At 40.8% G+C, this 72089-nt stretch overlaps 2 long non-coding RNA genes across 2 annotated transcripts; one reads left to right on the plus strand and one right to left on the minus strand.

Annotated features, from left to right (window-relative positions):
- Positions 1-2057: 2057 nt before the first annotated feature.
- On the minus strand, positions 2058-37729 carry LOC117509628. The gene is made up of 3 exons (XR_004560454.1): positions 37645-37729; positions 11847-11987; positions 2058-2134 (listed from the first exon to the last, which is right to left on the minus strand). It is a non-coding gene; the product is annotated as an uncharacterized LOC117509628 (long non-coding RNA).
- Positions 11927-37874, plus strand: LOC117509629. Its single transcript, XR_004560455.1, has 3 exons — positions 11927-11967; positions 35967-35971; positions 37653-37874. It is a non-coding gene; the product is annotated as an uncharacterized LOC117509629 (long non-coding RNA).
- Positions 37875-72089: the final 34215 nt, after the last annotated feature.

Genomic DNA, 72089 nt, shown 5'->3' on the forward strand with positions numbered 1-72089 from the left:
ATTGTCTCTGGTACACTTACAACTACTAACAAGCTGATTTTGAGTTTTAACACCACAATCGCTTCTAATTGCATCAAAGGCGACTACAGACGCAAACAATGAGTCAGCACTTCTGTCTTTGAGCACCTTGCCCACTGCTGGAAGTTCCTGTTTACTACATAGCTTCCAGCATAGAAGCAGCTGCGAAGCTCAACCCTCTCAGAGTCGCCATGAGGCAGAGGTCTTGAAAAATAAAGCAAGTACTGACTTATGGTTTGATTTATAAATAAAATTAATACCGATAGAATAACTCCATTAATGTCACTTCTCTTATTTGTACAAAGTTAAAATATAACATATCTTTTAATTTTAAATAATGCACTAATTCTGAAGTTTTGTAACAAACACAGATGCCAATGGGATTATGGGTAAAATGTGCTTCCGCTAACAGTGATTGGATGACTCATTCATTCTATGTAAAAACCAACACATTACTGTGAGGTGTGTGTTGGCGTTTACATATAAATGTGTTTTTGTAAAATATGCTTTTTTTTTTATTTTGAAAAAAAAAGGCATTTGGAAGAAAAAAAAAAAAGCCAAGTTGTAATTAGATATCCGTCTGATATAACCGGTGTCAAAATAAATAGAACACTGCCATCTACTGGTGCCCAGACACTCAGTACTTAGGGCGAATACTGCCATGAACACTACTGGCCAGTAGATGGCAGTAGAGACCGTGAACACTTGCCAAAACAAAATTCCAGATAATAACGTTTAAGATGCGTGGAATTGAATAAATGCAAACTGAATTTCAGATACACACACACACATATATATATTTTACTCTGGAACAAAGATGACAGACAGCGTTTGACATAAGCATGACTAAATAGTAAACAGGAATCGATTGTAATGATTCCAATTGAAAATAATGGAGAAGCAACCTGGGCTTCTTCCGGCATTTTTACATGAAAACACAACAACAACGTCTATAAACCCAGAGAATATATTCACGAGAGTTTTAGGCACAATATACAAAGAGTTTAATGCTGATATCCGTGTGGAGCCTAATCAGAGCGTCTCAAATACATTTCTTCTGTCGTGAATGTGCCCAGTACATAATGCACTGGGCACAGCATGTCCACACTAAAACCTTCAAAATCAGTGCATTACTTTAAAACATCTGATATTTTCACTTTATAAAAATTCAGTTTTAATAATAAGTTAAAACTGTATGCCTCCGGATGACTTGGGTGATATTGCCAGTGTATCAGTATGGGGTCAAAAGCTTGATGAGCTTGTTTTCTTTTCTGTGACCAGTTCTCCTTTGCCTGCAGAGGACAGAGTAGTTTCTTTTAAAACAGCTCTCCTCTGTTTGCAGAGAATAGAACTGCATATCTACTACAAAACATTTAACAGGTAGGTACGCAACTGATTTTAGACTTCATAAATGTTTATAACTGTTAAGCTTTGTTCACCACATCTGCAAAAATACATTAGCGGTCTAAAAAAAATATTGGACCAAAACTTATTGTAAATGGTCCGATAACGGTTTTCAATGTTATCTGAAAAGCTAATCCGATAATGAAAACATTATCTTCGATAATTAGCCATTAGCGGAACTGTGCCCACAACTGCTTACATTTGGGAATCATCAAGCAGCCTAATCATATTTTTGTCTTATGGGAGGAAACCAAAGTACAGGAGACAAGCTGCAACAATGGCAGGTACTGGGTCAAGTTCGAATCCCTGATCATGTAAGGTCTAAAACAGATGGTCACTTGGCATTTCAGATGTGTTATTTATGAAAATTACACCACACACACATCAAAGTATGGCAACGAGTTCTTCAAAAACTGACATAACGTAATCAAAGACTACAATGCAAAAATGTGATTCTGTATCAATGACCAGAGGGAAGAAATGGGAAAAAAAAACAAAACATGCACAGCATTATTCCATTGAGGTAAAAGAGCCACCCCACAAACAAAAACTGGGGTCAAAAGGAGGGCTGGGCATAAAATTTGGTCCAGATACTTTACTTTGAAATGGTAATTACATGCAACATAGGGAATAATCAAGAGTTTGTCTTTGTCATAATAGCTTGTTAGTCATTTTGCACCATCTTCATATGTTTCACTACTGGCCGTTTTCACTGTTAGGTCCATGAAGCCATCAAGTCCAAATGTGGTCAAAGGGGACGATAACTGACAGGATGAGACACGTGCAAGCCAAACCCAAAATGAAAGAATAAAGATCAAAATCCACATTAGAATAAGTTATGTAAACTGGTGGGAAGAGCACTTTTTGGGGTGGGCAGAGAGCTTTGTATTGTCAGAGGAAAACTGCTTTTTTCTTTTACTTTAATCTTATGCACTCAAGTAAAGAATAGACTCGGTGGGATAGGAGTTGGGCTACCAATACGCAGAGCAGGGTTCGAGTCCCATTTAAGCTACCCATCTCTCTCTCCATGGACAAGACCTGTTTTGCATCGTCCCCGTCCACTCAGCTGTGGCTTGGGAAGCAACCTTTGAAGGACTGGTGTCTTCTTTTATGTAGTTAAATATATATAGTTTTAGCAGCCATTACGAGTGCTCCATCTCAAGACGCCTCCATACTGGCTCCAACTTCTGGCAATGGTGTTTGGCAGACAAACAAACAAACACACACTCCTTTTTGTGCTCATTTCATGTGGAATGAGTTGTGGGAGAGATGAGGAACTGGAAGTAAGAGAGAAGGATAGCAGGAAGCCAACTGGAACCTTCTTTGATAATGCATCTCTGAACACACCAGTTTAGAGCGTACTGCATAAACTGAACACACCAGTTCAGGCCCCATCTTCATTAGAGCTAACAGCATCAAACAGGCCAGCCTACTGTTTTAGCATTCTGCCTGCTTTAGCTATAATTGAATACAGAAGCCTTTGTTAACTAAATGGCTCGGCCTTTGGAACGCCTGATAGGAAACAGCTCTTGTCCTGTGGGGCAGTTCACTTTACAGCAGCTACATAGGCCTGAATGAGAGAATTCTGCTTGCAGTTCAGACACTTCCACTCTTGGGAGTGTGACTGCTCCACAAACATGTCAAACATTTTATTAGAAACCTCACAGTAAATGGCATTACATGTTAAAAGGGGATGAAGCGCTCCAGATCAGTATCAATCAATAATGTGCATCAGAACACCTCACCATGACTACGTTACAAACAGGAAAGTCCTTTAAGATGCACAGCTTTAATGCCATTGGTTATCTGGTTACTCCGCAATAATTACGATTAGCTCAGGATTTATGTTGTCTTGTTTTTTCCCAGCCGGGATAATGTCAACATGTGCAGTCAGTGTGTCTGAAAAGGCTTTTTTTTTTTTTTCCTTGCAGCATATTCTCTCACAGTTCAAGGACAGGACTGTAGCCAAACTAGCCCTCAGCAGCACCATGAACCCAATAACCTTTAGAAACTGCAAACCCCACGTTGCTCTGAGAGACTGTGGAAAACTCTGGGCTACAGCGACGTGCAAATGTGCAATGTGACCAACTCACTGAAACCAGTTTGACAAAGACCTCTGAACGGTGTGTCGGCCTTGATCTTTCACCAAATCCAGAGGGATACATTATGAGTATATAATGTTAGAGGTGAGATCCAGGGCAGTATTTGTACTCACTGAGTAAGTTTGTAAAGAGGCACCCGATATCTTTTTAGTAACAAAGGACAGCTAAGTTTCTATTGGTGTACAACAGAAATACAACTTGACAAAGAGAAGCTCAGGCTTTTTAAAGAAATATCACATAAAAGGAAATAACAGTTGAAACAAAAAGACCAGTCAGTGATGGATATATCAAGTCAAACCAGGCGTGCAACAATACGGTCTGCTTGTAATGTGGTGTAAAATGTGATACAACTGTGTTCAACATATTAAATTTTCAGAAAACAGTTTATATAAAATTTGTTATTTACACCTGATGGGTTCAAGGTGGAAAATGTGTTGCCATTTTAGTTTTTGGTCTTATTTTAGTAAGAGCAAATTATTTAAGCCATAATAAAAAAAAGTTACAGATGGGAGAGGTAGTGGCTGGTAGGCTACAGACATGAAGATTGGTCATTTTGTCTACTTCGGATGAATAATTCATGTTTGTATGTGTATGCACAACTCGCGTGTGTACACTTTTTTTTTTTTTTTAATTACCCTTCACAGGTATATATGGTTGTGTTTCACGTTAAGCATCCTCAATGTTCCCCAACTCCAAGCCTGTACATGTATGAGCTAAATTTAAGCCTGAAACAGCTTGATTTTGACTTTGGTGATTTATGTCAGAGGTTTATGTCTACTATAGCTGGCTGAGACATGCCAACAAGTTGGACTCCACTGTGTGACACACCCACATAATCTGTGGGAATGAGAAAAGAAGCACAATCACACACGCGCACAAAACCCCCCCCCCCAAAAACACACAGGAGCAGAGGCTGTTTTTTCCATTTCAAGTACCAGGCATAAAAAAGGAGGTCTCTTCTTACAGATATGGGATTCATCTTAGGATGCACCATCTCAGGGTTTGCAGCATATCATCTTGAGATATGCAAGAATATATGGTAAAAATATGAATATGATAGTCAACTGTCCACAATGGCATCTGGGGTGATGAAAACCGGTATATTTTGACACTTTTTTCAACAACTATAAATTTTGTTAAAACAATCTGGTGTATCGTTTAAATGTGTAGATATGTTCCAATATATCACAAACCATCATACAAAAAGTTATATAGCCATAGCTGGTATGTTTCTTTGATTTTGAACGACATGCACAATTTTGGGTATTCTACCACTTTGAGGCCTTTGTGGAAGGCAGATCACTTAGATACACCAAAACTGCCACAATTCTACACCAAACATTAGCTTGGCATGAGCATTTTCAAAGCTGTGAGGCATATAGGGAGCTCATTATTAACGTGCAAAGCTGGTAAAAAACACAAAATTTCCAAAGGCTGTAACTTCAAACGTTTTCAAAATACAGACATAATATTTGGCATTTCATCCTAACTTTGGAATGTGATTAACATAAAATTGACAGACTAAAGCTGAGAGGTCACCTGGGATTTTTTTCAAAACGGTGATTTCAGAAGGAATGACCCAATATAGTATTAAACCACCCCTCAAAAACAGACTGATGACCAAATAATATACATTTAAAAAAAAAAACAACTTCAAAAAAACTTTTAAAATGTAGTTGGTGTACACAAAGCAGTACACCTTGACAGAATGAAATGTGTGGACCATTTTTAAACCAACAGAGCTGACCATACCTACTGCTTCTGCAAACTGATTTTCAGCAGTATGTACATGTATGCTAAAGTGAAACTTCAGATTTATGAAACCAAACACCGTTTTCTCACCCCCACATCAGTAGCTTAATCAAGACCCAATTCTGTGCATTGTAGTATTTTAGGGAAGCACCATCATGGTTTATTACAATGGGCTCCAAATGTATAATGCAAGATACTTTCAACAAACCAAACCGATAAAGGAATGCAGCAAAGCGCAAGTTGACTAAAACATGCCACAAACACCATGATGCAGCATCCATGTATACTTTGTTTTTTTTCCACAAAGCATAAAAAGCTAAATAGGTCTGATGAATGAAAGAGGCTGTTGCTGCTGCCGCCACCACAGAGATGCATTCTCTCTCCAAATATAATTTAACCTTTTTCCTCTTACTGATTTTGTTTCTCTTCACAGTAAGAGAAGCCATGCACACTCCAAGAACACAGAGCCAGAGTGGAGAACACAGCGTACCAGAGGAGTGATTTATTACAGACCTGACCATTCCCAGGACAGTTACAGCCAGTGTCAGCAAAAGGCTGAAAATGACTCCACAGAATGTGTATGCACAAACATAGGACAGCACAAAGTGCACATCAAACACAGCCAGCTTTGTGGTTCACTAAGTCACAGAACAAGATCTTACGTCACTAAATTAAATCTAACCTAACATGGAAACATCTTACAAATGTTATTACGTCACTTTCAGTTTGTTGCAAAGCTTTGTAGTGACTGACTGCTTAGGAATTAGACTGTGTAAATATCCGTATGGGTCCACGGACAAACCACTGTTACCAACTCAATTTGGGATAAACAAGAACAATAGAGTGCACCAAAAGGATGGATGTGATGTGGGATACTGCTGGAATAAGAACAGATTTCAAAAGGCACGAAGATGAAACGTGATACAATGCTCTCATGGAGACGGAAGTCTGTCACATTTACCATCATGCTTCTTGCTCAACATTAGCCGTGGCCAATTAAGGTCTTGTTCAGGCCACAATACATCTTCAGGAGGAATTGTCACTAAAGTTGTTTGGACTGACCAAACTTTAACCACAATGTCTTTACATCTTGCTGTTATGCAGTCCCTTAAGTGTGACTAAGAATTACACAGAAGAAAACTATGAAAACCATGCCAATAAACACATGTTCCTTGGATCGTGCATGGAATAACTTTGCAAACGGAAAAAGAATGGGAAGAATCTTCATTGGAATGCAACTTCTTGTCCAAAATGTGCACATGGCCAAAGTTAAATACTCGTCCACATACTTCAGAAAATACAAAGACAAAGCCAGTTGCATGGACAAACCACACAAACAATGTTATATGTTTTCACACATATGCAATGATAAAAGATGATTAGTGGAATATCTGTGGCTATAGCTGAGCACTCATTGAGGAAAATGCAACACTGCCACTGCGACTGTTTGGTTAAATGTCTTTGGGTTTGTTTTTTTTTGGGGGGGGTCCCATTCTGGTACAGGACTAAAGTCACCCCACCAGCACATTACTAAGTGCTCAAATCGCCAATTTGCAAACTGGTTACTACCCACTTGTCTTATAGCTGACTGCAAACAGTTTTTGGAACAGTCTACACTTACTTGAGTAGAAGAGTATTTCTTAAACTGGATACACACTATTTTAGTGTGAAAATGTTATGGTCATGCCATTCTGTCACTTAATACACACAGACACTTCTTTCCAAGGTTGATAGCAGTATGCCATCATTCCAGTTTGTTGTTCCAAACCTGCTTGTACGTGCACACCCAACCTTCATAATTCTTATCACAAGGCCTTGGTAAATTGCTTTCAAGTCAACAGCAGATCAATATACTTGCCAGAGCCTTCCTTCTACAACCTTGAAAGATGAGTGGGGGTGGGGGCTGAACTGCAGCAGAGATATACACAAATACAAGTACAAATCTAATGAGGAAGCTCATCAACATGAACACTTTGCCAGCATCATCCCCCTTTTTCATGTTGTTGACCTTTTAAATTAACCAAGTTTGGAGATATGTTGACAGAATAGGACTAAACATATGCAAGAGCATGTATGAAGATGGACGCATGAGCTTTAAATAACTGAAAATCCGCATGCATGAGGTGATGCATAAAAAGTCCACACACCACATTTTAGAGAACAACCGATTAGGTCTTTCACAACACACATACACTTCATCTGATTGATGAAATAAGAGTTCTCAGAAAAACAAAGGAGCAAACTGCACTTGTGTTCATGAGCCACTTGAACTTATTGTGCACTGTATGGTTTTTTTGTACCTACATCTTTTTTTTATCCAGACAAGCTGTTTCAGTTGGAAGAAAACCTACAGTAACAGCACATGCGTCATGTGTCCTTTAAGTGTTGATTGAAGCCCCATTAAAGGCTGACAAGTTCCTCTTAATAGGTTTTGTCTAGAACAATTGCTCTGGTAGGAAACATCTATTCATGTCCCAAAGTGCAGTATTGAGAGATTTTTTATTTTAATCTCGAGTAGGAGGATCAGGGTGAGTGGCGGGATGAAGAGACAAAAAAAAAAAAAGAGAAAAAAAAAGTGTGATTAGGGTAGAGACAAGACAGCAATTCAGACACCAACATCTACAAAAAGACCATGAGTTTTGTTTAATTAAGCAGTCAACGCACGTCACCACGTCTCTTCTCCTTCATTGTGCACAGTAGGCTGCAACAGCAAGAAAACCAGTGGCCATTTACAGTAAAGTCACCTTGACACTTGCACGAATTTGATCCCCGCACTGGCAAGCAATCTTGCGTGCCAATGAGTAAACTCAATGTAAACTGTGCGAGGCCCTGCACACAATGACATGCAGTGTTTGCGAATATAAGTTGCGCAATGTAATGAATAGTTCACGCAATTGGCATGAACAATTTTCATGAACAATTGGCAATTTATGCATGACAGAAATTTTGAAATGTTCAAAATTTTCTTTGCACAGTAGCACACAGCCTGCGAAAACAGAAAGTTGATAGGACAAATATTTTTGGAGAAATTAGCAATTTTAGTTAACCAGTAAACAATTGACATTGGGCTGCAATGCACCATGGGAGTTCATGGTTTTGAGGTTTTAAATGTTATTGTGGTTTATGTTAGTTTAACAGTGTTATTGCTTTGTGTTTTTTGTAGCTCAATAGGTTTAGTCAGTTTATTTAAGTCTCATGTTGCTGTTACCCTCAGTGACTTAAATGTTATGTAGATACCATTAGTGAAATGTATAGTGTTTTTAATGTCTTCTGCCACAGTCTGTTAAATTAAAAGCACCTGCTTACAGCAGCTTTGCATGCGTACCACTTCAGTCACAGAGAAACTGTGGACAGCTGACATTTGCCATTTGGTATGCTTCTGTATTTAGGTCAAGTATGACTGCTGCGAAAATGGAATAATAGATGTTGCCAACTACTTTCTGGAGTCACATGTCATTCCAGCAGGGGGGGTGGTAATTCATCTTTATATTAAAAGCACGAGTGTGGTGACTGATTTAATTTGGTAAATTCAATGCAAGTAGATAATATAATTGTAAATACCTGGATGACAAGAAAGTGAATACTTAAAAATCCTTTTAAAAATCAAATGACAAAACAGAAGTACAACTAAAACAACATGTATATTACAAGAACCTAAACAATTTAGAAATACATTACGACAGTAAATTAACAGGAAATAAAAGGATTGAGTTCTTCTAAAAATTGTTGCGGTCAAAGGTTCTAAAAACATTCTGGATTCACACGCCATTCCAACTCATTATACAAGCTTTGCTTAATTTATTACCACCCTTGAAAAATGACAGCTACCTGTTTTATAAACACTACCAAACAGAGCCTGTGGATCCCCACAGGCAACACGCTAGTCTGTGTGTATTTTATATTATATCTATATCTATATATCTATCTATATCTATATATATATAAAAGCCTCTTTCAGCAGTTTGTTACAACTCAGTGCTAATGTACTACTGTAGATTAGAGCACACTTAAAACTTCAGTATTTCTTTAGTCAAGTATGTTAAAGCACAAGATACTACTCAATCAATCAATCAATTTTTTTATATAGCGCCAAATCACAACAAACAGTTGCCCCAAGGCGCTTTATATTGTAAGGCAAGGCCATACAATAATTATGTAAAACCCCAACGGTCAAAACGACCCCCTGTGAGCAAGCACTTGGCTACAGTGGGAAGGAAAAACTCCCTTTTAACAGGAAGAAACCTCCAGCAGAACCAGGCTCAGGGAGGGGCAGTCTTCTGCTGGGACTGGTTGGGGCTGAGGGAGAGAACCAGGAAAAAGACATGCTGTGGAGGGGAGCAGAGATCGATCACTAATGATTAAATGCAGAGTGGTGCATACAGAGCAAAAAGAGAAAGAAACAGTGCATCATGGGAACCCCCCAGCAGTCTACGTCTATAGCAGCATAACTAAGGGATGGTTCAGGGTCACCTGATCCAGCCCTAACTATAAGCTTTAGCAAAAAGGAAAGTTTTAAGCCTAATCTTAAAAGTAGAGAGGGTGTCTGTCTCCCTGATCTGAATTGGGAGCTGGTTCCACAGGAGAGGAGCCTGAAAGCTGAAGGCTCTGCCTCCCATTCTACTCTTACAAACCCTAGGAACTACAAGTAAGCCTGCAGTCTGAGAGCGAAGCGCTCTATTGGGGTGATATGGTACTACGAGGTCCCTAAGATAAGATGGGACCTGATTATTCAAAACCTTATAAGTAAGAAGAAGAATTTTAAATTCTATTCTAGAATTAACAGGAAGCCAATGAAGAGAGGCCAATATGGGTGAGATATGCTCTCTCCTTCTAGTCCCCGTCAGTACTCTAGCTGCAGCATTTTGAATTAACTGAAGGCTTTTTAGGGAACTTTTAGGACAACCTGATAATAATGAATTACAATAGTCCAGCCTAGAGGAAATAAATGCATGAATTAGTTTTTCAGCATCACTCTGAGACAAAACCTTTCTGATTTTAGAGATATTGCGTAAATGCAAAAAAGCAGTCCTACATATTTGTTTAATATGCGCTTTGAATGACATATCCTGATCAAAAATGACTCCAAGATTTCTCACAGTATTACTAGAGGTCAGGGTAATGCCATCCAGAGTAAGGATCTGGTTAGACACCATGTTTCTAAGATTTGTGGGGCCAAGTACAATAACTTCAGTTTTATCTGAGTTTAAAAGCAGGAAATTAGAGGTCATCCATGTCTTTATGTCTGTAAGACAATCCTGCAGTTTAGCTAATTGGTGTGTGTCCTCTGGCTTCATGGATAGATAAAGCTGGGTATCATCTGCGTAACAATGAAAATTTAAGCAATACCGTCTAATAATACTGCCTAAGGGAAGCATGTATAAAGTGAATAAAATTGGTCCTAGCACAGAACCTTGTGGAACTCCATAATTAACTTTAGTCTGTGAAGAAGATTCCCCATTTACATGAACAAATTGTAATCTATTAGACAAATATGATTCAAACCACTGCAGCGCAGTGCCTTTAATACCTATGGCATGCTCTAATCTCTAATAAAATTTTATGGTCAACAGTATCAAAAGCAGCACTGAGGTCTAACAGAACAAGCACAGAGATGAGTCCACTGTCCGAGGCCATAAGAAGATCATTTGTAACCTTCACTAATGCTGTTTCTGTACTATGATGAATTCTAAAACCTGACTGAAACTCTTCAAATAGACCATTCCTCTACAGATGATCAGTTAGCTGTTTTACAACTACCCTTTCAAGAATTTGAGAGAAAATTACTACTCAACACAGCTTTTAGCTGTCAGACATATTTAGCTGTAATGTGACTTAATACACACAAGTATGCAGTACAACAGTTATTAGAAGGACAAAAAGGAAAAAGGAAACCTATTCCCTTCAGATGTACTGTATATATAGAGGGAAGAGGTGATTTTAACTGTAAGAAAGTCAGCATGTGACTGAAGGAAATCAATTGCTCCATAAACCTTTTCAGAATATTAACATTTTTTTCATGCAGGTTCTGGAAGCTAAGTAAATGTGCTCTCACCATACAACAGTACACAGATTCTGCAGTGACTCAGCATCTAACGCTTCCTCAGAATTACATGGAGAAAGAAAGCTCTGGACACAGAACTGGTAAAGGCATTCATATAAAGAAAATATCTGTGTGCTTCTTCTGGCCGTCATCACCAGCTAAGTAGTAGTGTGTCAAAGACCACATTGTCTCCATGAATCTGTTTGTCCATTTCTTACTCTGGCAAAATGCCATTGCCATTCACAAGAATTTGTAATCTCTGTGTATATACACATCCTTCAACACCCTCCCCCTCTGAGTAGAAATTTATTTAGTGTGCAAAAAAAAAAAACAGGAAACGTCTGTACAGTAAATATAAATAAAATGGCAGCTGCCATGCGTGGTAAAAATCCAGAGAATCTCCTCAACATGATCCTTTAACCCTACCCCATACCCTGCCAAGAAGGCAGCTAAGAGACAAACTGATAAATAAGAGCATGCACATTTCACCAGTAAACACTTTACATTCCCTCAGAACACACACCACCTACTTGTTAATGTGTCCAGCTGAATGGTCACAATTGAAGCCTGTATCCTTCCACAATGTCTGATCCACCACTTCTTTTAGATCCTCTCCATAGTCAGCCACCCTGAAACATGAAGAAGAGCACTGTGCCAAAAACATAAAGGTACTGCAGGTGGGTTGATTCTGTTCAAAGACTAAACATAAAACAGCGCTTTTGTTTTCACTCCCATCTTTCGCGACTTGAAGTAAAAACATCCAAGATTCCTAAGGACATGATTTCACATATTTGTCAATCTCTTTTTTTGGGGGGAGGGGGGGGGCAGAAAAGTGCTGAGAAGAGACTTCATCCCAGCACTTTCTTTAAAATAAGAAGTAGTCCTTGTGGCATAAGTTTCTATGATAAACTGCAAGTGACTTTCTTATAACGGGTATGGTGAAAAAAAAAAAAAAAAAGCACTCACCCTCAGAAGGAGCAATGTCTGTCCAAGCTACTACCACAGATATTTTGTTTGTGATATTGTGTGATCTATCAGAAGACTGCAGACAGCCAGAGAGGAAGAAAGGGTAAAAAAAAAAAAAAAAAGAAGCCAGGTTTCTCCTTCTGAGAGGATGACACATTTTGCTCCATCTAACTCCTTGCATGAAAAAGCATAGCAGTGATGACTGTTCCTTTTCTGAAGAGAGATTTTCAGATTGAAGCACTTTCAACAGGTGCACGCACACACATAAAACTAGCAGCTTTTTCCCCCCTCTAGGCATACACATGTGCCCATGTTCTCATTTACAGCAAATAAAAATGCCACAGTATATGCACACAGATGGCTAGTGACCATTTCATCTTTGCCAAGATAATCTCTCAACCCAGCAAGTGTGGTATGTAAAGAGTCTAGTTAAACAGCATGATATTTGCAGAGTTGTGCCTTGAACTAGTCACAATAAAAAGAGCATAGTTGATCTTGGGGAAAAACCTATTAGGAGAATAGGCCACATGCGGCAGTTGTGCAGATGGTATGTAGTTGTGAAACTGGTTGGAAATTATGGCTGAGGTGGCTTATGGCTGTAAAAAGAACACTGTTCACATACTGTGGTAGACATTTTAAAGTCAACACACCAACTGGACAATCCTTAAACTGTGGCATTGTGTGATAAACCTGCATATTTTAGAGTGTCCTTTTATTGTGACCAGTCAAAGGCACATGTGTGCAATAACCACTGTTTAACCAGCATCCTGATATGACACACCAACGAGGTGGATATGCTATCTTGGCAAATGTTAAGCGGTCACACAGATTTGAGCAAATTGATGACCAGAATTCAAGAGGAATAAACCTTGTATGTACAGAAGAAATCTTGGATCATTTACGTCAATGTATGAAAATGGAAATAAAACAAAAATGTTGCATTGATATCAGACTGCACGTCTACCAATCCTAGTTATTGTGTCTGTTTCAGAAGAATGTGACCTTTAAAACACCTTACTGTGGGTTGCTGGTAGAATTATTCAGAGATAACCTGATCTGGCTGTTAGACATTTCATAAATTTATTAGATCATTTATTAAGCAAAAGACGTCTGTTTCTATCATTTCAAAAGTCAGTTCAGTATTTTCTGTTTTAAGTTACCACAGACATAAAAGCTTAAGCTTTTGAATGTTTTTTTTCCCCCAGGGGTGGGGAACTATTTTACCTCTGCAAGGAAGTTGTGTTTTCATTAACATTTGTGATTTGAAGTGTTCAGAAAATTCACTTCTACTAAACAAAACAAGCATAAAATAAGATGCTCTGAGAAGGTAATTAGTTGTAGCCCTAATGACACCAAACATACTTCCCACTCTCCAGATTTTGAAACGTTACAGCATGAACATGGCTGGAAACCTTATATGACCTAAATAATATGGTTTACTGGGCCCAGAAATTAAACATCTCATTAGATTAGCCACCTCTACTTCATTTGTGATATGAATAAAAACATAAATGTATATCTACTGCTACAACAGCCATTTAAAAGAACCCTATTCCATTATACTACAAGTGTTTGCTGAACAGATACAAAGGCTGCAAAGCAGCATATAAAACTTATGTTGAATTTACAACACCTAATTACTAGAACTTTCACAAGACCTCTCTCACTTGCTTAATCCTGCAATGCAGTTAAAGGAAAATTAAGACTCCCCTGGATTAATAATGTGAGGTACATCAGTAAAGAAAAGATCCTGTTAACTGTGCACTCCCAACCCTCTGGTGGCAGATGCAACAGTAAAATGAGACTAGTAAATTACAAGGGCTGAAATACAGCATTTGCAGAAAATCAATTTAGATTTGCTGAACACTGCAATATGAACGACAATTTTAAACTACAGACCTATCAGTGTGTCAAACATGTACTCAAGCTGCAACAAATGATTACAGTGGATCCAAGAAGTATTCACAGCGCTTCCCTTTTTCCACATTTTATGTTACAGGCTTATTCCAATTCATTTTTTTCTCAGCATTCTATACACAACACCCCATAATAACGATGTGAAAAGTTTTAAGATTTTGCAAATTTCTAAAAAAAAAAAAAAAAAAATTAGAAGAAATCACATGCACATAAGTATTTACAGCCTTTGCCTGAAGTTGAAAATTGAGTTCAGGTGCATCCTGTTTCCACTAACCACCTTTGAGATGTGTCTATAGCTTAACTGGAGTCCACCTGGGGTAAAATTCAGTTGATTGGACGTGATCTGGAAAGACATACACCTGTCTACATACAAGGTCCCACAGTTGACAGTGCATGTCAGAGCACAAACCAAGCATGAAGTTAAAGATAGTCTGATAGGACTGTTGAGACAAAAAAATCTGGGGAAGGGTACAGAAGCATTTCTGCTGCTTTGAAGGTTCCAATGAGCACAGTGACCCCCAACATCCATAAAGGGAAGATGTTTGACTCTTCCAAGAGCTGGCCACCCATCTAAACAGTGATCGGGAGAGAAGGACCTTAGAGAGGTGACCAAGAACACGATGGACCCTGTCAGAGCTCCAGCATTCCTTTGTGGAGAGACGAGAACCTTCCAGCAGGACAACCATGAAAAATGACAGACTACTCAGGATTGAGGGAAAGATGAATGCAGTAATGTACAGGAACATCCTGGATGAAAACCTGCTCCAGAGTGCTCTTGACCTCAGACTGGGGCAACTGTTCATCTTTCAGCAGGACAATGACCCTAAGCACACAGACAATTATCAAAGGAGTGGCTTCAGGACAACTCAGAGTGTCCTTGAGTGGCCCAGCCAGAGCCCAGACCTGAATTCAACTGAACAATTGCTGGAGAGATATGAAAATGGCTGTGCACTGATGCTCCCCATCCAACCTGAAGGATATTTAGAGGTGGTGGAAAGAGGAATGAACAAAACTGCCCAAAAATGGGTGCACCAAGCTTGTGGCATCATATTCAACAAGTCTTAAGACTAATTGCTGTCAAAGGTGCATCAAAGTATTGAGCAAAGGGTGTGAATACTTACATCCATGTGATTTTATTTTTTTATTTTTAATAAATTTGCAAAAATTTCATGTTGTCATATTGGGGTGTTGAGTAGAATTTTGAGGGAGGTGATGATCTAGTGATTAAGTGTTGTGCTCGAGACCAGAGGATCCTTGGTTCAAACCCTCGCCAGACTGGAAAAATCACTAAGGGCCCTTGGGCAAGGTCCTTAATCCCCAAGTTGCTCCCGGTGTGTAGAGAGCACCCTGCATGGCAGCACCCTGACATCAGTGTGTGAGCGCGTTTGTGTGAATGAGTGAATGTGAAGCATAATTGTAAAGCGCTTTGAGTGTCTGATGCAGATGGAAAAGTGCTATATAAATGCAGCCCACTTACCATTTAGGAATTTAGGCACCGTACTTTCATTATCAATTATTTGAGCAAATCACCCAATTAACTGATTGGCTATTTGGTCCCTAAAATGTAATAAAATTATGAGACAGAAGAAAAAAAAAAAAAAAAATCAGTGTTTTCTAGAGCTCCAAATAATGCCTTCAAATGTCTTGATATGTCCACAACCTAGAGATAATCAGTTTACTGCCAGATAAAAGTACATAATAGTAAAATAAACCATAGTGCTCACACCATCAAAACCTTACAGTTCATGATAGCATATTGAAATGCAGATCACACAATTACTTTTCCAAGTCAACTCATTGATTAGAAGCAGTTAAAGATAACCAGCATACTCTGCACCAATTAAATATAGTATCTGTTCAATTTTCTCATTTACAAAGCACTTTGAATGACCATAGTGTATGAAATGTGACAAACAATTCAGCCTTCTCAGTCAAACTGATGCCAACCTATCACAGATTCCTGACAACGTCAAGCTAAGTGATACTAACATATAAAGAATGCAATGGTATGAATATTTGAATAAGCTGAAAGATGGAACATATAATTAAGGGGTGTCACCAGGGTTGAACGGTACATTCCAATTAGAGCCCTGTGTGGGACTATATTATTCTTCCCGCTGATATTCTGACCATTCCTGCCTGCACCTGCAACGTGTGTTTTACAGTCCCGCCCGCTCCCACAGTGGGTATGTCCAGTCCCGCCCACCCCCGCGAAACACTGAGTGCACAAAAACAGATGCATTCATTTTGTGTATTCTTCCATCTCGCTGGAGAAAACACGTCATTTAAGCTATTAATAAAGAAATTCATGTTTGTTTTGTTGAGTCCCTGGCCTGTATGTCTTGACGCACTGATGAGGAATAGCGTTGCTATTTGGTTGTTTACAGTTTAAAAACAGTTTCATGTGGCAGTTCAGTTACTGCAGAGCATCCAGTAACTCGGTGTGCTGTGATAGAGAAAGAGAGCGAGCGAGCTAGAGACAGGCTCACTGCGCACCGTTGTCTGTTCATTCCTGTAATGTCCTCTGTTAAATTATTTCCCGCAGTGTTTATTTTTAGCCACCCCCACTCAGCCGCAAAGAGGTTCTGACCGCCCCACTCCCGCATATTTGTGTTTGGTTCTGCGTGACCCAATCCTAATGCAGCCCTCTAATTCCAATTTTAAATGAATTACACAAATTTGGCCCATTCTTCATCTGAAAGGGCTTCAACAGCTGCTAAAGATGTCCCCTACAAATGCTGTCGTTGCTGGATTTAGTTTCCTTGTATTGCGGAAGCATTTTTACAAGAATCTAATCGAGGTCTGCAACAGTGTGAAATAGATGGAAGAAAAATGCAAACTAAATACAGTAAAACCTGCTTAAACTGTCATTGTATAAACTGGATATTCACACTCATCGGACAACAGTAAAAGTCCCAATGCTTTTGTATGGTTTTCCATGTAATAAACACCATAACGGATTTTGTACAACAGATTTTCACTCACATCAGATAAAACGTCCTGTCCCATCACAATGCATTTCCACTGAAAACCCCTTGCATGAAACGGACAGCGCAGTCTGAACGTGCCCAGTAACAGAGGTACGAAATGAAGTTCAGCCCCCGAGACTCGCTGATTTGAGAAAAGTGGGCACCGTATTTGCTTGATTAAAAACCCGGCCGTTTATTTTTCAAACCGTGCTCAGACCTGGCACCTAAAAGAGGCAGGGCATAATTCAAGGTCGGCGATTATTAACAAAATGCTACTTGCTGCCTTCACTATAATATGTTGTTAAGGTTCACACACATCTCTGGGTGTGGCAAACCAAACCGCTTCAGGTCAGAGCCCTCTGCCTGGCTGACAATCATCCCTGCAGCCTGACGTGCACTTGCTAAATGACAGACCACAAGGGCTGTATTCTGTCACTTACATTTTCACTCCTTCCTCTCCCATCATATTTTAAAAGTTTTTGCAGTGCGTCCGCCGATTATATGTCGATCATAATTCAAATACATTTGGCAGTAAAGTCAGCAAATATGGCCAACATTACAATAAGGAATCAGAAAAAGCTGCTCAAATAACCTGCAACTCAGTGGAAAATTGTACATATGATGTCACTGGTTTGGAGGTTGACTGCATAAAGAAGTGGAGCTTGTTGAGGGACAGATTAATCCGGACAAAGCCTCTGCTCCTGCTATAAATGGCATAAACACGCAATGGAGAACTTTAAAGGGTCACGCGCACGTCAACGTCATTGGCACGGAGTTACAGAAGTATACGAGGTCTATTAGACAATAAACTGACCCTTTTATTTTTTTTTTTAACTATATGGATTTGAATGACGTGCGATTCCACCAATCATGCTTGAACCCTCGTGCGCATGCACAAGTTTTTTCACGCGTCGGTGACGTCATTTCCCTGTGGGCAGGCCTTGAGTGAGATGTGGTCCCGCCCTCTTGGCTGAATTCCTTTGTTTCACACGCTGCTCGAGACGGCGCGCGTTGCTTTATCAAACTTTTTTCTGGACCTGTGAGGAATATCTGAGTGGATACTATTCGAGAAATTAAGCTGGTTTTCGGTGAAAAGTTTAACGGCTGATGAGAGATTATGGGGTGTTTCTGTCGGTGTAAGGACTTCCCACAGAGCGGGACGTCCTGCAGCGCTTCCAGGCGCCGTCGTCGGCCTGTTTCGACCTGAAAACATCCTAATTTAAGGCTCAATTCACCCAGGACGTCGTGAGAGAACAGAGAAGATTCAGAAGAGGCCGGCATGGGGACTTTATGCGGACATTCCACTGTTTAACGACATTTTTTAATGAAAGACGTGCGCGCAAATTCGCCGAGTCGTCACGGAAATGACTCGGCGAATCTGTGTGCGCCGCGACAGGAAAAACACCTCCGTGTTGAAAACCATTTGTAAAATTCAGGCGGCTTTTGATGGCTTTCAACAAGTGAGTAACTGAGAAATTGTTTAACAGCTTGGGCATGTTCCAACTTGCCCATTAAGGTTTCCAACGGAGGTGTTTTTCCTGTCGCGACCCCCCGCGGTCGGGTCCGACCCGACATGCGACTCTGCCCGCACGTTCTTTCATTACAAAATGTCCGTTAACAATGGAATGTCCAAATAAACTCCTCATGCCGACTTCTTCTGAAAGTTCTGTTCTCTGACGACTTCCTGGGTCAACAGAGCTTGAAATGTGGAAGTTTTCAACTTGAAACGGTAAGCTGCCACCTCGAAGCGCAGATGGCCGTCAGGCGCCGTGGGCCACCCTTACGGCGACACTACGAGACCAAAATCTCTCAGCCGTTAATTTTTACCGAAAACCAGCTGAATTTATCGAATGGTGTCCACTCAGTTGTGCCTTAGAGTTTTGAAAAAATTTTGATCAAACAAAGCAGCAGTCTCTGAGCCATTCCTAAACAATGAAAAAAACGACGAGAGGGTGGGCGACTCCTCACTCAAAGACTGCCCACAGGCGAATGACGTAACCGACAGGCGTGAAAAAAACTCTCGCATGCCCACCAGGGTTCAAGCATGTCTGATGTAATCACACGTGATTCAAATCCATATGGTTTTTGAAAAAAATAAGGTCGGATACTTTTCTAATAGACCTCGTAAATCAGGCTTTAGGGTTTTATGTTACCAATTCACAGCAGACTTGTATGTAATGGATTTCGATTATAACGTACAAAATTTGCTGGTCCATCTGAATCCATTATATGTCCATTTTACTGTAGTGCCAAAAATGCACACTAGTGATGTGGCTGTTGCAATGAGATGAAAAAAAAGTCTAAATATTTTTCCAATGCACAAACGGAAAGCATCCAATGTTTGTACTACACCTAAAACGAATGATGTCATTTGAAGTTTGATCGACACAAAGCAGAGGGGGCAGAGTAGATCCTGTGTTTGACTTAGACGTTCGCTCTAGCTGGTAGGTGAAACAAACCAAGACCTGCTGAAAAGCTGTGGCAGCACAGTGGTTCGCACTGTTGCCTCACAGCAAGAAGGTCATGGGATCGATTCCCACCTGTGGCCTTTCTGTGTGGAGTTTGCATGGGTTTCCTCCCACATTTAATTACATGGTTAAGTGAATTGGAAACTTTACAATTGCCCAGGTTTCCTTTGCAAAAAAAAGAGACCTCTATCTTAATGGGACTAACCCTGGTTACATAAAGGTTAAATTAAGTCCTACTGCTTTCCTGAATGCAGGAGAGTGAGAGAAGGGGGAGGGGGGTGTGAAGAAAAACAAACACACACACCACAAACTTCAACAACCGCTAAAGTTGTCCCCATATACACTGTAGCGACTGGATTTAGCTTCCTGGCATAATGGAAGGATTTTATGAAAAGCTAATGAAGCTGTGCAGTAGAACAAAATGGATAGTGCAAAAATTCATGGTAGTGATGTTACAAAGGGATGTGGTGATCCAGTGGTTATGCACTGGGCTTAACAGAGGATTCTCAGTTCAAACCCCAGACAATCACTAAGGGCCCTTGGGTAAAGCTCTTAATCCCAGAGTTGCTCCCAGTGTGTAGTGAGCTCCTTGCATGTCAGCAGCCTGACATCAGTGTGTGAGCATATGAATGGGTGAATGTGAGGCATCACTGTAAAGTGCTTTGAGCTTCTGATTCAGATGGGAACACGCTACATAAATGCAGTCCATTTATCATCATTTCCTCCACCGTCCTCTTTTCACACAGATCTCTTGGGCAATTTACTTGGGTCTCTTCTCTTGACCTCGTTTTCCTTCTGTGATCCATTTTCTTCTTTAATATCAAGCTCATTTCCCCAGTCTCTCCTTATCCCACTCCACTGTGTCTTTAGATTGGTCAGGTCAGCAAGGCCAAGCCACATTCCAAGGATTCCTGCTACATATGGTCCGCATTCCAGTCCTGCAGCCGAGAGGCCCACCACACCTCACCACTAGTCTTGCACCAGCCCAAAGCCGAGCAGACGACAGTACAGGCAAGCCAAAATTAATACAGCTCTAATTTAGTTCTGCGTATGCCAGCATTATAACCATTTGAGTCCAAGATCTGGAGCCAAACTCAAGCCTGTTCTTTGTCTCCATTTTCCTACTGATGCTGTACACAAGTTTCTTTTTTCAACTGTCACCTCAGGCTACTGTGCTTGCTCTGACTGTACGAGTAAATACTACAAAAAGCAAATAGTGCCCATTCTCTAACTGGGTCATTTGGAGTAGAGTTAAAAATGAAGTATACCAGCTTACATGGTGGCCAACGTCACAGGACTGTAGAAATAGAAACTTGCTAGATGTAGTAAAATGCAGACCCATCTCTGATTGGCAGTGCTTTAACCAACATACTGTAGACGGTTCAGTTAATCACTGGACACTCACTGGTCTATGATCATCTTCCTGTGACAGAGACAAAACTTACATTCAGACCAAAAAACCTTTTTGACCAATCACAACAGTGGGTATCGCAAACATTTTGCAATTTCTGTCAGTCTGAAAGCAGGAGTTGTGACTATCAAACTGCTGTCCATTTTGTAGCACTGTAACCCAAAGTCTTTGAAAATGCCCTTTCTGCTTGGACCATCATTGTTCCAAGTAGCAAACATATGCCCCCACTCATCCTATAAATCTTTGCTTTTAGTTAGACAAGCAATATGATGTGCTTAATGAGAGAAAAGTCAAAGCACAGGATTGTCTAAGGTCAAGACCTAGCCAGACATAATACTCAGATCTGTGAATGAGATGAAAGTGAGCCAACATTCTCTGTAAATGTATGGACAAATTTAGGTGGAGCACAAATAACTGCAGTTTTGTTTTGTTTCTATTAAATGAGAATTTTACTCTTTATTTTACCTCGTCTTTTATTTGTTTTATTGCCTGTTGTAATTTTATTGCCATTATTCTTAATTTACTTACAATTGGGGCAAATTGCTGCCAATTTTTTTAATTATGTACAGCACTTTGGTCAACTGCTGTCATTTTAAACATGCTTTAGAAATGAAGGTTGAGTTGAGAATGACAAGACTGGATGGCTGACAAGAAAAACAACATTAATGCATTCTGTAGAATGGATCATTTGGCCACATTCTGGCGCTTGAATGAGATGTACAGTTGAATATCATTTGCACCGCAATGGTATGAATACTCAAAGACAAGTGGAAAAATGTACTTCAGACCACTTTCATGAACTTTCTAGGATTAAAATGTGCATACGTAGACATTAAAAAATGTTTGATGAAAAACTCGTTACCTTTAAGAACCAGTCAATCAAGTTTCATGCTTCTTACAGATAATCAAATCAATTTTATTTATATAGCGCCAAATCACAACAAACAGTTGCCCCAAGGTGCCTTATATTGTAAGGCAAGGCCATACAATAATTATGGAAAAACCCCCAACAGTCAAAACGACCCCCTGTGAGCAAGCACTTGGCAACAGTGGGAAGGAAAAACTCCCTTTTAACAGGAAGAAACCTCCAGCAGAACCAGGCTCAGGGAGGGGCAGTCTTCTGCTGGGACTGGTTGGGGCTGAGGGAGAGAACCAGGAAAAAGACATGCTGTGGAGGGGAGCAGAGATCAATCACTAATGATTAAATGCAGAGTGGTGTATACAGAGCAAAAAGAGAAAGAAACACTCAGTGCATCATGGGAACCCCCCAGCAGTCTAAGTCTATAGCAGCATAACTAAGGGATGGTTCAGGATCACCTGATCCAGCCCTAACTATAAGCTTTAGCAAAAAGGAAAGTTTTAAGCCTAATCTTAAAAGTAGAGAGGGTGTCTGTCTCCCTGATCTGAATTGGGAGCTGGTTCCAGAGGAGAGGAGCCTGAAAGCTGAAGGCTCTGCCTCCCATTCTACTCTTACAAACCCTAGGAACTACAAGTAAGCCTGCAGTCTGAGAGCGAAGCGCTCTATTGGGGTGATATGGTACTATGAGGTCCCTAAGATAAGATGGACCTGATTATTCAAAACCTTATAAGTAAGAAGAAGAATTTTAAATTCTATTCTAGAATTAACAGGAAGCCAATGAAGAGAGGCCAATATGGGTGAGATATGCTCTCTCCTTCTAGTCCCTGTTAGCACTCTAGCTGCAGCATTTTGAATTAACTGAAGGCTTTTCAGGGAACTTTTAGGACAACCTGATAATAATGAATTACAATAGTCCAGCCTAGAGGAAATAAATGCATGAATTAGTTTTTCAGCATCACTCTGAGACAAGACCTTTCTAATTTTAGAGATATTGCGCAAATGCAAAAAAGCAGTCCTACATATTTGTTTAATATGCGCATTGAATGACATATCCTGATCAAAAATGACTCCAAGATTTCTCACAGTATTACTAGAGGTCAGGGTAATGCCACCCAGAGTAAGGATCTGGTTAGACACCATGTTTCTAAGATTTGTGGGGCCAAGTGCAATAACTTCAGTTTTATCTGAGTTTAAAAGCAGGAAATTAGAGGTCATCCATGTCTTTATGTCTGTAAGACAATCCTGCAGTTTAGCTAATTGGTGTGTGTCCTCTGGCTTCATGGATAGATAAAGCTGGGTATCATCTGCGTAACAATAAAAATTTAAGCAATGCCGTCTAATAATACTGCCTAAGGGAAACATGTATAAAGTGAATAAAATTGGTCCTAGCACAGAACCTTGTGGAACTCCATAATTAACCTTAGTCTGTGAAGAAGATTCCCCATTTACATGAACAAATTGTAATCTATTAGATAAATATGATTCAAACCACCGCAGCGCAGTGCCTTTAATACCTATGGCATGCTCTAATCTCTAATAAAATTTTATGGTCAACAGTATCAAAAGCAGCACTGAGGTCTAACAGAACAAGCACAGAGATGAGTCCACTGTCTGAGGCCATAAGAAGATCATTTGTAACCTTCACTAATGCTGTTTCTGTACTATGATGAATTCTAAAACCTGACTGAAACTCTTCAAATAGACCATTCCTCTGCAGATGATCAGTTAGCTGTTTTACAACTACCCTTTCAAGAATTTTTGAGAGAAAAGGAAGGTTGGAGATTGGCCTATAATTAGCTAAGATAGCTGGGTCAAGTGATGGCTTTTTAAGTAATGGTTTAATTACTGCCACCTTAAAAGCCTGTGGTACATAGCCAACTAATAAAGATAGATTGATCATATTTAAGATCGAAGCATTAATTAATGGTAGGGCTTCCTTGAGCAGCCTGGTAGGAATGGGGTCTAATAGACATGTTGATGGTTTGGAGGAAGTAACTAATGAAAATAACTCAGACAGAACAATCAGAGAAAGAGTCTAACCAAATACCGGCATCACTGAAAGCAGCCAAAGATAACGATACGTCTTTGGGATGGTTATGAGTCATTTTTTCTCTAATAGTTAAAATTTTATTAGCAAAGAAAGTCATGAAGTCATTACTAGTTAAAGTTAAAGGAATACTCGGCTCAATAGAGCTCTGACTCTGTCAGCCTGGCTACAGTGCTGAAAAGAAACCTGGGGTTGTTATTTTCTTCAATTAGTGATGAGTAGTAAGATGTCCTAGCTTTACGGAGTGCTTTTTTATAGAGCAACAGACTTTCCAGGCTAAGTGAAGATCTAAATTAGTGAGACGCCATTTCCTCTCCAACTTACAGGTTATCTGCTTTAAGCTGCGAGTTTGTGAGTTATACCACGGAGTCAGGCACTTCTGATTTAAAGCTCTTTTTCAGAGGAGCTACAGCATCCAAAGTTGTCTTCAATGAGGATGTAAAACTACTGAAGAGATACTCTATCTCACTTACAGAGTTTAGGTAGCTACTCTGCACTGTGTTGGTATATGGCATTAGGGAACATAAAGAAGGAAACATATCCTTAAACCTAGTTACAGCGCTTTCTGAAAGACTTCTAGTGTAATGAAACTTATTCCCCACTGCTGGGTAGTCCATCAGAGTAAATGTAAATGTTATTAAGAAATGATCAGACAGAAGGGAGTTTTCAGGGAATACTGTTAAGTCTTCAATTTCCATACCATAAGTCAGAACAAGATCTAAGATATGATTAAAGTGGTGGGTGGACTCATTTACATTTTGAGCAAAGCCAATTGAGTCTAATAATAGATTAAATGCAGTGTTGAGGCTGTCATTCTCAGCATCTGTGTGGATGTTAAAATCGCCCACTATAATTATCTTATCTGAGCTAAGCACTAAGTCAGACAAAAGTTCTGAAAATTCACAGAGAAACTCACAGTAACGACCAGGAGGACGATAGATAACAACAAATAAAACTGGTTTTTGGGACTTCCAATTTGGATGGGCAAGACTAAGAGTCAAGCTTTCAAATGAATTAAAGCTCTGTCTGGGTTTTTGATTAATTAATAAGCTGGAATGGAAGATTGCTGCTAATCCTCCGCCTCGGCCCGTGCTACGAGCGTTCTGGCAGTTAGTGTGACTCAGGGGTGTTGACTCAGTTAAACTAACAATCATCCTGCTGTAACCAGGTTTCTGTAAGGCAGAATAAATCAATATGTTGATCAATTATTATATCATTTACTAACAGGGACTTAGAAGAGAGAGACCTAATGTTTAATAGACCACACTTAACTGTTTTAGTCTGTGGTACAGTTGAAGGTGCTATATTATTTTTTCTTTTGAATTTTATGCTTAAATAGATTTTTGCTGGTTATTGGTAGTCTGGGAGCAGGCACCGTCTCTACGGGGATGGGGTAATGAGGGGATGGCAGGGGGAGAGAAGCTGCAGAGAGGTGTGTAAGACTACAACTCTGCTTCCTGGTCCCAACCCTGGATAGTCACGGTTTGGAGGATTTAAGAAAATTGGCCAGATTTCTAGAAATGAGAGCTGCTCCATCCAAAGTGGGATGGATGCCGTCTCTCCTAACAAGACCAGGTTTTCCCCAGAAGCTTTGCCAATTATCTATGAAGCCCACCTCATTTTTTGGACACCACTCAGACAGCCAGCAATTCAAGGAGAACATGCGGCTAAACATGTCACTCCCGGTCCGATTGGGGAGGGGCCCAGAGAAAACTACAATTAATACCCCAATTATGTTTTGATTTTACTGATTTTATTCAGAGATATTTTAAAACATTAGAAAAAAAACGTTTCTTTACCATTCATTTTTATCATTGAAGATCAAAAGTCTGGGTGTGGGACAAGCACAAAACGGCAATATTTGCATATAATGATACTGAAAAAAGGTGAAAAAGTCATCAGACTACTAGAACAAATTTCTTAACACTTTCATTGTAAAGATAACTATAAAAGTGTGAAATTTCCCCTTTTTTCTGTTTTTCCATACAATATGATCAAAGGACATAAGTGCCCATAGTCTAAGAATCACCCACAAACAAGCAGACTCAATCACAAAACAATGCTCTATTCACCCACAGTTATAACAACTATATTAAGCTAAACTAAATTTGCTAAAAGCCTCTGCTAAGGTGTCTGGGTGTGCCCATAGAAATGTGCAACCTCACTGCAGCTACCACATTTCTACCGCAGCTCCTCCCTGCTTTTGATTTTCCATCAAAAACTGCCACTGCTCAAGCCGGCTTGCTACGACAATTCACATGATGGACTGTCATACTCATGCTTCAATTAGCAGAGGAGGAGTGATTCATTAAAACAACACCATTTTAATATTACATGCTGTTGAGTAGTGTTAGCAACACAGCTGAAGCAAAACAGCTCCACAATTTTCTACAAGTTTTCTGATGAGGCAAGTACCAGGCCCTTTGGCCACAATCCTTCTCAATTTGCAAGTCTACCAGTATACACATCTGCATATAATGAGGGACTTGGACAAAAACGCTGACATTTTCATGTGAAAACACAAATCAGTCCTTAACAACTGCCTGCAGAATACTGTGCAAAATAAAGCAAAACTGCTGCAACACGTGTACAGAAACCCTGCTTCCGTCAAACAAGCCCTTTCTGTGTGCGTTCATGATAGAGGAGTGGCGCAATGGGCATCACTGTCTGACAGCTAATTTGGGGCTCTCAAACCTGCCCCCCCTCCCTCCCGGTCATATTGTATTTGGCCCACTTGCCTATATGGGTCTCAGTTTGATTCAGATGATCTCTAGCAATGTCACAACACAAATCTGATCTTTTCAAAGTAGCAGGAATGGCAAATCAAAAGGTCCCCCACCCCTCACCGGTTTCAACGTAGTTTGCTTTAATACACATTTCTATCAGGTGCCCTGGTGTATAAATAGCAGCTGCCCCCCCCCCAAAAAAATACATGAAAAAAAAAACCTTGCAATTTCTACTCCACAAAATACAGTAAACCTGCAGTATGTGATATCACTGTTCAATTTTGTGATAATGATATCTGTGATAAGTGAACAAATATTTAGCGACAACCAGACATGGGGTCAAATACTTTGCATAGTATTTAAATACAAATACTTTAGATTTTCGAATTCCAAATACAAATTACTTTGTACTTTTTCAAATACAAATACTTTCTATGAACTATAAACAACAAATTAACACAAACTGATAAACCGGTGACAATTTATTGTGAAAATAGCATGACCAAATACTATTGATAAGTAAAGGATTGAATGTTTTATCACAAATTCACTATTATAATATTACAGGCAATAATCAAACTATCACAATATATATTTTGTTTCCATCAATATTGCATCCTTTTGTATCCACCATATCACAAAACAATAATAAAATGTCATATCTGGTGTGTCTCAACACGGTGTCACAGAGATTCCCAAGTTTGAAAAGTATTTGAAAAAGTATGTGTAAAAGTATTTGGAAATACTTGGGATCGGCGATGTATTTGAAATACAAATACTTTGAATTCAAAATCAGAAAATACGAATACTCCAAAAAATGTATTTAAGTATTTTCAAATACAAATACTTTTGTATTTGGCCCCATGTCTGGAGACAACAACAATGATGTGGTCTGATGTGCAATTTGTACGCGACTGCTGTGAGAACAGTAATATGAAATCTCTTCAGGTCACTTTAAAACTATAATGTTAACAGTCATTGAATGCCTAAATCTGTAACAGGTTGATGGAAACACCGGTGCCATCAAAAACACACACACACACACACCTCAAATAAGATCCTCTCCAAAGGCTTGATAGGTGATGTCATATTTTGCTGCCAACAAAGGCCAATCCTTCTTCATAATGTTTAGGGTTGTGGAATCACTGCCTGAAAAGTCTGGACAGTTTCCAACTTAGACTTCTTAATAAAGTAGAAAAATGGGATTCATACTGGAATGCACACAGCCCCGCCTTGTCTCCATTGCCTGGATGTTAGATGTCATGTAAAGGTGATCTAAATACAAAGTTAATAGTTAACAGAGCAGATTTATCTATTGAAGGTCCCTGTAGAAATTGAGTTTTCTTTGGGGTGGGGGGGGGGCAACACAGCATGAAGAACAGCTGGAAATGGGAAATGAATGATGCACAGGGAGAGCAGATCCGTGTTGCAGTACAAAGGGTGGGGCCTGCAGGAATTTTCTGTGTGCATCTATGATAAAGGAGTGGTGCAATGAACGTCACTGTTTGATGGCTGTATTAATCACAGCCACATAGAGATAAGTTTGCTGGATAACCACTGACACACACACACCAATGAGCCAAGACAAACATTCAGACAGGATGGCAAGAGAAAAGGATGACCAAGAGGTGGAACAGAACACAATCAACAGTACAATACTCTGCACAGCACGTAACAGAAGAGTAGCTGTAATTGTAAATAAAAGGATGCCATTTCACAAAACACTTCTGAACCAATTATTTCATCAAGTCCACAGTATGCATGCACCCTTAAACCAGAGGAGTGCAGATACTGAGGCTGCACATTTACTTCCCATTTCATGCAAAATCTTTTTAGTTCTCCCCAAAATAATAATTTAATCTCTTCTTCCCATTGCTAGTCCTTCAGAAATGATTCTGAGGCATAAACAAGGCTCAATACATTTATGAAGCTAGTGCTGATTCAAACAAAATCACTAGTGTGGCTAATTCTAACAGCCATGGATGTGAGCATTTCAAATGGTGGCATGCTGATGATCTGGATCTGTCCAGTGGCCCCGACTGAGCGGCCTGCAGCGTCATGTATAATTCAATATTCACAGCATGTGAGAGAATAATTACACTAGACTGGAAACTCTAAAGGATGATATAAAAAAACCAAAAAAAAAAACAAAAGTGTAAGCTGAAGTGAACAACTGTTTCCAGAGCATCTCCAGTGAAAAAGTACCTTTTCTTTGAGGCGTGCTGGAGGAAAACAGATGGACGGGACAAAAAGTTTGTCATTTAACCAAAAAAAAAATGTTTTCAGTACTGCAGAAAGTAAGCAGTGAGTAGACCAATTAGGCTAACAGACCACTGACAGGAAATGAGGAATTTTTCCTATGCTGGGTGTCTGATTTAAAACACTGCCACATAGGAGGGTAGGCTGAAAAGTTCTAAGGCTGACTATGATGCAGTTGTCGAATTGAACAAATTCAGGGTTACAACCCCTGGCAAAAATTATGGAATCACCGGCCTCGGAGGATGTTCATTCAGTTGTTTAAATTTGTAGAAAAAAAGCAGATCACCGACATGACACAAAACTAAAGTCATTTCAAATGGAAACTTTCTGGCTTTAAGAAACACTATAAGAAATCAGGAAAAAAAATTTGTGGCAGTCAGTAACGGTTACTTTTTTAGACCAAGCAGAGGGAAAAAAAATATGGAATCACTCAATTCTGAGGAAAAAATTATGGAATCATGAAAAACAAAAGAACGCTCCAACACATCACTAGTATTTTGTTGCACCACCTCTGGCTTTTATAACAGCTTGCAGTCTCTGAGGCATGGACTTAATGAGTGACAAACAGTACTCTTCATCAATCTGGCTCCAACTTTCTCTGATTGCTGTTTCCAGATCAGCTTTGCAGGTTGGAGCCTTGTCATGGACCATTTTCTTCAACTTCCACCAAAGATTTTCAATTGGATTAAGATCCGGACTATTTGCAGGCCATGACATTGACCCTATGTGTTTTTTTGCAAGGAATGTTTTCACAGTTTTTGCTCTATGGCAAGATGCATTATCGTCTTGAAAAATTATATCATCCCCAAACATCCTTTCAATTGATGGGATAAGAAAAGTGTCCAAAATATCAACGTAAACTTGTGCATTTATTGATGATGTAATGACAGCCATCTCCGCAGTGCCTTTACCCGACATGCAGCACCATATCATCATCAATGACTGTGGAAATTTACATGTTCTCTTCAGGCAGTCATCTTTATAAATCTCATTGGAACGGCACCAAACAAAAGTTCCAGCATCATCACCTTGCCCAATGCAGATTCGAGATTCATCACTGAATATGACTTTCATCCAGTCATCCACAGTCCACGATTGCTTTTCCTTAGCCCATTGTAACCTTGGTTTTTTTTCTGTTTAGGTGTTAATGATGGCTTTCATTTAACTTTTCTGTATGTAAATCCCATTTCCTTTAGGCGGTTTCTTACAGTTCGGTCACAGACGTTGACTCCAGTTTCCTCCCATTCCTATTTTTGAGACATATTGCTTTAAGTTTTCTGCCTTGACGCTTTGATGTCTTCCTTGGTCTACCAGTATGTTTGCCTTTAACAGCCTTCCCATGTTTGTATTTGGTCTAGAGTTTAGACACAGCTGACTGAACAACCAACATCTTTTGCAACATTGCGTGATGATTTACCCTCTTTTAAAGAGTTTGATAATCCTCTCCCTTGTTTCAATTGACATCTCTCGTGTTGGAGCCATGATTCATGTCAGTCCACTTGGTGCAACAGCTCTCCAAGGTGTGATCACTCCTTTTTAGTGCAGACTAACGAGCATATCTGATTTGATGCAGGTGTTCGTTTTAGGGATGAAAATTTACAGGGTGATTCCATAATTTATTCCTCAGAATTGAGTGAGTCCATATTTTTTTCCCTCTGCTTGGTCTAAAAAAGTAACCGTTACTGACTGCCACAATTTTTTTTCCTGATTTCTTATAGTGTTTCTTAAAGCCAGAAAGTTGCCATTTGAAATGACTTTAGTTTTGTGTCATGTCTGTGATCTGCTTTTTTTTCCACAAAATTAAACAACTGAATGAACATCCTCCAAGGCCGATTATTCCATAATTTTTGCCAGGGGTTGTATTTTTCTACATAGTCTCCCTGTAACTCCACACACTTCTTCCAGCGGTGCTTGAGTGCTTCGATTCCCTTGGCATCTACCAGTTCGAATCCACACTCGTGGATAGTGGCCATGGCCACTGTTGACTTGTGAGCTGGGGCATTGTCTTGATGGAACAGCACCCCTTTTGTCAGCTTTCCTGGTCGCTTCTTTTTGATAGCCTCGCGTAACTGTCTCAGTAGGTCAGAATATCCATGACCTTCCCCGCAGACGAAACGGCCTTGGCCTTCTTTGGAGGTGGTGACCTTGGGTATTTCCACTGCATTGATTGTTTTTTTTTGTCTCTGGTTCAAAGTGGTGAACCCAACACTCATCCTGGGTAAGAAAACATTCCACGTAATTGGCTGGATCCTCTTCAAATTGCGCCCAGTTTGCCTTCGACATGACTAGCGTGGTGCGTTTCTGATCAGGCATCAGAAGACGTGGCACCCACCAAGCTGACACCTTTGACATTCCAAGTTCTTCATGCAGAATGTGTTCAATTCCTCACGGGATATTCCACAGCATCTGCTAGCTGATTAATTTCGATCGTCTGTCATTCATCACCATTCATGAACACGGTCAATGTTTTCTGGGTTGTGGCTGTTGCAGGCCGCCCAGACCTTGGGTTGTCTTCAAGGCTCTCTCTGCCCCTCTTAAATTCAGCTGGCACTTCTGCAATGTAGATATGGAGGGAGCATCATCCCCTAAGTAGCAATCATATCCGCATGAATGTCCCTTGGGCTTTAACCCCTTCTTATGCAGGTACTTAATCACACCGCAATGCCAGATTTTGTCCTTTTTGCCGTTTCCCTCTACCATGAACTTTTCAATCTTTGGCTATGAACCACAAACTACCTCACAACCTGGAAGAAAATAACACAGTCATCAGAAGAGTTGAACTTAATGCATGCCAAGTTTTATTGAAATGGCATTTATCCTTCTTGGAGAGCCTTAGACCTTTTCAGCCTACCCTCGTACACAGACATGCATTGTTGTGCCGTTAGGCCGAGCCACTATAGTCAAGTACTCTAGTATTAGCAGCAAACTGAATATATGATTTAGAAGCCCAGCCCAAAGTAGTTTTTGCAGAGTCTGGGAGGGTGGGAAAGACACACACACACACACACACACACACACACACACACACACACACACACACACACACACACACACACACACACACACACACACACACACACACACACACACACACCCCAACCTGGAAATATTCAATTTTTTTCCCCCCTGTCAGTCAACACCAATTTCTTAAATGCAGTCAAATTAAATACAAGACATCTTTTCAATTAGGAGCCTTTCTCACCCCCCCCCCCCCCCACACACACACTGTGTGTGCGCCTTTACAACTGCTTTAGATGGGTTGGTGTAGAACTATTTAAATTCAGTTAAAACCAACAAAATTACCTGTAATGCTGCATTTTAAAACATTTTACAGTTTTTGTGTGGCCGATTAAAACCACAGAAAAATCAAATTGTGATATCTGACAAACCAGTTTCAAACATGTTTTACGCATTTTAAAATTTCATTGATTAATCACCTCTACTCCAATAAAGATTATTATCCAGCAGGACTGGCCATGGCTGGAGTCATGAATTTCAGACTACAAGGTCTGAGCAGTCGCTTGGGTAATTGGATGCAAGTAGGTAGTCCGAGCCGAAATAAAGTATAACAAAAATTAACAACTTTCTTCAATGTAGTTTTTGCTTTGAAACTGGAGCTTTAATAAAATGTCACATTTTAACTAGCTACCCTCCTCAAACCTGAAACTGTTAAAGTGAGACTGCATAGGCAAAAGGTTCAAGGGTGCTGAACACTAAAATTGTGTAATTAGCTACCCTTTACAGGTAAGTGAGAATCTGACTGAGGAGCACAAACATGCCAAAACTGATTTTTCATATCATGTTTGGGCAACTATGTGACATCTCTGCAACACAATAACTCAGGTCTTAGCTTTTCCAAGGTTTTAAGGTGGCAGTAATTAAACCATTACTTAAAAAGCCATCACTTGACCCAGCTATCTTAGCTAATTATAGGCCAATCTCCAACCTTCCTTTTCTCTCAAAAATTCTTGAAAGGGTAGTTGTAAAACAGCTAACTGATCATCTCAATCAATCATTTTTTTTTATATAGCGCCAAATCACAACAAACAGTTGCCCCAAGGCGCTTTATACTGTAAGGCAAGGCCATACAATAATTATGTAAAACCCCAACGGTCAAAACGACCCCCCTGTGAGCAAGCACTTGGCTACAGTGGGAAGGAAAAACTCCCTTTTAACAGGAAGAAACCTCCAGCAGAACCAGGCTCAGGGAGGGGCAGTCTTCTGCTGGGACTGGTTGGGGCTGAGGGAGAGAACCAGGAAAAAGACATGCTGTGGAGGGGAGCAGAGATCGATCACTAATGATTAAATGCAGAGTGGTGCATACAGAGCAAAAAGAGAAAGAAACAGTGCATCATGGGAACCCCCCAGCAGTCTACGTCTATAGCAGCATAACTAAGGGATGGTTCAGGGTCACCTGATCCAGCCCTAACTATAAGCTTTAGCAAAAAGGAAAGTTTTATTTGAAGAGTTTCAGTCAGGCTTTAGAATTCATCATAGTACAGAAACAGCATTAGTGAAGGTTACAAATGATCTTCTTATGGCCTCGGACAGTGGACTCATCTCTGTGCTTGTTCTGTTAGACCTCAGTGCTGCTTTTGATACTGTTGACCATAAAATTTTATTACAGAGATTAGAGCATGCCATAGGTATTAAAGGCACTGCGCTGCGGTGGTTTGAATCATATTGTCTAATAGATTACAATTTGTTCATGTAAATGGGGATCTTCTTCACAGACTAAGTTTAATATGGAAGTTCCACAGAGGTTCTGTGCTAGGACCAATTTTATTCACTTTATACAGGCTTCCTTAGGCAGTATTATTAGACGGTATGCTTAAATTCTTCATGTTACGCAGATGATACCCAGCTTTATCTATCCATGAGCCAGAGGACACACACCAATCAGCTAAACTGCAAGACATGGATGACCTCTAATTTCCTGCTTTTAAACTCAGATAAAACTGAAGTTATGTACTTGGTCCCACAAATCTTAGAACATGGTGTCTAACCAGATCCTTACTCTGGATGGCATTACCCTGCCTCTAGTATATACTGTGAGAAATCTTGGAGTCATTTTTGATCAGGATATGTCATTCAAAGCGCATATTAAACAAATATGTAAGACTGCTTTTTTGCATTTACGCAATAGCTCTAAAATTAGAAAGGTCTTGTCTCAGAGTGATGCTGAAAAACTAATTCATGCATTTATTTCCTCTAGGCTGGACTATTGTAATTCATTATTATCAGGTTGTCCTAAAAGTTCCCTAAAAAGCCTTCAGTTAATTCAAAATGCTGCAGCTAGAGTACTAGCGGGGACTAGAAGGAGAGAGCATATCTCACCCATATTGGCCTCTCTTCATTGGCTTCCTGTTAATTCTAGAATAGAATTTAAAATTCTTCTTCTCACTTATAAGGTTTTGAATAATCAGGTCCCATCTTATCTTAGGGACCTCGTAGTACCATATCACCCAATAGAGCGCTTCGCTCTCAGACTGCAGGCTTACTTTGTAGTTCCTAGGTTTGTAAGAGTAGAATGGGAGGCAGGAGCCTTCAGCTTTCAGGCTCCTCTCCTGTGGAACCAGCTCCCAATTCAGATCAGGGAGACAGACACCCTCTCTACTTTAAGATTAGGCTTAAAACTTTCCTTTTTGCTAAAGCTTATAGTTAGGGCTGGATCAGGTGACCCTGAACCATCCCTTAGTTATGCTGCTATAGACGTAGACTGCTGGGGGGTTCCCATGATGCACTGTTTCTTTCTCTTTTTGCTCTGTATGCACCACTCTGCATTTAATCATTAGTGATCGATCTCTGCTCCCCTCCACAGCATGTCTTTTTCCTGGTTCTCTCCCTCAGCCCCAACCAGTCCCAGCAGAAGACTGCCCCTCCCTGAGCCTGGTTCTGCTGGAGGTTTCTTCCTGTTAAAGGGAGTTTTTTCCTTCCCACTGTAGCCAAGTGCTTGCTCACAGGGGGTCGTTTTGACCGTTGGGGTTTTATATAATTATTGTATGGCCTTGCCTTACAATATAGAGCGCCTTGGGGCAACTGTTTGTTGTGATTTGGAGCTATATAAAAAAAAATTGATTGAAATTGATTTATCCATTTCCTGTTCACGGTGATACTCCAGGCTGGAAATTAACATCCGTTAGTTTGCGTGCACACAGACATGAACACCTGTTCCTATGCAATGTTATGCCACAGTTCTTTGTCATTACATAGCACTTTTTGCTGTTTTATGAAGACATTTATTTGTATTTATTTATTTGAAGTGAGCATGAACTGCAAACTGCATTTCATCTGGAGCCTGGCATGAGGAAAAGCTCAAAATAGTAACACCATCATGAACGCTCATTTAAAGAAAGCTTTAAGTGTGACCTGACTGTTTTATATGCATGTGAAAAGTAATCAAGGCCTGTGAGGAAGTTTCCACCTCCCATTTTTTTTTTTTTTTTTTAAATGAAAAGGCAATTTAATGGTGTGTTTCTCATTTCAAGTATAAAGAAAATTTGTAGTCCTAAATCATGATTATTATTCTGTGTATAAACTGCAGGGCCTCTCAAACTAGTTAAAAAAAAAAAACCCACACACAACATTTTATAATCCAGAAAACACATTTAATCTTACATGCATATGGATCTAAGGCGTTTTCATTCCTTCAACTATCTTCTGTTTTCCCACAAAGACGTTACGGCATCCGTCTTTTTCAAACAATGTATTCTCTGACTAATATAATATGGTTAATGCTTTTTTTTATTAATCATGGATATTATGCATTCTAACCAACAGGTACTTCTGTCAGTAACAACAATAATCATTATTATAAATATTATTTCACATTTTAAAACAATATCAGTCTCATCTAGCGATGCATTTTAGGTAGGGCTGCCACGATTAGTCGACTAGTCAAGATTACACTGACTATCAAAATCATTGGCGACTAATTTAATAAATTGACATTTTTTTAAAGCTTTGTTTTCTATCAAAACTGCTGCTGTATCTTCCGCTGCCTTTTTGTCCTTGATGCACATGTGCAGTCATGGTCATCCGGGTCTGCCGTGATGTCACTGGAAAAGTTATTCTCAAACAATATCATGGCTAGCTGGCAATGAAGTTCAAAAGTTTGGGAATATTTTAACCAAATTAAGAGAAAAACATGCAATGAAAATCTCAGAACGTGCCTTCCACAGCAGTACAACAGCGATGCAGGCTACCTGAGAAGGAAACATGTTGTGGTTGATTCTGATGAAGCAAGACAGTCATCTCGGTAAGCTAATTGGCTAGTTAGCTGCTAACATTAACGTTTATAGCGAGCTACTGACTTAGCTGAAAATGTTAACATTAACAATGAGTATTTCATTAGCCTTAGCACACATACGGGCTTGCTTTTACCATTTTGCTGTAACGTTATAACAGTGATGTCATGTTTGAATAGGAAATGTGATAATGCTAACACTTTATAATGCAAGTTACAGTGCAAAATTTTGTTTCTCTTCAATGGAGGACTTTGCTACCAAGTAAACATTCAATGAACTATCACCTTAATTGTGTATTTTTAGTTAGCACATACCTTAAATGCTTCAAGCTAACAATGGTTATATAAGAGCACCTGCATGCTGGTGCAACAAGCCACAATTACGCATTATCCAATTAGTCGACTAAAATAATCGTTGACTAGTCGATTATCCAACTAATCGTTTGTGGCAGCCCCACAAATGATTTTTAGACCTAAATTCTGAGCTTGACCTATACTTTATGGACAGCCCTCGTAGATCGGCCCACCTTTTGCATCTGCGCATGCGTCATTTCGGACCACAGCAGCACGTCTGAGACAGAGTCTCTTCACCCAAAGCAATCAAATGGATTAATGGGATTATTAACCATCAGATGATGAAGGTAAAACCTCAAAGCATTCTAAACTCAGTTTCAAGCACAAACTAGGCCATTTTAAACAGAAACTCAGCAAAATTACGTAATACATCGAAATGTCTGACGCGCAGTGAATGCATCAGCTAGCAGCTTGTTTAGCTGTTCCTTTTATGATGAAATAATGCTGAATTTATGTGGAAATGATCGTTGTATAAAAGCTTCAGATATCTGTCGCTGAGATAGATGATGATTAGAGTGAAGTTTGAAGCAGAAACGAGGTGATAATCAGTGAACCTCGCGATGACCTTGTCATCAGGGTGAACCAATTTTTAAGGGGACCATTCGGCCGGTGACACCGGGTCTCCTGCATGACAGGCAGGGATGCTGACCATTATACTAAGGAGGAGTTAGTAAGGGGCACAGAACATCAATTACGGCGGCTGCCATACACATTGGCTTTCTGGCTGTCATGACTGTCTCCAAATTTGAAGTCGTTAACGTTACGGCCTGTATGTTCAAATTGTTTTGTCAGAAGTAAATGTATAACTTCTGAGAAGTCATAAAAAGTGTAATTAATATGGCCATCTAAAACTGCAGCAGGTACTAAAAAAAAAAATTAATATATCTCAGCATGACAGACTTTTACAGCCAGACTCTCCACCTGCTTTTCAGGCATATTTTGCTGCCAGCAAAGACCTGCTTCTAAAGTTGTCTACGTTAAAGATTAGATTTAAAGGGTTTGGAACCAAAGCCTGAGAAGTCCTGGACAGTCTCCCACTTCTTAAGACTTTTTAAATGAAGTAGTCAAACAGACTTCATAATGGAATGCGCACAGCTGTGCCTTACCTCCAAAGGCCTGGACGTTGACCTGAAGTAAAGTTGATTTAAATACAGTGTTGATACGGCGGATCGATCTTCTTAAGGTTCCTACAGATTGTGAAGGGGAGAAACAGTATGAAGAGCAGCTGGAAAGAGGAAATGAACGAGGCGGGGAGAGAGAGAGGAGGGTTTGAGCACATCCATGTTGCGCTGCAAAGGGTGGGGCCTGGAGGAATTCACCGCTTTTCTTTCTACTTCTGTCTTATAAAAAAACAACAACAAAAAAAACACCGTTAGCTTGCACGCACGATTATGACCGAGCAACTCTTCCACATTTCACTTCTGTGACAAGTCCTGTAGTTTAGATCTTATCCGGTTTTAACGCCCGGGCGGTTTTAATGTGACACTGTCGCCACATCCCAGAATGATGTGTCATTATGACACAGCCTAATTTCCAGAGACATTTTTTTTTTTTTTTTTTTTTTTAAATGTAGACTCAAACATTAGCTCGCAGTTATAAATTTATACAGCTAAATAAAACTGGCGAACGTGGCATTTAAACGTCTCCTCAGCTTTCTTAAAAAAAACAAAACAAAAAACAGTTTACAGGTTGTCCGACACTTACTTTGTCACAGGTGATCCTTCAAAGCGCTTGCTTGACTTTTTTTTTTAATTTTAGTTTTTTTGTTTGTTTTTTTCCCCCCTCGGACCCCACGCCCTGTTTGCGTTCACCGGGTCTGTCTACTTACTGTGAAGTTGCCACGTCCGTGACATTAGACAGTCTCGTGAAGGAAACGAAGAAACACTCGGTTGCGGACGCGTCTAATTGCTGCGACGGGGTTTAAAGGCAGAAGGCATGCACCTCAAAACGGCAAAACGCTGGTTATGTAATATCTCAATAGTCCCTTAAAAAACATATCTGCGAAATGATTCACTAATCATAAAGTAACGAGCGCATTCGGTTGATTTTTAAAACATTTTTTAAAGGGCACGAGCCTTACAAAAACCCTGAGCCACACCTTAACTCTCCCCCCCCGACAGTCAAATGTTTCGAAGCGAGGTGAACTCCACAACTCTGCCCTGTCCGAATTGTCCCGCCGCGAGCTTCCGTGTGAGCAATTTTTAAGGAAGAAAAGCAGAAAACCGCTCCGGGCTGAGTATCCAGGCGGCCGGTTCCACCGGGTGCCGTGGCCGCTCCTCGGGGCTCCCTCCCCGGTCTCTCTCTCCGCTCCTGCTCCTCTCTCTTCAAACCGGCTTCTCACTCCGATCAGCTGGCAGGACCGTGACGTCACACCCTGCAGGCAGCCAATCGCAACCAAGCCGGAAAAAACTCACCTCTGACGCTCGTTGCGTACGTGAAGCTCCACTGACCAATGACAGCGCAGGGCTGTGAGAAACAAGGCGGGCATAAGAAGCGGCGACCAATGGGGTTACATCCGCCCATGGGAGGTGTTTTATCTCCTGACCTATGAGGTGTTGGGAAAGATGACGCGTGAACGGAGCGTGAGGAACTTTTTCTGGACTGTCGTTCATATCTGGAGAAATAAATCAGCTTTCTTAGCTGTGGGATGAAAGGTCACTCAAATCTTTCTGCAGGTGTATCAAGCAAAAGCAAACACAAGTTCTATTCTGTTTTTCCTTAACCTTTTACAGTCATATGTGTCTCCAATATATTATCAAAGTCTGACAATTAGTATGTCTGTGCCTGCAGAAACTCCCCTGCTGTAAATAGCTCATTTTAATGGAAATTTATGTCTGTACTCCAACACGTTATTGTCATGTCAAGTCAAGCCTGGGAGCATGGGCTAGTGTTGCTTTTTGCCACATGCACAACTCTGCCTTGGGTCCTGGAAGGCAACCACCCAGGCCGATCCATGCCCACTTCTTCAAAGTAACCCACACACAGGCATCTCTTGATCGATTCTGGATGTAGATATCCATCCAGAAATCGACCAAGAGATGATAGTAGAGAAGCTTGAATCTTCGACTGGACTGGGCTGGTTGACGCAAGGATGTTTCGCTTCAAATCGCAGAAGCTTCCTCAACTAAAATTTTTGCTCTGGTAGTCTGACTTCTGTCTTGACCCTTGTAGAGCAGAAAGGGTTCTTCTCTACAAGTGTCAAGACAGAAGTCAGACTACCAGAGCAAGAATTTTAGCTGAGAAAGCTTCTGCGATTTGAAGCGAAACGTCCTCGCATCAAATAACCCAGTCCAGTCGAAGATTCCACCTGGACAACTGAGAGCCTTCACAGAAACCAAGAGATGATCTTCCTCACCACGAGGGATTGTGACGACGATGGTTGTGAGATGTCGATGTCTGTGATCTAAGGCGATGTCTCTGACCAAAGGCAACAACTGGTTGTCTTTCTTGGTAGGTGTCTTCGGAGGATCCTTGGGCCTGTAATGGACTTTATATCAAATGAGTGGTTACTAAGAGAAACTAAGATGAGGAGTAGCACTTGCATTGTGAGGGAGCATCAACTTTATCATTTTGGCCATGTGACCCGTATCTCTGTGCATGATCCAGCACACGGGTGCCAGAGTTTTGAGGACCCCAGTTGCTGCAGGAGGCCAAGCAAATTCCCACGTTTCACCTGGCTGTGGCAGATAATTGTTTATTTTAGAGATATGGGAATGGACTAGTTGCCTGCCTAGGTGATTGCCATGGAATCAGTAATGAGTAATAATGAATGAATATTATTGTACAAATGATGTCCACAGAGTAAATAAAAATGAATGCGCCTTATAGAGACTACTGTTGTTTCTTTTCTTATATTTGGTTCTTGAATCAGAACAGCTGACACACTATAATAAGGTCAACAAAACACTGGATTGGATTTCAGTGTAATGCATTGCATAACAAGGATACATGTGAATTCACAGACTTGCAAACCTATTTGATTGAGTGATCTGCACAAATATTTTATTTTAAGTTGAAGGCTAGTAAAGTTTGACTTGACATTTCAGATCGCTCCCAAAGCCATATTAACACAGTTAACCTTTGAAACAATGACGTAAGCACTGTGTTAAAAGTGAACATTTTATTAGCTAGCTGCCACAAAATAAACTGTTCCAAAACAGGAATTATAGACGTAGTCAGTTGTAGGGTAAGAAAGGATAGTACTCATACAAAGACCATTGTAACCATTAGGTAGTGACAAACAGAGTGCCCTAATCGAGAGAGTGGCAACATGACAAGTCAAAAAAAAAAAAAAAAAAAGGTCATGTCATTCATGGTGCCATTGAGTTCAAAAAAGCATTCAGTAGTGTTAGTCTGTCTGCGTGGGACACAAGGACTTCAAGAAGTATGGCTACACTAAAATATGAAATGGACGAAATGGAGCCTGATAATCACGAAATGGGGGTAAAATCCAATCCAATCGGATTGGAAATGGATCAGACTGATCCAGACTGACTCCAAATATGATTAAATATGATTCGATTAAGTACTTTTATTTCATTATTTTTAAGCGAAATGGGGACTGATAATAACGAAACAGGGGTAAAACATAGCGAAATGGAGCCTGATAATCACGAAATGGGGTAAAATGTAACGAAATGGATCAGACTGATCCAGACTGACTCCAAATATGATTAAATATGATTCAATTAAGTACTTTTATTTCATTATTTTTAAATGAAATGGAGCGAAATGGGGACTGATAATAACGAAACAGGGGTAAAATGTAGCAAAATGGAGCAGACTGACTCACTGAATGAAGTTTCATCTCTTGATTGCTAGATGGCGCACCTGCCCCTACTACATGTACTGAGCACATCTCACAAAAACAAAAGCCAAACAATTCAAGAAAAGTACTTATTTGGAGTCAGTCTGGGTCACTCTGCTCCATTTTGTCACATTTTACCCCCATTTCCTGATTATCAGTCCCCATTTCGCTCCATTTCATCCATTTCGTATTTTAGTATGGCCCCAAGATGTACAGATTCCCTTCAGATCTGAACAGAAGAAAAATTTGGGAAAATAAAGTCAGCCGTGTGGGACAGAAGCTGACTTCATCGTTAAAGCTTTGAGAGGTAAATTTATTGTTCAGTCCCATTATTGTTCACTCACCTAAACCGTCATCGTATAAACCGGATATTCACATTGACCGGACAAAAAAAAAAAAAAAAAATCCCAATGTTTTTATATTGTTTTCCATGTAATAAACACCGTGTATAACAGATTTTCATTCACATCGGATAAAATGTCCCGTCTGATTTTTATGTATGTCCATTAAAAACCCAGAGCAGTCTGGATGTGCACAGTAACAGAGGCACAAATTAAAGTTCAGCTCTGACACTTGCCAATTTGAGTAACGTATGACCGGAGTCATTTCTGTGAATAAAAGTCAGACCGTTTATTTTTCACACCGTGCTCAGACTCGAACCCACAGCCTGGACATGCACCTGTTAAATCAGACACAAAGGCTGTGATTTGACACTTTTCTGCTTTCATTGCTTCGTCTGACATCATATTCTAATAGTTTTTGCAGTGCGCACGCTGATTAAAAATGGATCAGAAAAGTCTGTACATTTACAGCATGAAGTCGGTAAAAGGGGAAATTTTACAGCTTACCTTTGATTTGGAGGTGATGAGTGTAGAAAGAAAAGCTTGCTGAGGGTCAAATTAATCCATAATAAAGCATAATCCAGAGATGGAGAACTTTAAAACTGTCACGCACGACATTGCATGACACGGAATTATAGCTGTGCAGCAGCTGCATAAATCAGGTTTTAAATTAATTAAATAAGTCATCATAAATTGTAAATTTATGTAAATTTGATAGCATAATGTTTTTATATTTATTTTGATAGCACCTGTACCTGGATGTGTTGCTGTATGTGGTTAAATGATTTTTAAAAATGTTGAAAACATAAAAGTTTCATTCAGTAGTTAAATATCCCAGCATGCCTCAACCCAGCCACTACACCCTGCTATTGAGGTGGGTGTCATTACTGAGGTATTACCTACATTTACAGAATATACCAACAAAACTGTTTAAGGACCTGTGGTCCACTCTTGGGCCGACTGTGCTGGAAATGATTAATCTCTCATTAACCTCTGGACATGTTCCTAAATGTTTAAAATCTGCAGTGATTAAACCATTACTTCAGAAATCTAATCTTGACCATAGTATATTGAAAAGCTATAGGTCGATATCAAATCTATCATTTTGCTAAAATTCTGGAAGAGGTGGTTTCACGGCAGCTCGTGGACCACCTTACTGAGAATAATCTCTTAGAGCAGGGGTGGCCAAGTTCGGTCCTCGAGAGCCACATTCCTGACACTCTTAGTTGTCTCCCTGCTCCAACACACCTGAATCCAATGAAAGACTCGTTAGCAGACTTTTAATGAGCCTTTCATTGGATTCAGGTGTGTTGGAGCAGGGAGACAACTAAGAGTGTCAGGAATGTGGCTCTCGAGGACCGAACTTGGCCACCCCTGTCTTAGAGCCACTGCAGTCTGCTTTTAGAAAATATCATTCCACAGAGACGGCTGTCACTAAAGTCGTGAATGATCTTGTGCTTGCAGTGCTTTCAGATACCACTACTGTTAGATCTTAGTGCTGCGTTTGATACCATGGATCATCATATTCTGCTCGACAGGCTGGAAAATATTTTAGGATTACTAGGAATGCCCTTGCATAGTTGACATCATACCTGACCAGTCATACTCACTGTGTTTTGTACAATAACACTACCTCTAACCTTAGTGACATGAAATTTGGGGTTCCACAGGGGTCCATCTTAGGCCCCCTGCTTTTCTCCCTTTATATAGCACCCCTTGGGCACATATTGAGGCGTTTTGGGATTACCTTTCACTGCTATGCTGATGATAGTTGGTTATACATGCTGATAACTGCTGGTAATCTCATCCACATAAAATCCTTAGAAGATTGCCTTGCATCAGTGAAAAACTGGATGTCTGGCAATTTCCTACTTTTAAACTCTGATAAGACTGAAATGATGGTTCTTGGTCCTGTGAGACATCAGCATCAATTTGACCAGTTAATGTTTAGCCTAGGATCATGTGTCATACATCACACTGACAAAGTGATGAACCTTGGGGTAATTTTTGATCCTACATTGTCCTTTGACCTCCACATTAGAGATATTACTAGGACTGCTTTCTTCCACCTGCAAAATATAGCAAAGATTTGTCCCATCCTGTCTATGGCTGATGCTGAGACCCTGATTCATGTGTTTATTTCTTCTAGATTGGACTACTGCAATGTTCTATTTTCTGGTTTACTGCAGTCCAGCATTAGGGGTCTCCAGTTGGTTCAAAATGCTGCTGCTAGACTTTTGACAGGAAGCAGAAAGTTTGACCACATTACACCCATTTTGGCATCCCTTCACTGGCTTCCTGTCCCAGTGAGATCAGATTTTAAGGTTCTGCTACTAACATAAAATTGTTCACGGACTGGCACCTCCCTACTTAGCTGATCTAAGTAAACCTTACGTACCGGCCTGGGCTCTGCGTTCTCAGGGTGCAGGACTACTTTGTGTCCACAGGGTGAATAAAAAGTCTGCGGGTCATAGAGCTTTCTCTTATCATGCCTCTGTTCTGTGGAATGATCTCCCTGCCTCAATAAAACAGTCAGATTCTGTAGAGACTTTCAAGTCCAGACTTAAGATACACTTATTTTCCCTTTCGTATGGCTAGCATACTGGCATAGTATGTTACAATGCTTTCTACCCTTTTAAATTCATTTTATTAGGAAATGGAGTGGGCCACAGCTTCAAATTTATCTAAAGTCTGGGTCTTCTAGTGAAGCTTTGGCCTAGTGGCCGGCGATCACTTTAGTATTTCTTCTGTTTTTCTTGTTGCTTAATGCTGACAAATTATACTGTATTTGTTGTCTTTCCAATGCCTGATTCAGTTTTTTCTCTCTGTTTGAGTTGCGGCTCCATCCAGAGATGGGAGTGGTGTCTCCTTCTGCAACCCTCCCGTCCTGTGCACCGACAAAGTTTCCTGTATATTCATTTTCTAAATTGTTGTGTCAATTGTGTCAGTAGCATGGCCCAGGCAGAGGGTTACCCCTTTGATTTTGGTCTGCTTGAGGTTTCCTTAAATCATCAGAGGGAGCTTTTCCTTACCACTGTTACCTGTGTGCTTGCTCTGGGGGTTGGTAAGGTTAGGGTTAGAGTTACTTGTTAGGGTTAGGGTTACTAGATCTTACTTGTGTGACGCGCCTTGAGCTAACTTTGTTGTGATTTGGCACTATATAAATGAAATATATTGAATTGAAAGTAAATTGAAAAGGCTTCACAGTATGTGATAATGGAAATGTTTTTTTTTTTTCTATAAAAGTAATTTATGTACACTTGAGATCAGATATACTTTCTACACATATCAGTGAGTTTGTAAAGCATTTCAAATATATTGCTACTTTTACTACTATAATTATTTGATGCCATTTGATGACTTTACATTAACATGGTTGTTATGTGTTGCTTTTTGGAAAGTACCTACCCTGGAGTTGGAGCTTAAAGTGGTTTAAGAACTAAAATTTAAGACCCTGGTGCTAAACGTACTGAAGTTTAAAAAAGTCAAATCATATCTGAAAAATGATCACTGAGTCATATCAGATGTTAAAACTTGTTGTTATGTATTGCTTAGTAATGCTTGATGTCTAAAGTGTTCAAGATTGTATGTATTTTGAAATCTGATCGACTGAGAGATCGCGCCAATTTTGTTTGTGCCTTTAGGTAATTGTTGCACCTGGCTAGGACTTTGATACTACTTGCATGGAAATTGGGAAAAGGACTTGGTTACTTTTAGCCAGAAAAAATTAAACGTTTCAAACTGAGGAAACACAATCCACATCAGGACAATGCGTTGATGGTGTTCCATGTATGTTTCCCAATTTAGAGACAGGTGGATTGATACAATGCAGATTAAGTGCCTTGTCCAAGGACAGAGACAAGTAGCACCAGTGAGATTCAAACCCAGGGCCCGTATCTGCAAAGCCACTCAAAGGCCTCTTAAAGAGCTCCTAACTTAGCATAAAATTTCCTGGCAAGGAATCTTAACCTAAGAGTGAGCCAGGAGGTGTTTCAGAGCAAGTCTGAGCAAAGAGGGGACACAAACTCCCCTATGTTTGTGAGGAGGTGGGGTTGACCCCATTGCTAGGTATAACGCAGCCCTCTAAGAGCTGTGATTGGTTGTCATTGAAAGGGGAGGAGAAATAAAAAAAACAAAACAAATGCGCTCCAGCCACACTCCTAGTCATTAATGTAAAGTCAAATCAACCGATCATACAACCGGAACTGCATTAAGACGTGTAATCATGAGGATAACTTAATCATTATGTCATGATGATGAAACTCTTGTAAAATTAAATGTATTGTTACACAGCTTGAAAATGTTTGAGCGTATGTCATTCACATTCCGATTATCTATATATTAAAAACGTGCATGCATGAGTTTATTTAGTGAGTTCATTGTAAGTACATAATATAATTGTAAATATGTTAAAAATACATACATGACACAAGAAAGTGAAAACACTTATTTCCATTATGGTCCATTTAAAACCAAATGATGAAATAGAAGTAATAATTAAAGAAATAACAATATTAATAATACCAATAATAATAATAATAATAATGATAACAAAAGAATGAACGAAAGAATGAATTTATTTATTCGGCACTCAAATCAACAATAACAAAACAATAAGAAAAAAAACATGAAAAATATAAAAAAAATCATAATTTTAATAGTGTGTATATGATGACAAGAACCTAGACAATTTATAAATACATTAAGACAGTAAGTTAACATAAAATAATTGCATAGATCAAGCGGGTAGCATGTTACTGACTCACTGTCATCCTACAAACGGAAAATATCTCTGCTTCCTTTCTGTCTTTTCTATCATTTTCTCTGTTTAAGACACTCTCAGGCTTCTTAAACATCCTCCTTCCTCCTCTTACCAGTTTGGCACCTTAGGAGCTCTTTTAAGGCCTAAGGTGCTTTGCGGACATCTTTCATCTTACCATGGGAAAATTCTAAGAAATGTCTAAGAATTCGATGAATTCTAAGATTTTTCTTAGAATAACGTCATGAGGACCTATTTTTAGCCTTAGGCTGCTTCGTGGATACGGACCAGATCTACATCTTGGTAGACCAGCTCCTTATCCACTGAGGTAGATCAGGAGAGTTCTGAGATAATTTAGCTTATGACAATGTGTTCTAAGTTGGGCAGCACGGTGGCTTAGTGGTTAGCACTGTTGCCTCACAGCAAGAAGGTCATGGGATTGATTCCCACCTGTGGCCTTTCTGTTTGGAGTCTGCATGTTCTCCCCGCGTCTGCATGGATTCCCTCCGGCTCTGGGTGCTCTGGCTCGTTGGGAGACTTGGAACCTTTAAATTGTCCGTAGGTGTGCGTGGTGGTGTGAGTGTGTTTGTTTGTCTATATGTGGCCCTGCGACAGACTGGCGTCCTGTCCAGGGTGTACCCCACCTAACATTTTGACTCCAGTTTCCTCCCATTCGTTCCTCATTTGTTTTGTTGTGCATTTTCGATTTTTGAGACATATTGCTTTAAGTTTTCTGTCTTGACACTTTGATGTCTTCCTTTGTCTACCAGTATGTTTGCCTTTAACAACCTTCCCATGTTGTTTGTATTTGGTCCAGAGTTTAGACACATCTGACTATGAACAACCATCTTTTGCAACATTGCGTGATGATTTACCCTCTTTTAAGAGTTTGATAATCCTCTCCTTTATTTCAATTGATATCTCTCATGTTGGAGCCATGATTCATGTCAGTCCACTTGGTGCAACAGCTCTCCAAGGTGTGATCACTCCTTTTTAGATGCAGACTAACGAGCAGATCTGATTTGATGCAGGTGTTAGTTTTGGGGATGAAAATTTACAGGGTGATTCCATAATTTTTTCCTCAGAATTGAGTGATTCCATATTTTTTTTTCCCTCTGCTTGGTCTAAAAAAGTAACCGTTACTGACTGCCACAGTTTTTTTTCCCTGATTTCTTACAGTGTTTCTTAAAGCCAGAAAGTTGCCATTTGAAATGACTTTAGTTTTGTGTCATGTCTGTGATCTGCTTTTTTTCTACAAAAATAAACAACTGAATGAACATCCGCCGAGGCCAGTGATTCCATCATTTTTGCCAGGGGTTGTAGTATTTTGTTGCACCACCTCTGGCTTTTGTAACAGCTTGCAGTCTCTGAGGCATGGACTTAATGAGTGACAAACAGTACTCTTCATCAATCTGGCTCCAACTTTCTCTGATTGCTGTTGCCAGATCAGCTTTGCAGGTTGGAGCCTTGTCATGGACCATTTTCTTCAACTTCCACCAAAGATTTTCAATTGGATTAAGATCCGGACTATTTGCAGGCCATGACATTGACCCTATGTGTCTTTTTGCAAGGAATGTTTTCACAGTTTTTGCTCTATGGCAAGATGCATTATCATCTTGAAAAATGATTTCATCATCCCCAAACAACCTTTCAATTGATGGGATAAGAAAAGTGTCCAAAATATCAACGTTAACTTGTGCATTTATTGATGATGTAATGACAGCCATCTCCCCAGTGCCTTTACCTGACATGCAGCCCCATATCATCAATGACTGTGGAAATGTACATGTTCTCTTCAGGCAGTGATCTTTATAAATCTCATTGGAACGGCACCAAACAAAAGTTCCAGCATCATCACCTTGCCCAATGCAGATTCAAGATTCATCACTGAATATGACTTTCATCCAGTCATCCACAGTCCACGATTGCTTTTCCTTAGCCCATTGTAACCTTGTTTTTTTCTGTTTAGGTGTTAATGATGGCTTTCGTTTAGCTTTTCTGTATGTAAATCCCATTTCCTTTAGGCGGTTTCTTACAGTTCGGTCACAGACGTTGACTCCAGTTTCCTCCCATTCGTTCCTCATTTGTTTTGTTGTGCATTTTCGATTTTTGAGACATATTGCTTTAAGTTTTCTGTCTTGACGCTTTGATGTCTTCCTTGGTCTACCAGTATGTTTGCCTTTAACAACCTTCCCATGTTGTTTGTATTTGGTCCAGAGTTTAGACACAGCTGACTGTGAACAACCAACATCTTTTGCAACATTGCGTGATGATTTACCCTCTTTTAAGAGTTTGATAATCCTCTCCTTTGTTTCAATTGACATCTCTCATGTTGGAGCCATGATTCATGTCAGTCCACTTGGTGCAACAGCTCTCCAAGGTGTGATCACTCCTTTTTAGATGCAGACTAATGAGCAGATCTGATTTGATGCAGGTGTTAGTTTTGGGGATGAAAATTTACAGGGTGATTCCATAATTTATTCCTCAGAATTGAGTGATTCCATATTTTTTTCCCTCTGCTTGGTCTAAAAAAGTAACCGTTACTGACTGCCACAATTATTTTTCCTGATTTCTTATAGTGTTTCTTAAAGCCAGAAAGTTGCCATTTGAAATGACTTTAGTTTTGTGTCATGTCTGTGATCTGCTTTTTTTCTACAAAATTAAACAACTGAATGAACATCCTCCGAGGCTGGTGATTCCATAATTATTGCCAGGGTTGTATGTGTGACATTAGTTTTTACCCCTCAGCTGAAAGCTATTATGGTTATTGTCATCGTCCTGTTGTCCATCTTGTTCATCTGTCCATCTGCCTGTCTGTCCATGTGGTAACATCAACACATTATCCTTTGAATGGGCAAAGGAATATTCATTATTTTGATGTCAGTGATGCATCTCGGGATGGAACAGAAGTGTACAGAAAATTACTCACATTGATCTCTTTTGCCTGGGAAAATAGTTACATTTGGTCAATAACGACATAATATCAGCTGACCAAGCTAATGGATGGTCGTTATGTTGACTGGCAAAAACCTGCTCGTTGGACATGGTGTGTGTGTTGGGGAGGGGGTGTTATGTGGGGGTGCATTGCCACATACATACAGTCCTTACAGTAAGATGTCAGTGATGCATCTTGGAATGGACCCAACACCTATTGAAGATTGGTCAGATTGACTTAATTTTTTAAAAATAAGTCAACTTGGACAGTAACTATAATCATATAAACACAGTATCACCTGGACAAGCTATGGGATGTTTATTAAAATGATGTCAGTGATGTATGTTGAGGTGGAGAATAAGTCTACTAAAGATTGTGGCCTTGACATACTTTTTCTGGTGAATAACATAACTTCCTGAACAGGCCGCAAAATGTTTATAATTTTGCTGTCAGTAGTGCATTTTGGGATTGATCAGAAGCCTGTCAAAGAATGGTGACCTTCCAATAATGACATAAGCATAATTTCGCCTGAACAAGCTGTGGAACATTCATTATAGCCTTAGTTTTTCTGAAATAGGCTGCTAATGATTCACCAGTCATGTTGTAATTCACATTAGCCACAGGGTTCTAGATGCTAAAATGTGTTATTTGTTAATTTTTTTAATTGCCCTTCGTACCATGTAAAAGAAATGTATGTTCTATTGTACATTCTTGTAGACCTAATTCCTATAATACAGCAACTTCCTGGGCCTGTATTTGCAAAGCAACTCAAAGTCCTCTCAAAAAAGGACTTTGAGTTTCCTCAAGATTCCTTGGCATTAGGCAAGGAATCTTAGTCTAATGCCGCGGTCACACCGGGTGCGATCAGACGCTACAAATTCACAGGGGTCGCGTGGCAACGGACGCGCCTCCTTCGCCCGGTGTGTCGCTCTGCTTTTGCTGCGAAAATTCGCCCCGGTGCGTCATCAAATAGGAGGAGTTTCCATTCCGCTCGCCGGCTCCGGTTGTCAGTCAAGTTAACATGATGGACCTTGATCACACGGAGCGAGTTGTTGTGGAAAGCTGACAAACGTCATGAGACGTTCCCAATTCAGGGAGTATCATTATTTGCTGCAGGAGCTGTGTCTGGATGACGGCCACTTTCAGCAGTCCTTCCGCCTCTGCGGGACCCAGTTTGAGGACCAACTGTCCCGTTCACGCGCGCACATGTAAACAATAAAAAAAAAAAAAAAAGAAACTCTGCTGCTTGCTATGGGGCTCCTCCTCACTCTTCCCCCAAAAACTCTGTCATAATTGTGTTTAGAAACCAGTCACCATTTGTTTTATTATACAGCTGTGTAGTTAATTAATAAAATATTTCCCACAGACGATTCGCTCGCGCGCGCACGTAATATAAAAAGAAAAAGAAACTCCGCTCCCCGCTGCTGCAGGGCTGCTGCTCGCTCCAAAAACTGTGTCATAATCGTGTTTAGTAACCAGTCACCATTTGTTTTATTATACATCTGTGTAGTTAATAAGTAAAATAATCTCCATGGACGATTCGCTCGCGCGCACAAGTAAAATAAAAAGAAAAAAAAACTCCACTCCCGCTGCTACGGGGCTGGTGCTCGCTCCAAAAACTGTCATAATTGTGAAATAAAGGACAAAAGAGACATAAGTCCTGCTCACAGGCTGCTACCAGATACAGGACATGTTCACATCTTCAGTCAAACTCCAGACATCTCCACGTCACTACATATCCAGTCCCTGATTGGTCATCGCGGCGCGACGAGACGAAAAACTTCAGATTTTTCAACTTGGGGAGGGCAACGCGGTGTGATGCGACGCAATATCGTGCCACAAACTCGCCAATCGCTCAAAATCGCTTCACTCGCGTCGCTTCATTCGCATCCATCGCGTCGCGCTGCATGACTTGGCGCCAAAACGCGTCCTTACATAGGGATTACATGGCAACCTGTCGCTGCTGTCGCTCACGTCGCGCCCGGTGTGAACGCAGCATAAGAGTGAGCCAGCAGGTGTCTGAGAGCAAGTCTGAGCAAGGAGGGGACAGAAACTCCTATCTTTGTGAGGAGGCGGGGTTGACCCCATTGCTAGGTATGACACAGCCCTCTAAGAGCTGTGATTGGTTGTCATGGAAAGGGGAGGAGAAATATAAAAACAAATGCACTCCACGGTACTCCACCCCATGTTTGAACATACCTCATTCACATGTTGAATATCTACAGTTGTATGCAAAAGTTTGGGCACCACTGATAATTTTCATGATTTTCCTTTATAAATCATTGGTTGTTTGGATCAGAAATTTCAGTTAAATATATCATATAGCAGACGAACACACTGATATTTGAGAAATGAAGTTTCTAGTATTTACAGAAAGTGTGCAATAATTATTTAAACAAAATTGGGCAGGTGCATAAATTTGGGCACCCTTGTCATTTTATTGATTTGAATACATTTAGCACTAATTATTGGAACACAAAATTGGTTTGTTATCATGAAAAAGGATATGTAAGGTGGCCATTTGCAAATGTTTCCCCTCTTTGCATCTCTTCTGATGAGTGGCAACATGGGTGCCGCTAAGCAACTCTCAAATGACCTGAAACCAAAGATTGTTCAACATCATGGTTTGGGGGGAAGGATACAAAAAGCTATCTCAGAGATTTCAGCTGTCAGTTTCCACTGTGAGGAACATAGTGAGGAAATGGAAGACCACAGGCACAGTACTAGTTAAGGCCCGAACTGGCAGGCCAAGAAAAATCTTAGATAAGCTGAAGTGAAGGATGGTGAGAACAGTCATAGTCAACCCACAGACCTGCTCCAAAGACCTACAACATGATCTTGCTGCAGATAGTGTCTCTGTGCATCGTTCAACTATTCAGCGCACTTTGCACAAGAAGATGCTGTATGATGCTATAATGCAGAGGAAGCCTTTTCTGCGTACACACCACAAACAGAGTCACTTGAAGTATGCTAAAGCACATTTGGACAAGCCAGGTTCATTTTGGAACAAGGTGCTGTGGACAGATGAAACTAAAATTGAGTTATTTTGACATAACAAGGGGCGGTATACATGGCTGAAAAAGAACACAGTATTCCAAGAAAAACACTTGCTACCTCCAGTAAAATCTGGAGGTGGTTCCATCATGCTGTTTGGCTGTGTGATCAGTGCAGGTACTGGGAATCTTGTTAAAGTTGAGGGTCACATGGATTCCAGTCAATATCAGCAGATTCTTGAGAACAATGTTCATCAATCAGTGACAAAGTTGAAGTTGCGCCGGGGCTGGATCTTTCAACAAGACAGCTACCCTAAACACTGCTCAAAATATACTGCATTCATGCAGAGGAACGAGTACAACATTCTGGAATGGCCATCTCAGTCCCCAGACCTGAATATTTTGACAATCTGTGGTGTGATTTTAAGCGGACTGTCCATGCCCGACCAACCAGAATCCACAATCTCACTGGACGCTATAGGAAGCATTTAAAGGCTGTTATTTCTGCAAAAGGAGAATCTCCTAAATATTGATGTATTTTTTCTGCTGGGGTGCCCAAATTTATGCACCTGCCTAATTTTGTTTAAAGAATTATTGCACACTTTCTGTAAATCCTATAAACTTCATTTCACTTCTCAAATAACACTGTGTCTGTCTGCTATATGATATATTTAACTGAAACTGCTGATCCAAACAACCAATGATTTATAAAGGAAAATCATGAAAATTATCAGGGGTGCCCAAACTTTTGCATACAACTCTATATATTAAAAGCGTGTGTGCGTGAGTTTATTTAGTAAGCTCACTGTGAGTACATAATATAATTGTGAATACATTAAAAAGACATCCATGACACAAGAAAGCGAAAACACTTATTTCCATTGTGGTCCATTTTATCAAATGATAAAACAGATGTCATAAATAGAAGAAAAGAAAATAGAAAGATAAAAGAAAATAACAGTATTAATAATACCAAAAATAATGATAATAAAAATAATGATATATTAATAGTGTGTATATGATGACAAGAACTTAGGCAATTTAAATACATTAAGACAGTAAATTAACATAAAATAATTAAGCAGATCAAGCCGGTAGTGTGTTACTGACTCAGTCATCCTACATACGGAGAATATATCTCCTTCCTCTCTGTCTTTTCTGGCATCTTCTCTGCTTAAGACACTCTTAGGCTCCTTAATACTCCTCCCTACCAGTGTGGCACCTTAGGAGCTCTCTTAAGGCCTTAGGTTCTTTGCAGACAACTTTCATCTTACCAAGGGAAAATTCTAAGAAATGTCTATGAATTCAAGGAATTCTAAGGTTTTTCTTAGAATAATGTCACTAGGAGCTATTTTTAGCCTTAGGCTGCTTTGTGGATATGGCCCTGATGTTTACTTCACTGCATGAAATTTCAATTGTTTTAGGATGGATGCCCACCCTATGAGCTGGACATAATATTTGTGAGGGCCAACTGTGGCCAGTGTGGACTCTCCGCTTGTCACTGTGGCATTTTTGAGAGGTAAATCCTGGTTCATCAGCAGTCACCACATACTCACCATATACATATATATACCATATACAATCTATGGTTGGTCACCACAGTTGTTGCTGGCCAATTACCCTTAAAACAATCCATTTAGCATGGATTACAACCACATGTGGCTGTGTCCAAATCTAACACTGGTCAACACCTCAATTCAATGGGTTTTTCTTCTGGACGTCTTTGGTATTAGGTTTCACAGGAGAATTGTTGGATACTACTGGAAGGACTTTGTCTCAAATGAGTGATTACTTCATAAAGACCCAGGTTAGGAATGCATATCTCATGAGCTGTGGCACCAAGTCCATGTTGCATCTTTTCACAAGTATGATCTGTCCTCAATGCCAAGGACCGTCGTGACTGGACGAGGCCACTCACATTTAACCTGCCTGTAGCAAATGGTCACATTTAGGACCTAAGTTACTTCTGCAAGGTTGCATATCTGGAAACATGCAGCATCATCACAAGCTGCCAGACCTGACCTGACCTTCCTCTTGATAACACTAAGCATTCCTCCAAGTATTCAAACACATGATCGTCTTGGCACATGCAATGCCACATGAAGACCTTTGTTGGAATGGATGCAGGGCAGAGGTTATGCAGATCAAAGGAAACACACAGTCACCCATTTTGTTCTTCTTCATGTCATACCAGGTAACAGTGTAAGGTGGTGTTTCAACCTGCAACACACCATAATCATTCTTTTCCTTTTCTGATGACTTACGTAACTGCATCAGGGCACTGTTCAGATTTTATATGAGAAAGGTGGTTTCCACGAGCACCATGAGCTACAGCTGTAATGGTCAGCATGGTCACCTGGCAAGAAGATTGTGGGTTTCAACCCAATACAGGACATGGTAAATGGACTGCATTTATATCGCACTTTTCCATCTATATTAGAAGCTCAAAGAGCTTTACACCCATTCACATACACACTCAGATACCAATGTCATAGTGGGGTTGCTAAGTGTGATTTTTGGCCGAATCATGCACTTTGGGTTAAAAGCATGAAACTTGGCACATATGTTGATTGACCCCTATGGGTGTAATTTTTTTAATGGACCCAAGTTAGCCGTGACCCTTGGTGGCCGTTATGGCCATTTTTCAAAATGGCTGCCAAGATGGCAGAGCGGAATACTAAAACGTTATATCTTTGGAACTATGTATGCAAGAAAGACGTTTTTGGTGTCTAAACATATAGTTTTTAGGACGAAGAATCCATTGGTCATGGTCCCATTGAGCTCCGATGATTGGTTTGCCTTTTAATTCAAAATGGCTGTCAAGGTGGTGGATATTTTATTGAAATCATTGTACTTTTAGAGTTGCATGTTACATAATTATGTTCAAAGGGTTCAAATATTTTGCTTCAGAGTATGGGGAACCACTAAACACAACTAAAAATTAGATATGTGGCACCCATTGCTCATAAATAGCATATTTATATTTTATGTCTCTGTCAGTGAATATTGCAGTGTTTTTACGAAGCCATGTATTCGCTTGTCGCTCCTTATATTGATATTCTCTGTTGCCCATCGCCCATCAAGTATCCATGTTTCAGTATTGTTGCTGGCTGAAGTTTTCAAATTAAGTCTTAAAACCCATGGATACTGTGCTGCCTATTGTATCATTTTTTTTCTTCTACATTGTTGCAGCTAGCTGATGTTTTCAAATCACATTAGATTCTGTTGAAGCTAAAATGTTCCTCATTATTGGTGGCTACCTATATCCTATATATGCTAGTAGCCATGCTAGTTACCATGCTAGCTGATGTTTTCAAATGCCATCTTTGCCCTCATCCGCAAGCATTTGTCACTTGTGATCACATTCTATTAATCCTCTGGGGTCTGAGGGCATTTTTTGGACAGTTCACTCGCCTGGCATAAATGTTTTATTACTGCTGTTAACAGCTCTCCCTGCATCCCACAATCAAGTTTTATGTCTCTTTTTTTCAGGACAACCTGTACTTTCAGAAAATATATGCTATAATGATGTTTTATAAGTGTGATAAAGGTTTACAATCAGAAATAAGAAAGGAAAAAGTAAAGCGGAAATAATTTTCCACACACATTTTTCAAAACACAGCAAACTATAATAAACAAATGTTTTTACACTTTATAAAGGTAATTTGAGGTCTTGATGTTGTCACCAAAAACCTTGCGTACATTTGAAGAATATGTCATGACCATATTCATGCCATATATTCAGCATCAGGTTGAAAATGTTGACAGATTGGACATAATATGGGATGTCTACAAGCAAAATAGCCTGAAAACAGCAACAAGAGAAAAGCGAGGAAAGGGAATCAGAAGGAAAGTGGAGCTTTCATCAAAGGTGCCAAATAACTGGCAAAGCTTCCTCCGGGTCGATGCAAACAAAACAAGACTATTTCATTTGCTCGCTTGTGAGGTTGCTGCCACAGAGTTTCCAGGAAAAGAAGTAAACAGCACATATGAAAATCAAGTTCTTTCATCACCAGACAGAGAAGCGAAAGCTTGAATCCAACCCTGCTCACACGAGGAAGCAGATACACGCTTGATACTTCACCTTTATGATGTAGCTCTCGAGGGTCATGCAAAGGTTATGATCAGGACATCTGATATAGATGTTGTTCTTATTTTGTCCAATCTGCCAAGCATACCAGCTGTGCGGGAGGTGTGGATATCATTCAGAATGGGAAAGCACCACAGATACATTGCAGCACATGAAACTGCTGAATGCTTGGGACCATCTAAGGCAGCTGCGTTAATAATGTTCCATGCCTTCACCGCCAGTGACACAACATCTTTCTTTGCAGACAGGCAAACGAATAGCATGGAACACTTGGAGCATATTTCCAGAGGTTATGGATGCATTCTTTGAGCTAGGGGAAGCACCACAACATATAAATGACAACATGTTTGACCTTCTGGAAAAATATGTTGTCCTGTTGTATGACAAAACATGGATTGACCACAGTGAATGAAGATAGGCAACATCTCTTTGCTCGGCGGTCACGGACCCTAGAGAATATCCCTCCAACACAAGCTGCATTGAAACAACATGCTCTTCGGGCAACATATCAAGGAGGGCATGTCTGGGGTCAGGCGTTGTTGGCAGAACCAAGACTACCACGTCCAGCAGACTGGGGGTGGGAAGACAGTGATGGTTTGTGGAAACCAAAGTGGACCACAATTGCTCTGGTCAAGACATCTGTTATGAGCTTAATGTAACTGCAAAAAAGCACGTAGGGGATTATGCAAATGCAACAAGGCTAGTCTCCAATGCACTGCTCTTTGTCACTGTGAAGGCAGTTGCTACCAGGATAACTAAGTGCCACTTCGATTTGAAAGTTTGGACCCATATAACTGGTTGGGTCTGTTTGAATATTAGAGAAATGGTTTCATAGTTTCAAAATTAGGGGACAGGCATTGCCTCAACGCTAGTTTTCAGCATATGTTTCATTCATTTTAATCTAATAATCTAAATTTATTCTGCAACGAAGTCAGTAACCATCAGATTTGTATCCCTTGTTAGCAACTGGTAACTGGGCCCGAAGATATCAAGTCATTTAATGAAAATATTCACCACCTTGTCAGTCATTTTGAATTAAAAGGTAAACCACCCATCACAGCTAAATGGGACATGACCAATGGATTCCTTGTCCTCAAAACTATATGTTTAGACACCAAGAATGTCTTTCTAGCATACATAGTTCCAAAGATATAAGCATTTTAGTATTCTGCTATGCCATCTTGGCAGCCATTTTGAAAAATGGCCATAACGGCCACCAGGGGTCACTGCTAACTTGGGTCCATTAAAAAATTATATCAGTATGGGTCAATCAACATGTGTGCCAAGTTTCATGCCTTTAACCCAAAGTGCATGATTTTTTGCTTATCCGCCCCACTATCAGGGTGTTGCCATGCAAGGTGTTCACTACATACTGGGAACAACTTGGAGATTAAGGACCTTGCCCAAGGGCCCTTAATGATTTTCCGGCCAGATGGGGGTTTGAACCGACTGTCCTCTGGTCTCAAGCCCACTGCTTAACCACTAGCCCATCACCTCCCCGACATTTCTGCATGGTGTCTGGAAGTTCTTCCAGTCTGTCTGGGTTCTCTTGTGGTACTGTGTCTTCTTACTAGAGTCTAAGGACAGATTGGTTATCGGCATGAAATTGAGTGTGAATAACTCTGTGCCAGAGTGAAAAGTTTGTTGTCCAGTTTTCCCCACAAAATCTGCAACCACGCAAATGCTTGTAAGCAACTAAAAAATCTGCATCTTGGACTGTCAGTTCCATCTTGTCACATCTTGCTTGTTTATTTGTTGTTCTTTATGGCCTGTGTCCGTTAATCCACACACATATGTAAGAATTGTAGTCACTTGCTTCCGAGGATCTCTGCAAAATGTTAACCTTATGCTACTTAAGGCAATCTGTCTGCGCAATGGGGGGATTTTCAAGTTGCGACAGAGCAGTGCCTATGCGCATGCACGATGATGTCACAACTCTATCTGGTTAGGGAGACGTGGTTTCATTCAACAACAAGAAATGTCAAGAGACTTTCTGGTCGCTGTTTGGAGTTGTGTGGAGGTAGCCTTTTGAATGCTTGAATAACGATGTCAGTCACACAAAGAAATCAAATAATAGTGAAAGCATGTTCATTGTGCCCAGAATGTTGGTATTTTGGTCGTTGAACTTTCCTAGCAACGAATGTAAAGCCTCAGTCACACGGCACTGACGAAGGACACTGAAGACAAAAAGAAACAAGAAATCTGAACTTAAGTTGACTTCTGGAGATATCGTTTAACCTGCGTCCAGCTTTGATCAGTCAGCCACTCTGTGAGGGGTCATAACAACAGATCGGTTAGCCGCTCTGTGAGGCGTCATAACAACCGGGAGTGACGACAGGGCAGGCGGGCACCCACAGTTGTTTGTTATTTGTTATAAGTTTGCTATTTGCCTGGTTGCTGTCTCTCTCTGGCCACACCGGGACCACACTGATGAACAGTCTTTGAAAGAAGCTCCTCAGCAGATGCCAGTCACTCTTCTGTTTTTTGCTCAGACTCATAGAGTGAGTGTTTCGCTTTTTAATTTTGTTTTTTGGAGAACACGCAACACTTCACACAGTAACTGGCCCATAACAACCGATCGGTTAGCCATGAGGCGTCATAACAGGTTGTTGTTTCTAATGACACAAAACACATGAGCAAGAGGCTCACTAACCAGAAGTCTCGGCAGTGCAACTTGAAAATTGTTCATTGTAAAGTTGACCAAAACATCTTCCCGGGACACTTAAAAAAAACTTTCCAGTCTGTGCTCAGTGATAGGCCAGCGACCTGTCCTGGTGTACACAGCCTCTTGCCCAATGTATGCTAGGATAACACTAAATGTTTTGCGGTTGCATCACTGTATTGACACAGAATGTGCCCTTTGATGTTGGTTTAGGCTTCTGGGGGACCGGCTCAGTGGGAAGAGTCTTAGTTGATTATGTCCTTTTGCTATAGATAGAGTTAGGTTTAAGGTTAGAATGGAAGTTTAAATTTGACATTAGAGTTACTTTTCATTTCACGTATTTCTGTTTCAGCTTAGTTCTTTTACTATAATTAAACAATATTCTTGCTGAACAAAGTAACAGCATGAGATATACTCAAGAGCACTTTATGAACCACTATGTCTTCAAGGCCTTTGGGCCAAAACTAAGCTTAGTGCAACAACAGCCTAATAATTAGGTCATGGGAAGAGGCATTACAAAATAATATTTTGGGTCATACAGACAATATTAATTGATCTCGGCACACACTTTTGACACAATGTACAATCGACGCCAAGGAGTCCGCGAGGTACCAGATGACTACAGATTTACTGTCTTACAGATTCTCATTTTATCTTTTATGGGGAATATAAATAAATAATAAACCTCAACAGAATTGATTATTATAACTTAATGTGGTACAGATGTTTGTGAAAAGTTTAAAAAATTTCAATTGTTCATTTTTTTTATTGTAGGTCTACTTCAGGAATGGAAATCAAACTCCATGGTTGATAAATGTGAGTTGGGCTATGTTCCCAGCTTTTTAGCACCCAATTAAGTTCAACTCAAATTCTTTTATAATTGTTCAAACCTTGAAACAGTCACCCAAATCATAATTTTACTGCACTTTCTGTTTAATTGAAACAACAACAAATGAAGTGTAACCCGGGTAGCACACTACTTAGTGGGGCATCAAACATCAATACATGTAACATGGCTCCTCATTATATGCTTTTAAAAAATCTGGTAAGTTACAAAATGACAGAATCTATTGTTTTGAGTTATTTTCTATATAAGGCTGGGACAGACTAACCCACTCACTCACCTACTTTTTTATTTCCCAAACCCAACATTGTTACTAGCACAGGTAATACACCCTCATCACACTCATGGGGTAGGAACAGGTTTTTTTTTTTTTTTTTTTTAGGTGTTTTCCTTTTGTTTTCCTTCTGTTTGTCTATTTATGGCTCTTTGAACATAGACTGTTAATCTATTTACTTGAAAATGTTATGCAATCTAACAAATCATGTACAGCCTTTGTCTAAGATCAGCAGGCACTGGATCTGGACTCAGATTCCAGAAATATTTCAAGAATTCATTGAGAGATTGGGCCTTTTTTGGGTCTCTATCACCAGTGGTACGCCAAAGAATATCTTGAAAATTTATACTAGGTGCCGTACCATCATGTATTGGCTTTGGCTCATCACTACTGTCATAAATAATCCTTGAATTTAAAAATGAAAGGACATCCAGTGAGTACTCTCTGCTAAACTGCATGAGATGATCTGGGATTGGTGGTTGCGATGATGTGGTATAGGTTCTTCTGTAAAGAATGTTTTCAAAGTGTATAAGAGGTAAAATATGATCATGATCTACCTGTTAGGTACCAGATTTTACAAATACTGCACTTGTTTTTCCGTCACTATCTTTGCTACAGAATGCTGATTGCTGAAACATGACAACAATCAATACTCTATCTCCACACCATTGCCCTTTCTGACCTATTTCTACACCCCTAAACTCTAGTGGGCCTTCTGAATCTTGCCTGGGAAAGTTAGGAGAGTGCCACTGTCACTTTAAGAAATGCCTCTGGTCAAAAGAAACTGATTACTCATGCTGGCAGCCAACCACGTGGAGTGCTGTGGGGAGACCGAAGCCAATGAGAAACCCTGCTGGGTGGAGGTTACAAAAGCAGTCTGAACCCAATGACTCAGCAAAGTTGAGTGCGTGCGAGATGATACTTTGCAGTGATTTAAAGGGCCAGTTCCTTGGCTTGCAGTGTTCTGAAGGAAGCTGAAAAATGCACTTTCAAAATCAGGCCAGCTGTTCCCTCTCTCCCCTTTTGTGCAGTTCCAGAAAGTATGTGGCACAGGTTGTTCTGCAGGGTTGTTCCTCAGCTCTTTGCACAGCTACTAATGCTTTTCCGCCAAGGACACAATCTGATTTAAAACTGTTGATGAGTGAAGTAGGTTTTATTACTGTGTCACTACCTTTTTCAAGAAGCTGTCAGCTAACATGGTCAGCAAATTATCCTGTTATTATGTGAGTACAGATGGTACTTCAGGCACTTTCAGCGAGATGGTTTAATACTTGGCCTTAAAAGCCAAGGTTAAAAAACAAAACAACAACAACATAAAAATGAATAAATAAGAAGAAACCAGGACAACAAATTTTGAGTCAACATTAAGGGCCCCTTCATGCATAGTACGAATGTGGTCGAATGCGCATGACTTGCACATGAAGCAGGAATCGTATGCAATACGTGTAAAATCGTAGCTGCCTCCATCAGGCAGCTATGTACACCTGCTGCTAAAATTATTTGAGCACACCAGAGGCTGAAAGACAGAGTGTGCCTTGTGAGAGCCCATTTGATCCCTCTCACGGCAGGTGTCAGCCAAATTCCCGGTGACATCTAAGAGGGGATGTCAAAAAGTTTTTCTCAGTCAGTTATTACAATGCATCACACCTGATCTACATCAATGCCTTAGTTACTTATTTCATGTAGGATCATATTGCTCACTTCAATTGTTGAGTCATAACACTGTGTGGAAGAGACATACCCTCCATTGTCAGCTGTGGCATTCTGCTTTACCAGGACAACGCACCAGTCCACACCAGCTGGGTTGCCATGGACGTTGTGTGCGAGTGTGGCTGTGAACTTCTTCCTCACCCACCCTATTCTCCAGACAGCCCCTAGCGACTTCCATCTCTTTCCCAGGCTGAAAAAATACCTTCGGGGGCCAGAGATTTGAGGATGATGATGAGCTGATTGCTGCAGCAGAGGACTGGGTAGGGGACCAAGATGTTGAGTTCTACCGACCGGGTATCAATGACCAGCAAACTAGATGGAACAAGTGTATGGAGTTGGTAGGGGACTATGTTGAAAAATAAAACATTATAAATCCAAATATCTTGGTCTTTCTGTTTGAGGCTCAAAATGTTTTGATATCCCCTCGTAACACCACTCACTTGGCACTTTGAAAATGTGTCGCCATTTGTGCTATTAGCACGAAAACAGTCAGCAGACAATCAATTTCGAGCTGGCGGTGAAATTTGTCTAAGTGCTCACACGACTGTGGAGTTGCTGAGTACACATGTGGTGTGCCAGAGTGTCAGCCCCTCCACAACACGTGTGTCGTGTGTTTCGTGCACTCCCTCCACTCCCCCCAACACATGCATGCATGTGGTTCGCGCGCCTCCCACAGGCGAGGCGCCTCTCATCTGATCACAAAGTGACACCTTGGTCTGTGCGCTGAATGAACAGGGGACGTGGCTGGCTGCCAACAGCAGCAGCCGTGGACGTCACAGCTGCAGAACACATACTGTGTTTTGATGGACACGCGCGTGTGTGTGCTTGCTGTCCTCATGTGGAAATACATAAAAGCATATATCGCTTTTGCGATGGGTATCACAGCACCGTATGTCTGGTTAAGTTGCATTTTGAAATCAGTGACACATACTGACTGCTTGGCCTCTCCTGTACAGTAGTGAGTGCTGTGTACGACAAAAAGTTCTAATCCACCTTAGTAGAAGAGGAAAAATGTTTTACTTTATGTCGTTTGAACCATGGACTAATAACACCAAAGTTATATTGGTGAGTAAACGACCGTATTTTATGCCAGAAATGAGGTCCAGGTTGTTAAAAGCAGCATTTCTCCTTTAATTTGATTTGCCTTATATATGTGTGTCTCCAGTGATTTTTAAATGAGCAGGCAGCTGTTGATTCATGAGATATAACGTGAAGATACACACGTTGAAAGAAATACAGGTAATTTACTCCTCCTCTATTCTGTATAACACCTGTGTAACCTCTTAATTTTGCTCTCTGAAGGACTTATTTTTAAATAACCTCTTAATTTTGCTGTCTGAGTGACACACCAGTGACACAACTTTAGATAAATAAATCTAAAGTAGAAAGTTCTCCAGACTCTCTGAATCTTCTGATTATTTTATGGACTGTAGATGATGGAATCCCCAAATTCCTTGCAATTGAACGTTGAGAAACATTGTTCTTAAACTGTTGGACTATTTTTTCATGCAGTTGTTCACAAAGTGGTGATCCTCGCCCCATCTTTGCTTGTGAACAGCTGAGACTTTTGGGGATACTCCTTTTATACCCAATAATGACACTCACATTAGTGTCCTCAGTTCCCAAACGCTTACTGAGTTTTGTTTATAAGGAAAGGTGACGTAACACAGTGGTAAACATACCATTGTCCCAGCTTTTTTGAAACGTGTTGCAGGCATCCATTTCAACATGAGCACATATTTGCACAAAAACAATAATGTTTATCAGTTTGAACATTAAATATCTTGTCTTTGTGGTGTATTCAATTGAATATAGGTTGAAGAGGATTTGCAAATAATTGTATTCTGTTTTTATTTACATTTCATACAACGTCCCAACTTCATTGGAATTGGGGTTGTAAATGACACGCCGTTGCATTGTCAAAACGAGAAATTGTTTCTCCTTCTTTCATTGATTGCAATTTCCACAGTACTGTATTTTCGTGATTGAAAGACTAGCCATTTTTTTTCAAACTGTCTTCAGACACGGAACCTAAACGAGGCCGACCTAAGTCTGGTGATTATTAACAGAATTCTGCTTGCTGCCTTAACTGTTACATGGTGGTGTTACGTTTCACATATATCCCTGGGTGTGACGAACCACATGTGAACCCTCCCCGTGATGTGCACCTGCTGAAACTGCAAAGACTGTGATTTTTACGTTTTCACTCCTTCCTTTCCTGTAATATTTGAAAACCTTTTCCAGTCGAAACGCTGATTAAATTTCAATCATGGATCAAATACATTTGGCAGAAAAGTCTGCAAATACAGTCTGACTAACTTTACAACACAGAGTCGGAAAAAGATGCTCAAATGACTCTCAATTCATCACACCCTTGGTTTGGATGTTGATGATTGTATTAAGATGTGGAGCTCATTGAGGGACAAATTAATCCAGAAAAAGCCACTGTTCCTGTAGTAAATTACATAAAGACGGCCACCAATGCAACAGAGAACTTTAAAGGGGTCACGCACATGATGTCATTGCATGACCACAGTTGCAGAAGCATTAATCGGGCTTTAGCATTTTAAGATACCACTTCGCTGCAGACTTAGAAAAAAGAGTGACTCAACCAAATGCAATCTTTTTTAATGCACATGCCCAGCTCTTATTTAAGACAGGCGTTTATTTTTTTCCCAGACGAAATTTTGACCGGTCCGTTAAATAAGGCAGGGCCCTATTCCAGGTCAGATGTTTAATCAAGGAAATATGTAAGCCTAGTTGGTGCTGGGGATTCCCGTAGACGTTTGGGGCCTCCTGACTGAAAGCGCAAGTTCATGACGCTGACATTGACTGGGAACATGGCAATTGCAGGGCACAAGGGGCAGAATAAATGCAAAAATTCTCACTCATCAGCAGAAATTTGACATAATAAATTGCGCTGAGGCTAAACCTACAATGAAGCAGGTGGTTATTGCAGCCACGGTTTGGGCTTAAGCGGCAGACTTTGAGTGATATTCTACGAAAGAAAGAGGACCTCATTGACATCACTGAAGATCCTGATAAGGTCGCAAGATAGGGTGGGGTGAAAAAAAGCGTGTGAGAAAGATTACCTATGAGGGGGAGGTGATGGTCTAGTGGTTAATTGTTGGGCTTAAAACCAGAGGATCCTCAGTTCAAATCCCAGCCTGACTGGAAAGTCACTCAGGGCCCTTGGGCAAGGTCCTTAATCCCTTAGTTGCTCCCGGTGTGTAGTGGGCGCCTTGCTTGGCAGCAACCTGACATCGGGGGTGAATGTGAGGCATTATTTGTAAAGCGCTTTGAGCATCTGATGCAGATGGAAAAGCACTATATAAATGTAGCCCATTTTATTTAGGATGTCGATTCAGCCCTTTGGTTTTGGCAGAAATGTGTTTTACCAGACACACAAATTGATTCAGAGATGCTTTAACAAAAGGCAGAGTTCTTTGCATAGAACTTTGGTCACGAAGCTATGAAGATTTCCACAGCTTGGACTGACCGGTTCAAAAAACAATGGGGGATGGGTAAGATTCTAAATACTGATGAAGCTGGAGGTGTAGATGTAGCCATGGTTGGTGAATGGAAGTATGAGAAGTTGACTGATATTCTGAGATGTTTTAAAGCAGAAGATGTGTTGAATGCAGATGAGACAGGTTTATTCTGGAAGATGCACCCTGAAAACTTTTTCAGATTCATTGGGAGAAAGTGCATGGTGGAAAATTCCACCTTCAGAAAGTAAAAGCGCTATTATGTATTGCTTCTACCTGTGCACCTAAAACAGGTGATCTCAATAATTAGCTCATCTACCTGCCTGAAGAGTTGAACTAATTACAATCAACTGGTTTATTAGGAAGATGGAACAAATATGTGGTTGGACTTTTACTTTTTCCACCTCTGCCAAAGACTAGAATAACTTTACTTATTGGCACGAACATGAATGGATGCCTTTGTTTGTCACTGGGAAAAGTAAGAAGCCCAGACCTTTCAAAAGAGTGCATTACTTGCCAACTGAATACACAAAACAAAAATCCTGGATGACAAGTGCTGTTTTTGAGCATTGGCTAAAGAAACTGGATCATTGCAATGGCTTAGAACAGAGGAAAATCTACATGATCATAGTGCAGCACACCCAAATTTCGACCTGGAACACATTGATTAGACTTCGTTTTCCTGCCTCCTAACACAATGAGTCATACCCAACCAATGGATGGTGGAATCATACGCAACGTGAAAATTCCACTACAGGCATATCCTCGCAAACAGGTGACTGCACGCAGCAGAGAGGAGAATCTACTTCAAGTGGCTGCTGTTGGATGCTTTGTTTGTAATCAACACAGCATGTCCACTGTTGCCAACATCTACCGATAAGCACTGTACAGCTTCACGACTGAAGTGAACTTCAAGATCTTAAATTAGATTAGATTAGATTAGATTAGATAGAATGTTACTGATGCCTTGGGAAGACTCCCTCAGGGAAACTGAGGTTCCAGCAGCATTGTACAGCAGCACACAGGGTAAGAAGCACACAAAGCATCAAACGTGAAAGTAAAAAAGAAAAACAGTTTGCAAATATAAATACCAGACACACTGATCAATACTGGTTTACTGGCTACTACTGTTTTTCTCATTCCTGTCCCCTGTCTTCCTGTTGCTCCTCCTCCCCCTGAGTGAGGAGTTGTAGTCTGATGGCCTGAGGGACAAAGGAGTTTTTCAGTCTGTTGGTCCTGCACTTGGGAAGGAGCAGTCTGTGGTTAAAGAGACTCCTCTGGTTGCTGATGACGGTGTGCAGACGGTGACTGGCATCATCCATAATGTCCAGCAGTTTGTCCAGTGTTCTCTTCTCTGCCACCGTCATCAGAGAGTCCAGCTTCATGCAGTCCACAGAGCCAGCCCTCCTGATCAGTTTGTCCAGCCTGGATGTGTCCTTCTTGGATGTTCTGCCCCCCCAGCACACCACGGTGTAAAACAGGACGCTGGCTACTACGGACTGGTAGAACATCCACAGGAGTTTTTGCAGCTTCATGATTGAAATTAACTTTTAGATCTTTCTATGAGATCCTTTAATTTGGGAGTGCCTTTACAAATCATGGGACACTGCTTTTGATGTAGAGTGACCCAGAATCTACAACAGTGGGGATGAGAGCCCTGTGCTATCTAAAACATGATGTAAGAATAGCCGCTGTTCAATAGAACACGTCATAGCCATCAATAATCATTCAACATCAGCAGCTTTTGACCCCCCTTCCCCCGTTTGCTGTCCATACACATGGCTGCCAACTCCCCCCCACACCCACCCCCCACTGGTGCATATGACCCCTTATCCGAGTTACAGTAGTAATCATTTAGTTTTCCAACTGGTAATTCAGGAAGGTTAGCCTTGTCTCCATACCACAGGATGGAGTTGTTGAAGTAACTGCATCCCCAGACAGTGATGACTCAAGCACTCGGGCTGAATTCCGCAACATTTGGGACTGCCTTGGTGACATCTTTGATGATGCGATGCCTAGCCTGGATGAGTATGTGGATGGTGATGAAGATGAGGTGCGTTTACAGACATAATATTAGTTGAATATTTTATGTGAACAACGTCCATGTCAGCCCTACTGCAAATTCAAAGCCATTAATGTTTTTGTTTCCCTTTTGTGTGGTTTCAGGTTCACCCTGTCTTGACATTCTTTCCATTGTCATGGCTACAAATGAAATAGAGGAACAGGATCAACCTGGTGAAGATGAATCGCATGAGCAGCAAACCCAGTTCCATCTATCAGCCAAACGTATGACCCTTGGACGTCATTCGGAGGTTCACTCTCACACTCCCCCAATCAGAAGACATCCATGATATCACTGGGATAATGCAGAGACTGGAGAGAGTGCTGCTGAGGGAAACACCAAACCGTATGAGGCAGACATGTATTTGGGATTTGATTTTTGGGACTTCATGGATGTGGATCATGCCTGAATTAGTCCGTGGACTTGAAATTGGCTTCAGAACTGATCTGTCTGTCTGTCTGTCTGTCTGTCTGTCTATCTATCTATCTATCCATCCATCCAGTAAATTTTCTTGAGTAAAATTTACTCTGCTGAGTTAACATTTGATCCCGCAGTCTAAATAGCATTAAATATACTTCACCATGGGACTAAATCAACTCAACATATTGTAAAATCAACTCTTATTCGAGTGAAACCACTTACATTGACTAGACAGTGTGGCAGAATGAATGGTCCCCTCCTAAAAATTGGTCCACCCTGACTTCACTGTGCATGTGTCATCAGCCACAGTTCACTGATTATCACCTCGTTTCTGCTTCAAACTTCACTCCAGTCATCATCTATCTCAGCGACAGATATCTGAAGCTTTTGTACAACACTCATTTCTGCATAAATTCAGCATTATTTTATCAGAAAATGTGGAGGAAGCAATCACAGCGCCATAGCTACACGGGCTGCTAGCTGTTGCGTTCACTGACCATCCGTCATTTCATAGGATCTCGTTCCTGCTTAAACAGCCTCGTTTCTGCTTAAAACTGACTTTAGTATGATTTAAGAGGTTTTACCTTGTCACGTGATGGTTAATAATCCCATTAATCCATTTGATCACTTTGGGTGAAGATATCCCAATCAATCCCATCGTCACGTCTTCTGAAGAGGAAGCAGAGACTGGGGACTCATAGGCAGACTCATCCATTACCCAGGCCGAAGTCACCGAGGTGGTTAGAAAGCTCCTCAGTGACAAGGCTCCTGGGGTGGATGAAATCCATCCTGAGTACCTTAAATCTCTGGATGTTGTGGGACTGTCTTGGCTGACGTCCCTCTGCAACATTGCGTGGTGGTTGGGGACAGTGCCTCTGGACTGGCAGACCGGGGTGGTGGCCCCTCTGTTTACGAAGGGGGACCGGAGGGTGTGTTCCAACTACAGGGGGATCACACTCCTCTGCCTCCCCGGTAAGGTCTATTCCAGAGTACTGGAGAGGAGAATTTGACTGATGGTCGAACCTCGGATTCAGGAGGAGCAGTGTGGTTTTCATCCTGGTCGCGGCACACTGGACCAGCTCTACACGCTCCATCGGGTGCTTGAGGGTTCATGGGAGTTCGCCCAACCAGTCCACATGTGCTTTGTGGCTCTGGAGAAGGCGTTTGACCGTGTCCCTCAGGGCACCCTGTGGGGGGTGCTCCGGGAGTACGGAGTCCGGGGTCCTTTGCTAAGGGCTATCCGGTCCCTGTACGACCGCAGCAGGAGCTTGGTTCGCATTGCCAGTAGTAAGTCAAACCTGTTTCCAGTGCACATTGGCCTCTGCCAGGGCTGCCCTTTGTCACCAGTTCTGTTCATTATCTTTATGGACAGAATTTCTAGGTGCAGCCAGGGTGTAGAGGGGGTCTGGTTTGGGAACCACAGAATCTCGTCTCTGCTGTTTGCGGACGATGTGGTTCTGTTGGCTTCGTCAAATCAGGACCTTCAGTGTGCACTGGGGCGGTTTGCAGCCGAGTGTGAAGCGTCCGGGATGAAAATCAGCACCTCCAAATCCGAGGCCATTGTTCCCAGACCGGAAAAAGGTGCTTTGCCCTCTTCAGGTCGGTGGAGTGTCCTTGCCTCAAGTGGAGGAGTTTAAGTATCTCGGGGTCTTGTTCACGACTGAGGGACGGATGGAGCGTCAGATTGACAGACGGATCGGTTGCAGCATCTGCAGTGATGCGGTTTCTGTATTGGACCGTCGTGGTGAAGAGAGAGCTGAGTAGGGGGGGCAAAGCTCTCGATTTACTGATCGATCTACGTTCCGATCCTCACCTATGGTCATGAGATTTGGCTCATGACTGAAAGAATGAGATCGCGAGTACAAGCGGCCGAGATGAGTTTCCTCCGCAGGGTGGCTGGGTGCTCCCTTAGAGATAGGGTGAGGAGCTCGGTCACTCGGGAGGAGCTCGGAGTCGAGCCGCTGCTCCTCCACGTCGAAAGGAGCAGTTGAGGTGGCTCGGGCATCTTTTCCGGATGCCCCCTGGACGCCTCACTGGAGAGGTGTTCCGGACACGTCCCATCAGGAGGAGGCCCCGGGGAAGACCCAGGACACAGGACACGCTGGAGGGACTATGTCTCACGGCTGGCTTGGGAACGCCTTGGGGTTCCCCTGGAGGAGCTGGGGGAGGTGTGTGTGGATCGGGAGGTCTGGGCGGCTTTGCTTGAGCTGCTGTCCCCGCACCCCGACTCTGGATAAAGCGGAAGAAAATGAATGGATGGATGGATGGGTTGAAGATACTCCGTTGACAGAGTGGCTGAGCTCCAAAATGACACATGCGCATGGAGGCAGGGCGGGGCGGGGGACTGTTCAGTTGGCGACACTGGTAGAGCTGATTTCACTCTACAATGGGGTTGTACAACTATACAATGTTTTTTACTCTATTTAGACTGGGATCAAATGTTATCCCAGCAGAGTAAATTTTACTCAGCAAAATTTACTGTATATCTATCTGTCTGTCTATAAAATGTATTTTCAGCTGGGATAGGATCTGGCTCCCCATGACCCTTAAATGGATTAAACGGGTTAAGAAAATGGATGACTGGATGGATGGATAGATATAATGTATTTATAGTATACATGTGTCCTAATAGCTTACAGTCATTTTGGAATTTTCCTATAAAAGATGATATAAACAGGTGCGGATTGTCGTGGTTACCATCTACTCCCAGACAAATAATTGTCGCACCTGTGGCTCTTTAATTAGCCTCCAGAACTAGTTTTATTGCTGGGTACTATAATCATTTGTGTGTCTGCTGGTGTACAAAATAATTCGGAAATGGGTGAGTAGATTTTCACCAAACTTGGTAGGAATATAATTTGGGTGAGGATCTCCAGGTGATTACCTTTTGAAGCAGATTGGTCAAATGTCAAGATCAAGATGGTCAAAAATGATTTTGAAAAACACATTTTCAAGATACCTCTGCAAACTGATAGAGAGATACTGTAAAGCAAATATATCAATCAGTAAATCATTTGTATTCAATGTAACATTATCAAAACACATTTTGCACATGAAGCGAGGTCACTATAGTCTGAAAAAAGTATTTCCTGGATATCTGAAACCAAGTGAGCCACAGTAGACTAACAATGTCCGGCTTAATGGTCTGGCTACTGTCACTTTTCCTGTATCTCGACAAGGCAGTCACTCTAAAGTGCAGTATCACTTGTGCATGTAGTGCATGTATCGCCTCTCTGACATCTTTCATTTGTTTGTCCACAAGTGCATCATAAAGAGACATCAGCTAATACCACTTGCAGAGACGACTACTATGAATGGAGCGCATGTCATCAAAATTGTTAATTGAGTTTCGACCTGATTTGTATTTCGAGTCACCCCCGGAGAATATCGCTCTGAAAATGCTTTCTTTTACAACAGTAAGAATCCAATGTGCCCGCTCTTGCTCTTATTTTTTTCTACTTATATCTTCATCCTGTCAGACTAATTTGTAGACTGAATGACCACATTATGATGTGGATAGCTACTGTTCTCTCTTCCTTTCTATAATGAGAGCATATTGTGAAGCAGGCAGATCTGTGAGCGGCAGTGGAAACTTCTGTGAGCCCACAGGAGATGTACAACATACTCCTGAGTATTGTTCTGCAACAATCAGCATGAACACAGTACACCTCTGTGACCGAGCATGGTCTATATATAATGTACGAGGTCTGTGATGAAAAAAGCGGTCCTTTTTATTTTTTTCAAAAAATAAATGGATTTGATTCATATGTTTTTACGTCAGACATGCTTGAACCCTCGTGCGCATGCGTGAGTTTTTTCACGCGTGTCGGTGACGTCATTCGCCTGTGGGCACGCCTTGACTGAGGAGTGCTCCACCCCGCCCGTCGGAATCTCTTTGTCTGAATAGCCGCTGCGGACGGCGCGCGTTGCTTTATCAACATTTTTTCTGGACCTGTGAGGGATATCCGTGTGGACACTATTGGAGAAATTAAGCTGGTTTTCGGTGAAAAGTTTAACGGCTGATGAGAGATTATGGGGTGTTTCTGTCGCTGTAAGGACTTCCCATGGAGCGGGACGTCGCGCAGCGTTTCCAGGCGCCATTGTCGGCCTGTTTCGACCTGAAAACATTCTAATTTAAGGCTTAATTCACCCAGGACGTCGTGAGA

Source organism: Thalassophryne amazonica, chromosome 4, assembly GCF_902500255.1.
Source record: "Thalassophryne amazonica chromosome 4, fThaAma1.1, whole genome shotgun sequence".
Lineage (NCBI taxonomy): Eukaryota > Metazoa > Chordata > Actinopteri > Batrachoidiformes > Batrachoididae > Thalassophryne > Thalassophryne amazonica.